Here is a 72,089-nt window from a genome sequence, read left to right on the forward strand (position 1 = left end):
TCCTTCTCATGGAGAAATTCTCTATTAACAAATCAAACTCTAGGCTTGTGAAGCTAGAGGTTTAAGAAAATGGTTTTTATTCTTATATGCTTGAAAAATCTGGTAATATTATGGAATAAATCCATAAATTGGATTTAATGCTAAAAGATAGTTATACTATCATAATTATTTTACTATGTCTTATTCTTTTCATAAAATTAAAAATTGCCAGTAATAGCAGAGCGGAGCTATGGCAAAATTTTTAAGAAGTTGATATATAATTCATTCTTATGCATAACATGAAATGAGGACTTCCTATCATATTCTAGGATTGAATATCCTAGGTTAAAAGAATGGTTTTTTGTCACATTCAATGGAAAACTAATTAGACCATAATCCAAAAATTTCTAAAAATCTAGACCCTTAGGCTAAGGTCCTTTATACCTATTTTCAATTAATTCCAATTGCACATTGGAAAGTTCTTTTTAAAATTTCTGTTTTAGGTGAAACCATTTTAGACACTAGGAGGATTTTTATATCCAAAAATATCTCAATTTTGGATTACCTCCCTCTAGACATTTTCTCTCTCCAGGCCGTCTTTCTTTTATTTCAGAGAGGGGAATAATTATAAGATCAGAAGGGGAGGTTCTTACACCTTTACACCTCAAAAGCTTGAGGGAGGAATTTTACATTCTACCCCACTTAAAAAATGCGAGATGTCCTCATCTCGCAACAACTAGACGATAACTCTTTTCCTTAAGATCCAATTGATTCTGGGGTTCCTTATAGTCTGGTCAACCCAATAAAATCTTGGGATAAATATCCCTTATATAGAACTTATCATCATCAGATAACAATTCATTCAGATCATATCATTCATATCCTTAACACAATAATGGTCCATTAGATCGAAATTTCCATATGAACATTCCTCCATTGGAATTTCAATTATACAGGTTTTTAATTTGTCATCCCTTAACTTGATCCAGTGGGTCAAGTGTTAACAGTAGCAATCTGTCAGCACAATCCACTAATCTCATAGTGATTTGCTGAAATCATTATCGTCATTCCAGTTACGAACATCATCACAGGGACTCATTCCATTCATCCTCATTGTGGTTTTGCTCAGCTTATCGCTTTTCAACCAAAATTTAGGAATCATCATTTTTCAATCAGAATCCAAATTAACTCATGAGTTCTCAAGCAGAATTTTAAAATCATATCACACCACATTCGAATTCATCATCTAGATAGCATTTTTGCTTATAATTTCAAGGTCTTAGATTTACTCGTATATACTGCCAGTAAAGAGTTATAGTTATACCCTCGGTATAACTCTTTACTCGTATATACTGCCAGTAAAGAGTTATAGTTATACCCTCGGTATATACGGGTAGTCACGGTCCTTGGAATTATAAGGTAAATACCATCATGTCTAGGCGTCAAGCAAGTCCGGGATTCCATACAATTGTGGTACTTCCATTTGAAGACCCAATTACCTATTTATAAATCTTTATTTTGGATATCAATTTGTATGAATTTTATCACACAATTACAACCTTTTACTGCTTCTTCATAAATTTTTAACATTTCTGGCTTGTCGGTTGATCCACTTTAGCCAATTCACTGTGATACCAGGCTGAAAGATCCGTGCCCCCTCCACGCAACGAATTCGAGGGTGCTAGCAGCGGGAGTAGCACTTCTTGCGCGGGGCAGAGTCCCTCACTCAGGGCCTCGTCCACGGATATCCAGACAGGAGCCTAGTCCCTCGGTTCTTCCAAAACCTGGAAAAACTTCCCTCGCCCGGGGAGATCGGGCGATTCCTCCATGATATTTTTACTCTAACATAGTCAAGAGCCTTAACTAGCTGAGCTGATCCGAATGAACCCCTAAGTCCCATGGTCAGATCAAGGAAAAGACTTGCACTTGGATCATAGAGACCAACGCTTTTTTCCTCATTGAGAGGCACAGCCATTGATTCTTTTCCATAGAACAATTTCTCTCCGAGATTTACTTCATCTATCGTACCATAACAGAATTAAGTTTTATTTTAGGCATCCATCAGTCCAGCCACCCCATGGGTTAGCCAACCACCCAACCACTATAATGATGGAATCTAATTAGGAATTTGGTTAGGTTTTGTCCCGGGTACCAGGGGAAAAGAGTTCCCAGGTCCCCTAGCCAGATATTCATGCAAACTTAAAGCTAGTCACACCACTTACACACCCAATATGAAATTGCCTTTAAAACTATCTTTTAATGAAACCATAGTATCACTGATCATAATCCTCCAAAATATCTGGTTGAATCCTAATTTTCAATCATTCCTTTATCGGTGTACCTATGGCATCATTGGCAACCACAACCCTCACCACCTGTCTACTCAGGGGCCTTTTCGATAGTTCCTAGCTCATAGTACCCAGCAATATATTCACTTATAAAAATCAAAATGGAATCTTCGTTGAAGATCAGCAAGATCAACCAACAGACCCATATAAAAGATCAGCAAGATCAACCAACAGACCCATATAAAAGATCAGCAAGATCTTGCTGAAGATCAACAAGATCAACCAACAGACCTATATAAAAGAGCCATGGATGCATCCGTTAAGGAGACCAGCAAGGCCAATCAACCAGATCCATGCCCGGTTTCAGAAAACAACTCTTACTCCTTGTTCCAATATCTTCCTTGACACACACGTGGGTATCTTCGGCGACCCAGAGCCCGAGCACCGTATGATCAGCACCCTCTAGGATGCTTCGCAGGTCACCTAGCGCTTCACTCATAGGCCGCTTCCTTGGTCAAGACCTCGGCCGACCTTGCTATGCAAGACGTCCTCCCCACTAACTTTTCGTTAGCTGTTGCAACTTTATCATTTAGGTCTCCACGACCTGTATTTCGAAAGTGTTAGTCTCCTTAAAATGAAATTTATGCATAAATAAATGTGTAAAGAAATCTTATATAAAAAATAAGAAATCTCTTGTATTCTATAAATAGATATGAGGATGTGAAACGAATCAACTTGACCCACTGGATCAAGTTAAGGGATGACAATTAAAAACATGTATAATTGAAATTCCCATGTGTATGTGATGAAAATGGATATGAATGTAATATGATGTGGATAGATGTGATGTGATGTAATGTGGATAGAATTTATGTGATGGGATGGTGATGGATATGAATGAATGTGATGTGATGGATGTGAATGGATGGAGGTGATGTGATGTATAGATGTGTGAATGAATAAGATGTGATGTGAATCAGGATGTGAATGAATGAGATGTGATGTCATGTGAAATGTGAAGAAGAAGAAGAATTTTCAGCTTCTCACCTTGTGTGTTCTCTTCTCTAGGGTTTGTGTGAGTGTGTGTGTGCTTGCAAGAGCTCAAGCTCTCTTCTCCCTTGTATCTTTTCAAAAGCGCCTTAAGGTAGGTCGGGTGGATGGAACTATGTTAACCTACGAATTGGTTTAAGCAAGTATATACATGAAGTCCTTAGCCTTTCACTATTTGACATTAAGCTCAAGGTAGGCCACTTTATATGTTCTAATGCCGTCTTACAAAAGACAAGTACCTTTTCGAGTAGGGAAGATGGCAGAGTGCCTTAAGGTAGGTTAGGTGGATGGAACCATGTTAACCTACGGATTGGTTAACCCTCCTTCTTAATGGTGACCGTGTCCTCGCATCACCTAGGTGGTGAAAGGCCTGTGGTATATGCCTCTTTCATGACCATGTATATAATAAGTTTCTTGCTTAATTAGTGCTCATGTAAGTAAAGTAAACTCTTTTCTATTACCATTATGGTATCACCTTTTTTAAGAGTAATAAAAAAATTATGAGTACTTGTAGATTTGAAAATGCCAAGCACTTACACATTTTCAATACCCTTGCAAAGTTATGTTGTTGTACACATGCATGCCCCCCCCCCCAAAAAAAACCCAGCATGCACATGCTTGCACACGAGAGAGAGAGAGAGAGAGAGAGAGAGAGAGAGAGAGAGAGAGAGAGAGAGAGAGAGAGAGAGAGAGAGAGAGCTTTTCATTATCATAATGATAGTCTATTATGAAAGTTGATTAATACAAAGTAAACTAGCCAAAGGGATGGTGCATAATTCAAAAGGAGAACAAGTCTAATAAGTGGGAATTTGTATCCAAGGTTGTGAAGCCTTGGTAGTCCACACTAACAAGGAGTCATTTATGATAGTGCTTTTTCCATCTTGGTTTGCTTTATTATGTGAGTGTTGATCAACCTAGAAGCTTTACTTTTGAGAGGAAAAGAACCCATGATCATGTGAAACTATTTAATTTAGACTTGTCTTTTCAATCTTTAGCATAAGAACCCATGATCATGTGAAACTATTTAATTTAGACTTGTCTTTTCAATCTTTAGCATATCTAGGTGCTTAGCATATTCTTTAAGCATAGTTGAAGTTTCAAGTCCCACAAATAATAAAGAAGGTAGAATATACTCCGAAAGGAGTTTCTTTGGCTAGTTTTAAGTGTAGCCTTTATGACAATCTACAAAGGGATTAAAAAATAACAAACTCTAACCTTGTCAACCTAAAATAGCAACTATTTAGTAGCATTCCTTTAATGTATCATTTAACTCAATAGGTTATATGTCTTTAACAAGTATAGATTTGGAAGATTCATACTGCATGTTTATTGATTAAGAGACTCGTAGAAGTCAAAATCCACTAACTTTTATGATTTGTAAATTTGATAAATTATTCTTAGCCTATGATTATGCTTTTAAATTGACAAAATTGTACCTTGGATTATCCTTAGCCTATGATCATGCTTTTAAATTGACAAAATTGTACCTTGGATTATCCTTAGCGTATGATCATGCTTTTAAATTAACAAAATTGTACCTTGGATTTGAACACCATGAGAACATGAAAGCTCACTTGTGAAGAAAACAAACAAACGAATGCCAAAACTTAGGCTAGGTTAATTGAACACCCTATCTTCAAAGCACATGAACATAAGCTATATTAACTTGTATCATTATTCTACATTTCACTAACCATCTAATTAATCGAGTTAATTTACTAGTTTGATTTAGTAATAAATTTAAAATTGCTTTTATGCATGATAATGAAACTATTCACCAACTTTTATGTAGAATTATAATAATACACAAATGTTTTAAACATTAATTCGATTAAAATACTAGCTAAATGTAAAAAAACTAAAATTTAGTGCTATGCATATTTAACAATAAAATAGCCGCTTTACATGCCAATAGAAAGGTCATCATTTCATTGCCTTAGGATATGGAGGGTCATCATTCCATTGACTTTTGAAAGTATTAATTAGAATGAAACCTTAAAAAGTACTCTTATTCTTGAAAATGTCAAGAGAATATATTTAATGCAAATGCAAAAAAACATTTTGATGCCATATATATATTTGAGTAGAAAGAGAAAATCAAGTAAATTAGGGATTAGGAATCAATTAACAAAAAGGAGAGAGGTCACAGAGCTTGTGTATACGCTACAGTACTCCTACGAGCATCTACATACGCTCTCTTGTTTTGAGTGCAACAGTAGGGAAAGAGACATCAATAATCAAGCGCAAGGGAGAGAGACTGGGTACTTGTGATTTGAGAGAGAGACAGAGAGGCGATTAACATTGCGATTAAATCAGGGATTTGTTTGTAAATCTCATTTGCAGAGCGAAGGGCTGTGTGAACAAACAAAATGTCAGAAGAAGAGTCGGTGTCGAGCTCAAGTGCTTCCGAGGGAATCAACTTACGGCGCAGGAAAGGCTCAAATGTAAATGTTGCCAACTCCCCTTCAACAAGTTCCAGCTCTGACGCAAAGGCGCCTCAAGTTGCAAAGTCGAAATACATGTCTCGGTCTTCTGCACCAGCTCACAAAAGGTTGAAAGAAAGCCCATTGAGTTCTGATGCAATTTTTCATCAGGTGGGGTTTCATGATTTTCTATTTTTGTCTCAATTTTCCTTGCATGATGCAAATTTGGCTTGAATTTATTGCACCTCATAATCTCATAATCGATGCTTGGCATGGTGTCAAAGGAAGAGCCAGTTACATATTTATCTAGCCCGGATGAAAGTCAAATCGATTCTTCTTTGGTTGATGGCATCAAAATTAAATATAAAAAACCCCAAATAAAACCCTCGGAGTGTGTGCAAGTAAGTTTCATGAGTGCATGGTGTGTGCCCATGTTCTCCCCCTTCCAACCTGAAAAACTCATCACATGCGTGCGCGAGCATGCACGCATACACACCCACACATGTGCATGCGTTGTCATGAATGCTTGCATGCACACATACAAGAATGCACACACATGCACCTACATGTACGCAAGCATGGGCATGCCATTTGCACCCACGCACACACATATATACATACACACATGCATGCACGTGCACACACATGCACCTACATGTACGCAAGCATGGGCATGCCATTCGCGCGCACACACACATATATACATACATACATGCATGAACATGGGTGTGCGTATTTTGGGGGAAAGTTGTCACACAAGATGTGTAAGAAGAGGTTACATTCTAGGTAGGGAGATTCAACCATAGAGAGGTGGTATATAGTGCTAGCATAAAAGGTAGTGCCTCTAGAAATAATTAACTCAATAATGCAGATACGTTCTGTGAGGCAGGGATGCCCCTTAGCTCCACTACTTTACCTTATAGTAGCGGAGGCTATGAACAGGTTTCTTAGGGTTACCCCAAGGGTTTCGTGCATCAGGCTGCCTCTTTGCACAAAGAAAGAGCTACTGGACTGAGAGCTAACAGATGATACTGCTATGTTTTGGAGGCCTCATAGGCACGTCTCTGTGCTTTCCGCTCTGTCCTTGATAAGGGATGCATTGGTCAGCTTCGTCGGCTTATTCGGAACTTCCTTTGGTCAGATTTGATGGTACTATACACACCTAGGTGAGAGCAGCTTGGGACACCATTATTATGCCTAAGCAAGAGGGAGGATCAAACATTATTGACCCTAAGGTGCAGCGTAAGGCCATACTTTGTAAGTTGGTTGTGAGAGGATTTCTTCCTGGCATTGAGCCTTGGACTTCTTCTGCAGCAATCACGAGGTGCTTTCTGATTAGGGGAGGCGTTTGGATTTACATCCCATGTTATATCTTTTCGGATGCAGAACACTGACCACCTTCTTCGCCCTTGGTGAGATTGCTTTTGTGAGCCTGGGATTGCATGAGGTCATATTCCTCCACGGTCACAGCTCAAACTTCCTCTTCTTTTCCTCTTCATCTATCTTCATAAAGGGAACCACTTCCAAAAGTACTTTAAAAAAATTTGATACATAAGAAGTGATCGATTCCCCTTCTTTTTGGCCCAACCAATCGTGCTTTTTGTGTATGTTCTTCGCGAAATTGGGAGGCAAAAACTGAGTATAAAATTTGCTTTTAAATTCAGCCCATGTAGCTATGGTGTTGCTGGAAAGCTTCTCGGCCAACCACCAATGTGTTGCAGTCCCCTTCATGTACATGCCAACATGTCTAAGCTTTGATCCCTTCGTGAACTCTTCCTCATGAATAGCAATCTCAAACTGGGAGATGAAAGATAAAGCTTTGGTAGAGTCATACTCACCGTGGTAGTTCTCAAATTTTACAGATTTGTCTCCTACCTTGAACTCTTTAACCCTCTTGCTATGATGCACATACTCCTCACCAATGTTGGCTCTTCTTTTGCCTTTGTCTCCACGAGGAATGTAACGGTCTAATTCCTTATGGGAATCGAAACATGACTTGGTTCCCTGCCATGAGTACCTAAAAATGAAGAAGCATGCTTGTGAGAAGGGATTTTATGAGTAGTAGAGGCATGGAGCATTGCATCTCCTAACCGTCTCCAAATTTGGCTGATTGCTGGCTGTATGGACAGCCATACAGCAGCCGTACAGTAGTATCCAGACAGCAACAACTCAGCAAACAAGTCGTACAGATTCAGTCACACATGTGGTTGAGCAGGGAGAGTTAACATCAGCCCGACAGCTTTGTATTTAACCCTATACTGGCTGTACGGCTGTGAGCTGTCCTCTGGGTTATTACGCACGGAACATGAGTGCTTTGGGGCTGATATATGGCAACAACTTGGCTTGTCTTTTGCTAAGAAAGTGTCAAGTGCACGCCCGTGCTATGGCTTAATCTTCATCATGAACAGCATTCCTTGACTAATCATCGGTTAAAGGCAGCATTTAGATCATCATCATCATCATCAGACTTTTGCTGGAAGTTGTGCTATTGCCTGTGAGACGTGCCTTCCTAATGCGTATTGCTCTAAGCTACACTGCTCTGGTTTCTGCGTTGATGTTACCTTCCAGAGAGCTAATACGGCCTTACAGTAGTAGATGAAGGGCGTTTCTCGTTGTTGATTTCGAGTTGCTGTGGGCAAGAGCCGCTTCAGATGTGTGCTAAGACTTGTTGTTTTGGAGATGGTCTTGCCACTTCTTGAAACTTCCCTCTCCTAATTACTTCCTATGGCTAGCCCCTAAGTGGCTCTAATAATTTCCTAAATACACAACTTCCTAATAAGAGCTAGGTTTGCTTTGATACCATGTTGAAAAATTACTCAGCTAAGGAGGTTCAAATGTAATTGAAGCCATAATGATAGAACTAATGACTTAAGTAAAACTTGATTAAGTAAACAATTCCCTGTCTAATCATCAGTTAAAGTCAGCATTTAGATCGTCATCATCATCAGCAGTAGTAGCACATTATTAGCATCATTTACAGCACTAGAGGAGGTAGGGTACCAGTCGGCAGCCATACAGGCCCTTGGACAGCAGTCGGCAGCCAGTCCTGGGACCGTAGCAGCAGGCGGCAGCATTTGGTTGAAGGCTAGCATCATTTTGGGTAGCATCAAGTTAAAGCGCAGCATTTAAGGCAGATTATCATGAATATTTGACTGGCCGACAGCAGTTCAGGTGGCCGACTGCATCCCTCAACATTGGGTAGCATCAAGTTAAAGCGCAGCATTTAAGGCAGATTATCATGAATATTTGACTGGCCGACAGCAGTTCAGGTGGCCGACTGCATCCCTCAACATATATATATGCATCAGTAATTCATAAGCTGTTCATAATTCAGTTCATTGATCTAGCATCAGGAGAAGCAGGAAGAAAAGGGGCCAGAAGATCAACCCCTTGGGGCTGACGAAGGCCCACACATGTACAAGCATTCATCAACCTTTTTGTACCATATATAAATAAAGAAAACCCGGACACCAAATCTCTCTCTTCTTCTCTCTCCTCTGTCTTAATCATGTTTATTCAGCATCAATGTTCTTAATCAGGCTTAGGGCTGTGGATGAGCACAACAAGGCTTCCGCGCATGCAACATTCCACCCCATCATCAAGTTTAGCAGAAGGGAATGTCACGTGCACGCTTGTGCCATGGGTAATCCTTTGCATGAACAGTCTTAATCCCTGAAGTAGTAAGCATCAGATCAGTATCTTTACCATCAGCAGTAGTTTCAGCATTAGCATCATCATCAGTAGTAGAAGCATCAGTATCATTAGCAACATCAACATCATCATCACCATCATTATTATCATAAGGGGGGTCTTGAAGACCTATTGGCAGCCATCATATCTCAGTCGGTTGGTAGTAGGGGCTTCAAGGCAGCAGGCGACACTAAGGCCTCAGCAGTGGCCGACAGTAGTGGGACAACAAGCGTAGCATTAAATGAAGTGAAGTCAAGCATACTTGTCTAGTCTACAAGCCGACAGCAAGATAGCAGGCCAACCAGCACTCCTGAATAATATATAAGCATCAGTCATTAATCAAGTCATTCTCATCATTCATCAAGTCTAGTAGTCAGTACAAGTCATGTAAAGGCCAAGGGTCACCCCTTTGGGGCTGACCTAGGGCTCAACCATGTACAAGCATTTAAGCCACCTTTTTGTACCATATAAAAATACAAGAAAACCCTGACATCAATCTCTCTCTTCTTTTGTCTCCTCTGTCTTAATCATGTGTTTAATTCATCATCTTGTTCTTAATCAAGATTAGGACTGTGGATGAGTACAATAAGGCTTTCACGCATGCAACATAGGTATCAGAGCATTCAAGCTCAGCCCACTAAGTAATGTCCCAAGGAAGGTGTACAGTTCTAGCACGAATGCAACAGGGTAACAGATGAAGTGGTCTGCAAACAGGCAAAGCCAGAGGAAGCATTCCCTTAGGGTATGTACGCAGGACTAGTACATCATTAAGCTCTCAGATCAATCCAAAGGCCTAGCAACATGCATGATGAGTTCCGACAGGCGACCCGTTGTTGTGTGAGGGGTAAGGGAAAGTAGGCGTGGGGACAACAATGAACAGATGCTCATGTCTTTAGCAAGACTTGGAAGTGGAGATTAAGAGGGAAGGTGTTCAGACAAAAATACCAGTCAATTAAAGTCACAAAGTCAATAGAAGTCAAAGTCAGTAGTAGTAAGTCAAATTCAGTAAAAGTCCAAGGAGGAAGGATGACAGAGTGTTCACCCCGTCATCAAGTTTAACAGAAGGGAATGTCATGTGCATGCCTGTGCCATGGCTTAATCTTCAGCATGAACAACATAATCTCTGACTAATCATCAGTTAAAGTCAGCATTTAGATCATCATCATCATCATCATCATCAATAGCACATCATTAGCATCATTTACAACACTAGAGGAGGTAGGGTACTAGTCGGCAGCCATACAGGCCCTTGGGCAGCAGTCGGCAGCCAGCCTTGGGACCCTAGCAGCAAGCGGCAGCATTTGGTTGAGGGCCAACATCGTTTTGGGCAGCATCAAGTTAAAGCGCAACATTTAAGGCAGATTATCATGAATATTTGTCCAGAGCAACTGGCTAACAGCACTTCAGCTGGCCGAATGCATCCCTCAACATATATATAAGCGTGAGTCATTCATAAGTCATTCCATCAAGTTCATAATTTAGTTCATTCATCTAGCATCAGTAGAAACATGTAGAAAGGGGGCCAGAAGGTCAACCCCTTGGGGCTGACCAAGGCCCACACTTGTACAAGCATTCATCAACCTTTTTGTACCATATATAAATAAAGAAAGCCCGGACACCAAATCTCTCTCTTCTTCTCTCTCCTCTCTTAATCATGTTTATTCAACATCGGTGTTAATTAGGCTTAGGGCTGTGGATCAATATAGCAAGGCTTCCGCGCATGCAACAGAAAGCCAGGCTTGGGACTTATTTATGCTGTGGTGGGAAGTTGTTCAGTGATTTGTGGAAAGTTTGGTGCGTGATTGCACCCTCACCTTGAGTTCTTGTAAAAACTTCTACTGAATAAAGAGGGTCAACTGTTCCGGCTCATTGCACTGTCTTAATATTGTTGTGGCTTTCTGCTGTGTTCATACTCTGTTTGGTATTTGAAGTGTTTATCTTCTGTTCCGGGTCCCCGGTCGGTTACAGTGGTATTAGAGCGCAACTTTTCCATATTTCTTGGAGAAGAGCAATTATTTTGGGAAGACACGGAAAATTTTCATACTTCTCTCCGACATCTATCCTATGGATAGAACAACCTTGTTGGGATATGATAACAAACACTCATGGCTATAGGTTCCAGAAGACCCTTGATGTTCAGAAGGAGCTTTATACCAGATAGTTGGTCAAACTCTTGGAACAGTTGGCCAGATGAGAGTCTTTGTTGAGCAACTACCGATGCTACCCATATGTGGAAAGACTACTATCTGGAAAGGTAGCTTGTGATAGGTCGGTAATGGATATCTTTGGAGATTCAGCATAGATGTACGCTGAACACGACATAGATTTGGCTTTCAGGTACCTTTGGGAGAACGGTGATATCAATGTGCAGCCCAATGGGGCGAATTTCTCGTTCCAAAACCTCATGAGCAGTACAGGAAATGTTCACCCAAGGATTTGGATGAGCACTGTCACGTGCATCCCGCACTTGGATGCCACGTAGACATTTCTGTACAGAAGGTGCAGGACCTGGGATGGTGAACTGGTCCCATGTGAGCCCAGTCCGGGACGAGTCAGCCAGGGATCCATCTCAGTCGTCCGAGGTCAGGTGTGCAATGTCCTGCACAAGAAGCAGTGCCAGTCCGCGCTGTGAGTCTCCCTCTGGAATGATGTCAGATGTGCTGTGTATCTGGTTTGCAACTGGATGCCAGACATCTGTAGGCATGTAGGTTTGCATGTAGAGATGGGGCCAGCCCATAGGGCTACCCCAGTGGAAGGATTTGCATTTTGCATTCTTAGTCTGGGCATGGGGGAGGTGTAGAACCACCCCCAAGGGGCCAGGAGGGCCCAAGATTTGCCCACCAGCCAAGGCATGGGCTGGAGGGGCTGTCGGCCAGCTGTACTACTGCTGGACAGGTAGCCGACCAGGTCTAGTACCCTACCCAGCTAGTCGGCCAGGTGTAGGGAGCAATCCCACACCCATGCGTGGACTGTCCAGCAGCCAGGGTGCTGCCCAGAAGCATGCGCAGGCTGGACAGTATAGTATAGAGTGTGAAAACACTTTATTGAATATATCTCAGTCGTGGAGCTCCCTGAAGCCAGCCGACTGGAGACAAGAGGTGGTATAAATACCCCAGCCCATAATCCATGTTTCCATCTCATAATTCACCAAGAGCTCCAAGCAACCAAGGGCCAGGACAGCCAAGAACATTGCTAAAGCAAAGGGGTGGAGGACTGAAGGTCAAGGGCAGGTTTTCCAGCCAAGAAAAGGTCAAGTACTTTGTATTTGTTTCAGATTTACATCATTCTAATAAAGCAAATACACCATCCGTGGTGGGGGCCCTACAGAGGGTAATTGGGACCCAATACTGTGTCCTTCTCCATCTCCCCCTTCTCTCTCTATTTTCTGCACATCGTCTTTCAGTTTGTGCGTTAATTCCGTCGCGAAAAGAGTGCTGATTTCTGAGTTTTGAAGTACCGATCCTTCTCCGAAGCTTCCGCATATTATAGTGGTATCAGAGCTCACTTCAAGGACAAAGATTTAGCAAAGAAAACCAGAAAATTTTTTTCGCTCGTGTGGTTGGTTTTTAGACGCCGGTGGACTACCCCTTTCGGAGTGACTCCTGTCCCTCGAAGGACGGTTGGTTTTTAGCCTCCGGAAGCCTCCGGAAGTCTCCCACACAGATAGTGGATGGTCAGATTGCGTTCCGGAAAGGAACTGCATTTTCCCGCTATGGCGAACTTCGGCGACGAGAGAGAATCAGAACCATGGGACCAGAGTGCACCAGGCAGCCCAGCTAGGGCACCCGGCTTGAGTGTACAAGACATGTTCCAACAGATGATGCGAGCAATCGCGCAGACCAGACAACCAAGTTGGATGAGCAGAAGGCACGGATTTTGGCTCTGGAGGAGCGTTCTCACTCGCCAGTGTCGCGTTTTCCATCTCCTCCTCCCTCTCCTTCCGTATCCCAGATACCAGATCCTCGTCACAGGGACCCTCTCGCAGAGTCACAGCCGCAGCCAAGCTCCTTGCTTGAGATGCAGATGCGCGCATTGGAGATTCGACAACGCGAAGACGACGCCATGCGATGAGTGGAATACGAGCGTTACCTCAGAGCTTTGGACGCCAGATTGACACCGGCGGCGCCCTCGAATCATTTTCCCGAGAAAATGAATTTCAGTAAGTATAATGGTAAACTCGATCCCACTACTCTGTATTCATGGTTACATCAATTTGAAGCTTACTTTGCCGCAGTTAGAAAATCAGATATTGACAAAGTGATCTTAGCCAGTTGGTACCTGGAAGGTGAGGCCATTCCTTGGTGGACTCAGTGGGCTCATGCCCACACCAGATCAGGTATGGCAGCTTATGGGTGGGACGAGTTCGTCCGTGACCTTAAGCAGCGGTTTTTACCGCCCCACTACCTTGAGCGACTCGAAGACGAGTTCAGGGGTGCGCGTCAGAATGCGCAACCAGTCCTTCAGTTTGCCAATAAAATTTCGACCTTGTGTCTACAATTAGGCTTAACTGATGCGGACAAGAACTTAGAAAGGGCAGTTTTTGTATGGCCTGGACACGCACATCCAATGGGAGGTGCGTATGTTTAGACCAGCCACCTTTGAGGACGCACTCTCGCTTGCGCAGAGTGCAGAAATGAAACACAATGGTGGCAGGCCCAAGACTTCCCAGCCGGCTTCTCCCAAGGCTAACGCCTCGGGGGGCAAAAGCCAGAACCAGACGGGGTCTTCCCCAGGACAGAGCCCGGGAGCCTCTGGCTCCAAGAACTCGAACAATGCGTCTAAGCTTACTCCAGACTAGAAAGCGGAGGCAGGCAAGACAGGTGGCAAGTTGAGTGCTGAGGAGCTTGCTCAGTACAGGAAGGAGGGTAGATGTTACTTTTGTCACACAAAAGGACATACTTCTCGGGATTGTCCGAAGAAGCCTCCAAAGGCCGCCGCCGCCTCCACAGCTTCCGTGGTGAGCACAGCTCCCACACAGACCCCAGCGGCTACCCCTACTTCTTCAACCCCCGGTGCTTCAGTTGGAGCAATTATTAGCCGGGAGCTCGAAGATAAGCAGAAGGGCGCCCATGACCAGGAGTATGAGCGCAACGAATTGCTCAAGTCCTTTGGCTACATAGGTGGCCAGAGAGTCGTTGTCTTGTTTGACAGCGGCAGCACGGAGGATGTGATCACGGAAGAGGCCGCTAGGCGTGCCTGTTTCGAGCTAACTCCGGTGGACAAACAAGTTGAGGGTTTTAGCACAGGTATGACAACGAGCGTCAAGTATGAAGCTCTAGGTGCTAAGTTAGTCATTCAGGGCATAGAGTTTGTGCGTGACTTTATGGTTGCCCCTCTTGTAGGAGCTGACATAATTTTGGGTATCCAGTGGTTTCACAAGTTCCTTCGTGATGTCAAGTGGGACAAGCACACGTTCCAGATTGATCGGAATGTGTCAAACACCCCGGTGACCATTAAGTGTGAGCCAGGTATTCCAAACTTTCCGCTCATAAGCCACTTGCAGGCTAAGCGAGCAGTCAGGAAAGGCGCACAGTGTGCGATGATTTACATCCAGACAGCCCAGACGGTGGCCAGTGCTTCCGAGAAGTACTCGGTTCTCCATGAAAAGTTCCAGAAGATTTTTCTTCGGGACAGTCTCCCTCCCCAGCTTCCCCCGTCCAGACCGGAGGATCACAAGATTGACCTCCTCCCAGGCTCGGAACCCCCGAGCAAGTTCCCGTATCGCCTTTCTAAGGCAATGGAATCGGAGTTGGACCGCCAACTCCAAGAATTGTTGCAAGCTGGCTTCATCCGCCCCAGCGTGTCGCCATTTGCAGCACCGATCTTATTTGTCAAGAAGAAAGATGGGTCTTCTCGGTTGTGTGTCGATTATCGTGCACTCAACAAGCTGACTATCAAGAGCAGATTCCCGATGCCTCGAATTGACTATTTTCTCGAGAGGCTGAATGGAGCTAAGGTGTTCTCTAAATTGGATTTAAAGAGTGGGTACCACCAGGTTCGGATTGTTGAGGGGGACATCCCCAAGACAGCTTTCCGTACAGAACGGGCCCACTATGAATTTGTGGTCATGCCATTTGGTTTGACGAACGCCCCAGCTACATTTAACCGCATGATGATGCGTATTTTCCGGGAGTTGATTGGAGTGTGTGTGTTCATATTTTTGGACGACATACTCATATTTTCAGCTACAGTTGAGCAGCATGACATTGATGTGGAGAAAGTCCTTAAGTTGCTGGAAAGCAACGAGCTCTATGTCAATGAAAAGAAGTCAGAATTTTATCTGTTCCAGGTACATTACTTGGGATATATAATCAGTGCCGAAGGCATTCGACTTGATCCGGCTAAAGTGGCCGAGATTGTTAACTGGGAAGTACCTCAGACTGCTTATGACATTAGATCATTTGTGGGTATATGCCAGGCATATTCCACCCACATTGACAAGTTTTCTGATCTCTCGGCAGACCTCACCGATCTGCTAAAGGGAGTGAAAACAAGAAGGCAAAAGATTCGAATGACTCCACGAGCGTTGGAGGCATTCCAGAACCTCAAGGTAGCTTTATCAGAAGCGCCTTGTTTAGCCCTTGCCTCGTGGGACGAACCATTTCAGGTGATCACCGATGCGAGTAACATCGCAATTGGAGGTGTATTGCAACAGAATGGTCATCCAGTAGCTTACATGTCTCGTAAGTTACTGCCCGCCGAAAAGAACTACTCAGTCTATGATCGTGAACTCCTAGCAGTCATATAGGCCTTGAAACATTGGAAACATTTCCTGTATGGCCGTGACTTCGAGGTCTGCACTGACCATCAGGCGTTGCGCTGGATTCAGACGATGCCAAGTGCACAGTGGAGTGATCGACAACACCGCTGGAGTCAGATATTCCAGCAGTTTGGTGGCATGATTGAGTACCTTCCAGGAAAGGCCAATCCAGTGGCCGATGCTTTGAGCAGGAAGGGACAAGTATCTGCGATTCAGACCACTAGACTTGACCTCGTTGGTACTGGACTAGAAGACATGAAGCACACGTACGCGGATTCCGAGGAATTCGGTACTCAGTGGGAACAGGCATTGGATGCCACAGGACCATGCCATTTTCTGATACGCGATGGTTGGCTTTACTACAAAGCCCGACTGTGTGTCATGAAATCATTACGGGCAGCTCTTCTCCATGATGCCCATGACGCCATTACAGGTGGTCATAGGGGCATGAATTCGACTCTGGAGAAATTAGAACGGCAATACTTTTGGCCAAAGATGAGGCGTGATGTGTTTACATATGTACAACGTTGTGACATTTGTCAAAAGGTGAAAGCTCCTCGTGGAAAGAAGATAGGGTTGTTACAGCCTTTGCCAATTCCTGAGGGTCCTTTCCAAGACATTTCGATGGACTTTGTCACAAATCTGCCTCCCAGTCCGAGTAAGCGTAATACACAGTGTTTGACTATTGTTGACAGGTTCAGCAAATTTGTGATGCTTATTCCTTGCAGGGCCAATGTGACCGCCGAGGATGTTGCCCAGCTATTCATTCGGCATTGGTACCCGATTGGTGGGATTCCTAGGACCATAGTGTCAGACCGAGATGCCAAGTTTACCAGTCATTTTTGGAGGGCATTGTTTGATAATTTTGGTACTAAGTTGAATTTTTCCAGTGCATTCCACCCACAGACAGATGGCCAGACAGAGATATACAACCAGTTGGCCTTTGATGTGCTGAAGTGTTATGTCCACGATCAGCAAGGTAAGTGGGAATCGTTTTTGCCTTTAGTTCAAGCTGTTTTGAATGACTCTTTTTCTTCAGCTCTTGGCAGGACTCCATATGAGGCAGCGTTTGGAAGGCCTTTCTAGTCGTTGTTAACCAGGACTTCGTCTTCAGTACCGGAGGCGAACAGAGTGACGGAGTCTTACCAGGAGATCCTAGAGTCCGTTAAAGACAGATTGGCTAAAGCGCAAGAGGCCTACACTCGACAGGCCAATAAAGACCGAAGGGACATGAAGTTTTCGGAAGGAGATTGGGTATATCTTCGGATTATGAAGCACAGATTAAAGCAGGTGGGCAAGCGATGCCCAAAGTTGTCTTTCAGGAGCTTCGGACCATTCCCCATCCGGAAAAAGATTAATGAGGTGTCTATGCAGTTAAAGCTACCTCCGAGTTGGACTATGCACGATGTATTTCATGTCAGTTGGTTAAAGCCATATGCAGGTCCACCCCCTTCAGAGGTCAAAGACGAAGCGGAACCAGACATCATTGATGAAGCAGAAGTAATGGTTCCAGAACAGATCCTTCTGCACCGTTTCAAGCATGGCTCAGGCCGAAGATTACGACAGTTCCTCACGAAGTTTCAGGACCGAGGAACTCATGAAGCGGTATGGCTCGACAAAGAATTTTTCGAAGACTATCCGGCTTTATTGACGGATTATTTGGAGGCTATGCAGCTTCCGTCAAGTTAAGCAGAAGGGGATGTCACGTGCATCCCGCACTTGGATGCCACGTAGACATTTCTGTACAGAAGGTGCAGGACCTGGGATGGTGAACTGGTCCCATGTGAGCCCAGTCCGGGACGAGTCAGCCAGGGATCCATCTCAGTCGTCCGAGGTCAGGTGTGCAATGTCCTGCACAAGAAGCAGTGCCAGTCCGCGCTGTGAGTCTCCCTCTGGAATGATGTCAGATGTGCTGTGTATCTGGTTTGCAACTGGATGCCAGACATCTGTAGGCATGTAGGTTTGCATGTAGAGGTGGGGCCAGCCCATAGGGCTACCCCAGTGCAAGGATTTGCATTTTGCATTCTTAGTCTGGGCATGGGGGAGGTGTAGAACCACCCCCAAGGGGCCAGGAGGGCCCAAGATTTGCCCACCAGCCAAGGCATGGGCTGGAGGGGCTGTCGGCCAGCTGTACTACTGCTGGACAGGTAGCCGACCAGGTCTAGTACCCTACCCAGCTAGTCGGCCAGGTGTAGGGAGCAATCCCACACCCATGCGTGGACTGTCCAGCAGCCAGGGTGCTGCCCAGAAGCATGCGCAGGCTGGACAGTATAGTATAGAGTGTGAAAACACTTTATTGAATATATCTCAGTCGTGGAGCTCCCTGAAGCCAGCCGACTGGAGACAAGAGGTGGTATAAATACCCCAGCCCATAATCCATGTTTCCATCTCATAATTCACCAAGAGCTCCAAGCAACCAAGGGCCAGGACAGCCAAGAACATTGCTAAAGCAAAGGGGTGGAGGACTGAAGGTCAAGGGCAGGTTTTCCAGCCAAGAAAAGGTCAAGTACTTTGTATTTGTTTCAGATTTACATCATTCTAATAAAGCAAATACACCATCCGTGGTGGGGGCCCTACAGAGGGTAATTGGGACCCAATACTGTGTCCTTCTCCATCTCCCCCTTCTCTCTCTATTTTCTGCACATCGTCTTTCAGTTTGTGCGTTAATTCCGTCGCGAAAAGAGTGCTGATTTCTGAGTTTTGAAGTACCGATCCTTCTCCGAAGCTTCCGCATATTACAAGCACTCATGTTATGTGAAGAAGAGGCTCCACTTTTCCTATGTGACACCACTTGAGGAGCATCCGAAGACTGAAGATCCTCACACAGCTCCCTCTTCCTCTTGGGTTCGAGAGGAGTAGCTCTTGTTAGGAGGTCCCGTGCTAGAGTGAAACAGAATGTGTGGCAGCCAAGTGCACAGATTGTGGAACAGTAGGTCACATGACAGCCTTTTGCCCTCATCCAAAGATTACACATCATGATGTGCAGAGGCTTCACTTGAGATATAGATTATTTGACAACGGACTTCAGCCTCCCCATGAAGGCATATCTTTTTGTGTAAAGAAGATGCTATTTTGCATACACCTCGGTTGTGTAGTTTTACCAGTATCCTTTGATGAGCTAAGTATTTTGGCTTATGTATATGAAATTCTTTTGAAAGAAGTATATTTTGCTTGAATTTATGTTTTTACTCTTGCATATATATGTGCAAGGAGAATTCTCTGGTTGTTGGTGTTTGTTGCAGGAGAGATACTTTAAGCAATTCAGATATCTTTTCTTGGCCGCAAAGCCATTAAACTAACTCATGATTTTGGTATTCCGTGTGATACAGAGTCATTAAAGTTCGGATTTTATCTATCTGCAGTGAGGATTTATAGAGATATGATGGTTTCGCGCATCTATATGGTTATCATGGGCTAAGTGATTCTTACAGCTCTATGGCTCCTTGTATTGGGATGGAGTATGTTTTTGGCATCCCTTTATTTGGGATGCAGTGGACTTATGAAGCTCATGGATATCTTGTGGATCGAGGAATTTTCTATGGATTTCTATTGGCAGTTGAAATGCCTGTAAAATTATTGGCAGCCGAAATGCCTATAAAACTATTTGACGCGCAAACATACTTACGGAGAACCAAGATCTCTATACCTGTGATTCATTTTTATCCTATGTTATACCTCACTCATGGAAGAGTTGGTGACTCTAGTGACTGAGTATCTACACTCATGCAAGGGTTGGTGACCCTAGTGAGTCAGTATCTGAACTCATGGAAGAGTTGGTCACTCTGGTGAGTGAGTATGAGAACTCATGAAAGGGTTGGTGACTCTAGTGAGTTATCTGAACTCATACAAGACTTGGTGACTCTGGTGAGTGAGTACATGAACTCATGGAAGGGTCGGTAACCCCCTAGTGAGTATGTCAACTCATGGAAGAGTTGGTGACTCTGTTCCGTGAGTATGTAAACTCAGTCTCATGGAAGGGTTGGTGACCCTGGTGAGTATCTCAACTCATGGAAGGGTTGGTGACCCTAGTGAGTGAAGTCTCGTGCAAGGGGGAAACTTTGTTATGGCTTTAATGCGTGGATTATAAAATACTACAGATTGGCAGTAAATCTGCTACACTTGAAGGATACTCGAGTGGGATCAAGCTTGTACAGTTGTGGACAACTATTTTATAAGGAGGGGGGGATGTTTTTTTTTCCATGATACAGTTACTTCATTAATCATTGTAATACTTTTGGTCCTGCGTAGAAAAAAATGGTTGAGCTTGGATCTGAGAGCGCTCCCCCCTGCGAGGTACGTTGCGTGCGCCTCCTTCCCCTTTCCCACATTGTCCTCGCCAGCCCCCCTCCCCCCCCCTCATTGCCAAACCCCGTCTGTACTCTTTCGTTCCAGTTGCTCCCTTGTCCCGCTCGTGCCCTCCCTCCTCCAGAGCCCCCCCCCCCCCCCCCTCTTTGTGTTTTATGCTTCACTTGCGCCCCCCTCCCACCCATTCTTTTGCTGCCCTCCTTGCGTGTGCTCGGCTCCTCGCCCCCCTCTCCTCCATCCTTCCGCTCTGCCTTCTTGCTCTCTCTGTAGCCCCTCCCCCCCTGTAAGGGTCCCAACCTGAAAAGGGGAATCCTTAAGATAGTCTACTAAGCCTTTAAAAGAATTTCCTAGTCATCGACACCTCGACTGTGTAGAGATACGAGGATACAACTACCAGGTAAGACCTAGCTCTATCTCGCAAGGGAGCGTGGTCTCCTAAGTAGTTCTAAAAATTGAATCACCCATAGAATGATCGACCTATCTTGGGCAACCTCTATCCTTGATTCCTAGAAGCAACGCCTTTTTCCCTATCTATGCGAGGCACGGCCGTTGACCTAGTCCTCTAGAATAGAATTGCCCAGGGAATTATTTACCTAGCGTAGTGCGATTGATTAGATTTATTGGAAAGCTACTCGACTAATCGGGTCCACCCGTCCATAGGATGGTGCCTCAGGGTAATCCACCCTTCCATTTTACACTCAACTCACCTGTCATTTTTGTTTTCTAATTAATCCTACCACACACTGTGACATAATACATATATAGACAAGTTCATTAATTAGGGATCTTACACGATTTTCATTAAAACCACCACTTAACTTGAAACAATGATACAACAATACTAAAAAACAAAGGACTTAATAAAAAATAATAATTACAAAGGTTCAAATCTAACTATAGCTAGATCCAAGCTCTCTTATTCCATGTTTCATTCTGCCGATAATCTAGAATTCGGCCTTCCAGTCTCCATAGACTAGGCAATCCCTCTAAGGGACTATACACCTCGTCGTTGGTAGCCGGCGAGAACTCAAGCCGGCTTGTCGCCCTCTCGGGCTCTGTCCTTTGATCCTCCCGCTCCTTAGAGGGATGTCTACGCGCTAGGGTGTGCTTATTTACCGCACTAGCCTGGGCTCGCGGAACTAGGCAGCATCGTGTGAAAAGAACGTTTTGTCTAGTCCTAAAAAGGGAATTTATTGGGCTTTTATTGGTTTGAGCCTGCACCCTTCAGGTCTTGTAGGACCCTTGTCACTAGAGCTTGCACCACTCAACCACTTGGGATGGCAGCCCTCTCTGCTTTTCATCTACCACCTTAGGTACGCACCCTTGTCACCAGAGCCTACATCACCTCATCTTCCGTTGCCACTATCACCTCGGAGTGCCTCTGCATCCACTGACGCGAGCCTTCGACACCGACCACCTCTTGGAGTGCCTTGCCTCACATTGACGCGAGCCTTCGTCATCGACCGAGCTTCAGCTTCGACATCATCTCTGCTTCTGCACTGGTCTTTCTACTCAGAGTCACCTCACATCAGAGAGCTCTTGTACATATGTTCATTCACCATTATGTAGACTCACTCACCTATTTCATACTTTGTTGTTTTACTCTGATCTCTCGTACATTTGGTCCTTTCGTCCTTTTGCCCTCACAACATCCATAACTATCGCCAAACCGGCGAGTTCTAACTTCCCAATGGTAGGAGGGATACCTTGGGCCGACTCCAGGACTCGCTAACATCGCCGCCCGGCCACACAAGCACAAGAACGTCTAGGCGGGGAGAAGTTGTACTTGGACTTTAATTTAAGCAAGGTAGCAATACAATAGCTTAATCTAATATCATAAGATACGAGAAACCACATTTTCTTTTTGAGAAAGTAACAATTCCACAAAAAATTTGATATTTTCAAAACAAGGGAAAATATAGTGTCCTTTATCTTCCTTAATAAGTGCTAACATCAAGGATTAATCCAAAAATCTCTTTTAAATGATTTTTAAGCTAACCTGGCCATTTTCTCCATGAGAGACTCCCAAGGGAAGAGTTGGGGCTATGTTCGGAGCATTCCCTCGTGTTGTTGTCGTGCACGCTTCTCGAGGAAGCATTTTGGCGTCATTGAGGAGACGCCATACTGTCCACTCTCTCGTAGCTCGCGCAATCACGAACTCAATGCTCTGGACGGATTGCAATTGGAGTCCGTTTGCTCACTTTATGAGCAAAAGACTCACTCGTGGAAACCACCTCTTAGAGTAAAAGTGTGCTTGCTTAAGTCCCTGTATATATGGGGGGGGGAGGGGGGGAGTAGAGTGTCCTTAAGTTGAGAGCAAGGGATGGCTAGAAATTGAAGGTATATATATAGAAATTGAACTAGAGGGTTGGGGGAGGAGAAGGGTTCTCCCCTTAAGTCTATTCACAAGACAAGAGGGCTGGCTATGAGAGCTTGGTTGGAGAGGGCTGCTAGAGAGAGCTTGGTTGGAGAGGGCTGTTGGACAGAGCTTGGCTGTAGAGAGTTGTCAGGGAGAGCCTCCACGCACAGAGGCGGCTGCTGGGCATAGAGGGGGGTGCTGGGGCTGGGCGATTTATATAGGGTCCAGTACGGGTATGGGTAAGAAGAGAGCAAAGAGGGATGGAAAGGACGGTGCACGGTGAAAGTACGCCAGTTTGTGGTTGCATGGGCTTGTAGAAAGAGTGGTGCTTATAAGCGGGTCAAAGGTGGGGTACGCATGTACCTTCCAGGGCAGTGGTTGCATGGGTGTCCATGTGGCGGCTAGTGGAGACCATACGCTAGGGCGACCGGTTTTTGGTTCGTGTGTGGATGTCGTGGTATGTGTACGGTCTAGGGTAAGGTCCTTTGATGCATGTTTTCCAAGGAGGCATCTTTTTGGGTTGGGGATCCCCTTTTTTGGGGCGTCGGCCTCAATGTGCATGCCTTTGCATTCAACGGTGTCAAAATTTTTTCGATGAAATTGTCCGGGGTGTTTTCTTGGTCGCAGGAGTGCAATCTGTTCGTCAATCGAACACCTGGACAAGCATTTATTAAGGTTGGAAGTTTACGTAATTTAACTAAAAATTTACGTAGAGGCTTATTCCGATGTCCGTTTTGAGTGCTCTAAAATCTTATATGAAAGAATGGGTACTATGCTGTGATACCCACAAAGAAATGCTGCAAGAACTGTCCAACACTGTATATGGACAACAAGCATAAAGGAGAAAAGAAGATCACTTGTGAATATCACTAGAAAAGGTACTACATCACGTGGAGCAGCATGAGAGAGGTCCTGTAGATGCTGCCTATCACTGCAGAAGCTAATATGAGGGAAAAGGGAGCGAGCCCTTATATACTACCTTAGGATGCTAGTCGGCTAACTGTAGTAGGCCAACAGCATGGTTGTAGCAAAAAATTGCTATAAAATGCCTAAAAAATACCAAAAAATGGTAGAAAAAATGCTGAATAATCTCTGCTAAGATATGCCAATGCAGGGCTTCATATGGAGCCAGATACAAGTATGAATATGCATGGGAAAGTCCATTTGGGGATGAAGTAATTTCCAACACCTCCTCTTCAGCGCCAGATGGGTGGACCAACTTCGGCACGCTGCAAAAAATCCTCCAAAGAGTCTGAAGGAACAACCTCCTCGTGAAGATATGGTACATCTGAATACCGAGGTCGTCTCCGGAAGAAGCCACGAGAAGATCGAGAAGATATGGAAGACGAAACAACAGGATCAATCTGGAGAGAGAAGCCCTCAGGAGATGGAACCATAGATGGCTCCGAAAAATGTGGTACCTCCTCTGCATTTGCAACAAGGATTGGGACTAAAGTAGAATCCTCCTCTGAAGAAGAAGGAAATGAAACAACCACTGGAACAAACTGATCATCAGTGATAGCTGAATTTGCCAGGCTCAAAGTAGGAACAGGCTCCAAGATAGTGGAAGATGCCTCCTCTTAAACATAAGAAAGAGAAGCAATTGCCAAGAGAGAAGACGCCAAAGTAGGAAGCTCCATAATATGTGAGGATATCTCAACAAAATCATCGACCTGCTCTGTAGAAGAACCACTATCCTCCTCTGAAAGAGAGGAGAGAAAATCTGCAATAATAGCATTAGCATGAAACAGCACAAGGGAAGGAAGATACTCATCCAAAGGGATTAGAGGAACTGATAAGGTCTCTGTCAGAAACCCCTGTAAATAATCCTCTAGGGCTCTGACTTCTGAATCAGAAGTCTCCTGTGTGACCACCAAGATGGACTCATCTTGCTCCTATGAAGATGAAAGAACATGGGGATCATAGACAGCAAGAAAAGCCATCTTAGCATGAGACTTCGTACTTTCCTCTGTCGTTGGTGAAGTATCTGAGCCATTTGTCGTGGGTGAAGTGTCTGAGCCATCATCGGAGGACTCTTGCTTTGCTTTAACTTTGGCTTTAGCTTTAGCTTTGTGGGAAGCAGCCTGTCGGGCAAAACATTTGGCCTCTGAACGACCAAGTTGGCCACAAAACTCACAAGATTCCTTCATCCTGGAACCCTTGATGCTGTTAGAATTGTCAGGATCGTCGTCGTCAGAATATGACTTTGCCTTTCTCACCACAATTGTTACAGGTCCGCTCGGCCTTCAAATTATCACGCTATGAATCAGGCTTCTTCTCAGAAGACTTCCCTTTGCCCTTATTGTTGTTGTTGTTGCGGCCTTTCGACCGTTGGCCAGTCAAGGCCTCAGAACCTCCACCTTGTGGAGGGTTCTCTTCTTGGTCCAAGACCATAGGCACAAGCTTCTCTCATGTGATGGTGCTGAGCTTGCCACTGGTGATCAAAGAGGAGTAGAAAGATGAGTACTGATAGGTCAGAAGAGACAACAAAGTGATGGCCATGTCCTCTGAAGATATCTCCTTCCCAGCCTGAGAACTTCTTGCTGAAGAGCCTGCAAACCTCATGCACTGACAATAGATGAAAACCAAGTGCTCGGATGTAAAGAACACAAGAGGAATGCTTCCCCCCTTTGCCATCGAGAATAATCTCCATCCTGCCTCACTATGAATCGGTATAGTGGAGTTGTCGCCAATGAAAATGCAACCTGACTGTCGTTTAAGATCCTGTAATAACTCTCGGGAAGGAGTCATGTGCCTGGAAGCACCACTATCGAGAATTACTCCCAAGTATCCCTGGCAGTGAAACCAACTGCCTACCTGCTCGAAGAAGATGAAGCATCTGTGTCCAAAATCTCCAAGTGCACAAAAGCTGAAGTCTTGGTAGCTGAAGCTGAAGAATCAAGAGTCTTCTCGGTACTCCGCTTAGGACATTTCCTCCAATAGTGGTCTTTTTCACCACAATTGTTACAAGTCCGCTCGGCCTTCAAATTACCACGCTCTCAATTAGGCTTCTTCTCAGAAGACTTATCTGATGAGGACTTTCCTTTGCTCTTATTGTTGTTGTTGTTACAGCCTTTCGACCGTTGGCCAGTCAAGGCCTCAGAACCTCCGCCCTGTGGAGGGTTCGTAAAACGCTCTTCCTGGTCCAAGACCATAGGCACAAGCTCCTCCCATGTGATGGTGTTGAGCCTGCCACCCACTGGTGATCAAAGAGGAGTAGAAAGATGAGTACTGAGAGGTCAGATGAGGCAACAAAGTGATGGCCATGTCCTTTGAAGATATCTCCTTCCCAGCCTGAAGAACTTCCTGCTGAAGAGCCTGCAACTTGTTGATGTGCTCTTGCATCGTCGAAGACTTTGCAGTTTTCATCACCCGCATCTGCACTTCCAAGGAGATCCGCTTCATGGGTGATACTCTGTTATATAGAGAAGCCAAATGTTGCCAAATCCCTCTGGCCAGCGTCGTATGTTTGATATGATTAATCACCTGTGGTGTGCAATTAAGGAAGATGAAAGAACGCACACGGGCATTGACACGATCCCACAATTGTGCCTGAGCCTCCCGTTCTTTCCGAGTAGAGGGTAAAAGCTCCCCGTCCTCCAACTCCAGCTGTGGAACACCACCCACAATGAAATTAGTCAAGTCATAAGACTCCAAGACAGACTCCATCATTACCTTCCATATGACGTAGTTGGTCCCGTCCAATTGTCGATCCACCAAGAATGTGGGGAGAGTAGGGATCTTCACGTGCTTCTCAGCCATCTCAAGCAAGTCTGCCATCTCAAGGGTTCACAAGGTCTTTGAACTAAGCACCCAATCATCCAATTTACACCTTTTTGCAAAGCATGAATCAAATGATCAACTTTAAGTGTAAAGCAACTCATATCTGAGGATAAATCTTGTGCAACACGAAGTGTTTAACTGGCTTTGATACCATCTGAAACAGCCCCTTATCTCTAAAGCCGCTTCTACAAGACAAATTACATATACAAACGACCATAGATAGGCTCACCATCCAACCATAGTTCACACCGAAGAAGCACCCCTGAGCTAGGAGGCTAAACCTACACAACCATGCTCCCTGCCCAAGCCCTGCCCAAGCCTGTGGATCACAAGTGCACATCCCTGATAGGAAGGATTCCCTAGGGCTTAGGACCCATGCAAAGCATTGGCCATGGCTCTAACCACACACCCAAACGGGTGGACTTTGGTGGTAGGTTTGGGCATGGAGCATGTGGTGTAGGTCTAGCCTCTAGCTTGGTTTGGGCTAATAATAAAGCAAGAAAGCACTTATTGATAATTATAACTAATTATAGCTTTTCACATCAACCCTTGCCAATAAACGTCCAATTCCCTATGCATCCCATCCTAGGCCGCCCTAAGTATAAGCCTAGCCTCAAAATACACACCAGCCACATTATGACCTTTGGGGCCATAACACATGCCCTCCATCTTAGTTGTTCAGACATGCTGTTTGAAGCAGAGCACTTGGGCTGGTGGCATAAATTCAGTAGTTTTTTCCATCTCTGTTGTTATGCAATTTGTGCTTTAAGTAATTTATGGTGCAAGGTCCTGCTTTTGCGGGTGTTGTTGTGCACACCCTGAGGCAAATAGTACCACCCTGAGGCGGGTGTTGTTGTTGTGTACATAGCAAGTTGTATGTGCTTATAGTACCACACTGAGGCAAATTAGAGTATCAGGCTTTAAACAAACAGAGCAAGGCAAGCAAAAAAGATGACCAAAATCAAATGGATAAAGACCAGCAGAGGATGCATCCAGACTGTTTTCAGTATTTCATGGGTGTCAAAATGCAGGACTAGGACTATCCATGGGCAGGCAAGGGGCCCAAGCTGGGCTGTTCACATTCTGGAATATTCTATCCTTACTATGTTAAGGTTGTAATGATAATGCCATTTCTTTATGGTTTTCAAGTGAATGCTGCTCATGTTCAATCAATTTTTGTAAGTCTTCCTCCAAGAATCTCAACAATTTTGGGAACAAAAGATGCCAATACCTTTATTAGTAAAGGGATGGTATACAAAGCCTATTGTGCTAGGCTGGCTTTGAAATCTTAGCTTGATTATGCTACATTGTTTTGCTTCAACGTTAGTAAGAACTTAAAGATTGCTCTGAAATGTTTGAGAGGGTCATGTGTGATTGTCTTGCCCCTTCTTTTAGAATCATTCAGAGGCCTCTCAGGCCATGCTTTGGCAAAGTATGTGCATGGCTTAAATGGAATTTCCTTTGATGTCATTGTGTTTGCAAGCTAGGCTGTTTGCAAGCTAGGCTTCAGTTGAGGTAGGTGCTCTTATATTGCACAAGAGATGCACCCGTTGATACACTTTTAGAGCTGAAGGCTGTACAAGGCAAATGCACAAGATTGTAATGTGACATATCAAGTATGATTAAAGCCTTGAGTCAAATTGTATTTGTTTGTGAACGGGATTGCATGCATTTTGAGCTACTAGGTATCTGGAAATTTACCTGATGCGTTCTTTGATTGTTGATTGCAGAGTCATGCAGGGCTTTTCAACTTGTGCATCGTGATACTTGTCGCTGTAAATAGTAGGCTGATAATAGAGAACTTGATGAAGGTACAAATTATTTTTCAGTGGTCCTTAAATTGTCCATCACCCAAGGTGAAGCCTATATTGTATTTGTTAATTTGGGGGAGACTCCCCTCCCCGTCCATGAGAATGGGCAGGGAAGATCTCCCCCCTTTTGACAGCTTTTTCCCGAGTGTGTAAAGCACCTGACTCTTGTTTTTGGTCTTTTGGACAGTACGGACTGCTTATACAAGGAGGGTTTTGGTTCAGTTCCAAATCTCTTAGAGAATGGCCACTTCTCATGTGTGGGTGAGCACCTTGATTTATTCTCCCCTCTTCTCCTTTATGACATGTATTAATGTATTTTTGTTGAATGGTGCAGACTCTCTCTTCCAATGTTGGCACTTTGTTCTTACTTGGTGGAGAAGTTAAAAGTCCATGCTTGCATTCCAGAATGGGTAAACCTCTCTCTCTCTCTCTCTCTCTCTCTCCGTGTGTGTGTCTCTGTGCCCCGCCATTATTTCTCTCGCGTGTGCTTCTGCCCAGCACCTGCTGCCCACCTCGCGTACCCCTGCCATGCCTGTGCCCGCCCCGCCCCGCCCCGCCATTCCTCTCTCTTTCTTGCGCCCCCACCCAGCACCTACTGCCTGCCTCGCGCACCCCTGCCCCGCCATTATTCTCTCTTCTCGCGCCTCCGCCCAGCACCTGCGCCCGTCATTCTTCGTATTCCGGCTTCCCTGTACCTGCCCACCCTTCAATCAGGCCTCCAAGGAAGCAAGGCAGCCCATTTGGGCCCCGTCTCTCTCTTTCATGTCTCTCTCTTACCAATGTAAGTATTTTTCTCTTACCTGCACTCCAACATGGAGTGCTCTCTGGGTACATGAACCAGGGGTGAGAAGGAGAGGAAATACAGCACTGTATGGGTGAATACACAGAAAATCAGCGACCCCCATGCTAAAACATGCATGACAGCCAGGAAAGAGATATGAAAACTGCAAGATACAGATATAGAAAGCCTGCAAAAGAAGCTTGGAGAAGGTCAGGACAAACTCTTACAGGGGCTGCACACCTCTAGGCAAGAGAAGATGGACAGGTGGAAGGAAGAGATGCAGGCCCACATGGTGAGCCAACTCAACAAGATGCGAGAGGAAATGGTTCAGATGCTGGAAGATAAAACCAGCCATCAAGCCTCCCTAATCTCGGATTTAGAGGCTCAAGTAGCCATACTTAAAGAAGAAAACAATCACTTGAGGGCACGCACCCAATATGAGGAAGGCGAAATTCAGCCATCCCTCAATGAGGAGCTGAATACACTTACGGAGGAAGTGCAGACCCTCCAAGCCCAAGAGGAGAAGAAGGCCAATGAAACAGATACATGGGCTGAAATGATCAAGAAGACGTAGCAACAAGTCAAAGAAGCGGGCAATTGGATTGAGGTTGCCAAGAGGCAATGAAACCCACCATCAATCCCGAATATCATCAATGACATGCTTGAAGAAGAGAAGAGAAGGAAGATCCAAGCACTCAATGTGAGAGTGGTGGGATGGAAGGAAGGGGTCTTGCCGAAGGAAGACGCCAAAGCTCTATGCAGGAAGATGGAGATTCCCCACCCTCCATGCCTCAACAAAGGGAGTGTTGGGAAAGACACCGCAAAGGAGCGCACACTCATCCTCTAGTTTGAGGGGGTAGAGGCGAGGCAGGCATTCCTTGCCAAAAGACGGATATTAAAAGGGGAAAAGACTTACCTTGAGGATGACCTTACACCAGCCCAAGTGGCACACAAGAGGGAGTGCATGCCTCGCATACTGGAAGCGTGTAGGGCAAGAAAGTGGGCACTGTACAGAGAAGGGATGGTGATTATCACCGAGGGCGCTCTCCATGACGGTGCGCGACCTATGGGACCACACTGGAGATTGCGGTCTGTAACTGCAATGACGCTCTATGAATAGATGCAGGTCTGTTCGAAGCAACATTTAGAGGGTGTGACATGGTCCTTTATACAGAGACACACCAGTGCCAAGGGAGCCGTTTACTTGAGGTGCGGGGATATAGATGGGAGTTCGTCCACCGCCCACAGCTATGCATAGTAGGCGGCACTAGAGGTTCAAGAGGAGTGGCCATATTATACAGAGAGGGACTGCAGCATGTGGTCAGACAGGATGAAGATGCACAGTTCATGTGGGTGAGGATCAGGACGGAGAGGGCCAGAGACATCTGCCTTGCAGTGTGCTACTTTGCACCATCCACATCCAAATATGGTACCCGTGGGGAGTCTCCATACCTGCCACTCTATGAGGACATTTTGAAGTTCTCCAATCTAGGGGATATTCTCCTTGCTGGAGACTTCAATGCCCACACCTCTCTCAAGTATGTCGAGCATGGGAGTATGCCCGAGAGGTCTCCTTCTATCATAGTACATGGGAAGGTGGTGATGGCAGTGGAGCATGTCCTGGATCTGGAGTTGATGAGAGGATCATGGTTGGTGTCCCATGGGCTGGGGATGCCAGGTACGTCCAAGCGTGCAAGCCCATCATCCTTTTACAACTACCTTCCTAGGTCCCGACACCCAGCTCTCCTAAATCCGTAGCCTTGAATCCATGTCACCTCTCACGTTGGTAGCTCAAAAACCATGTTACTGAGCTCAAAAACGCCAGCCCCTTCTGAAAATAATAAAATAAGTAAAAGCACATGATAAGTTGATAACATAATTTTGAGTATACAAAATGAAAATCCTTTTGTAACTTGTTTTTTAAATCCTTTGCATGCAGGTTATGTTCATAATACATTTGGCTATCAGCACAATGTCGATTCTTTATCCAGTCTATGTCATACTGAGGTAGCAAATTTTAAAAACAATATTAACAACAATTTCTCCTTCAGCTGTGGGAGTTTTAAATCCCAACCTTGCTTATGGGCGATGACATTCATGTAGATGTTCCTTGAAAAGTTAACTCTACTGCATCATAACACAATTGTTTATTTAGAAAGAATAACAAATTACAGTGATTAGTATCATTGATCTTTTGAGTGTAACCATGATAGTATCATATGATTGACCTTAGTTGACAAATAGAGTCGCTTTAAATTGAGCTGGGCAACCCTTTGGAGCTTTCCTTTGCAGATGTTCCACATTGTTTATTACTCTATAGTCTTCAACTTTTACCTTAACAGTGCCCCGTTTGTTACATATGTATGCTCCAACATGCAGATACTTGTATCATACAAGCTAAAGTCAGCATTCAGCAGAGGAATCAGTGCATGTTATGAGCCTAGTGTATAAAGGAAACAATTGTGGCAGGGCACCTAGAATGGGTAGCAGTAAGCGTGAACACAAGAAACGCAAATGACACAAATGAATGCAAGGAGACCTGCCACTCTGATGTTATAAGTAGAACCCCCTTTTTCCCATTGTACAGTCTTTTCTAGAATTTTTAGGATAGGAAAAAAGACCAGTTCTGAAGAGTAGCTGAACCAGCCTTAAGGAACATGAGATCCATCCCTGAATAAGCAATCGATGTAGATCTGTTCAAGATTTTCTACTGCAGTATGTTCTGGCGGTTGGCTGAGGACTACAATAGTTTTTCTCGCTCAAGATCTCTGCAAGCAATGACGTTGTGGCGACACTGACAGGAGATTTAGCAGACCTTAGTCTCCAAGTTCACCACATTGGTGGATAAGTTGGCTATCAAACAGTCTGAAGGACAGCCTTAAAATACATTCAACCATGTCTACAAGAAGGGCTCACATAAGCTACTATGATAAGAAAAAAATATGGAGGTAAAGGGAGGTGGTTGTTGGCCTATTATTAAGAGACTAAGGTTATGTAAAAGGGGAGGAGAAGGGTGTGTGTGTGAATGGACTTATGGTCATAACCTTAGTCTCTTAATACCTATTGCCTCTAGCCTAACAGACTGTATTTTAGGTCCACGTGCTGACAACCTCGCTGCTTCTTGTGATGTGCAAGAGGAAAATAGAATCCATCTCAATTATCATATAACCAAACCCTTTATCCCATTGAAGAAATTATGCTAATTAATCGTTCTATCAATCCCATTCAAGAAATTATGCTAATTAATCGTTCTAACCGCCAGAACCCTTAAATATTCGCCCTGTTAACCTAACCCTGTTTTCATGCTTCGTAATCTAGGCATTACTTTACCTATCTCCCATTAGCCCCTCTACCAGTTCCCACTCTCTCCCCAATCCGGTCTTTTTCTTTACTTTAACACCCTATTTGAATCCCTTCTAAACCTTTTCAACGAGGGTTTGTTAGTGGGGATTAGAATGTTTCTGGTGTAAAAGTTGTGTGATGGGTTTTAGCAGTTTTGGGAGCATTTGTCCCTTCCATGTTTCAGGGAAACAATCAAGATAATAGTGTCTTAGATACTGTGCTTTGCCTCACCATCAAAGCATTTCCCTTTTCGTCCAAAAACAAAGCTACTGAGTTCACTGGTTGTCTGCTATGGTTCCAGGGTACGACCAGCATTGTTATCTGGCCTCATTCTCATGCTGTTTTCAATCACTTGTTGGATGAAGCTAGTGTCGTATGCACACACCAACTATGATCTCAGGGCTTTGGGATCAGCAGGTGAGAAGGTAAGCGTTGAAAGGCTACAGATTTTAAACTTGTGTGTTTGGGTCAGTGAAGGGCTTTTTAAGGAAGATAAAGAAAAAGGGCAAAAAAGCCCCTAATCAGCAAGCATGTACCTTATGATTTCATGGAGAAGACATGGAGTGCATCGTAACAAGAAACGTTTCGAGGTTTTTGAGGTTTTGTTTCGAAACGTTTTGTCCCTCGGCTTCGAGGTTTTGAGGTTTCAAAAAATAAATGTTTTTTTATTATAAATATTAAAAAACCATCGAAACGCCACTTAAAAACATGGTATAAAGATGAAGAAAACATGGTATAAACATGATGTACATTAGTCATTGAAGGCTCAATTTGACCTAAATGAAGGGGAATTTGAGAAATTGACCTTATTGAAGAAGGGAGGGGGGGGGGGGGGGGGGGGGGGGGGGCTGGGATGACCTAATGGAACAAGGGAAAAGAGGGGGATAAAGAAGAAAAAATAGAAAGTCTGTAATTGAAGCTAACTGAAGGGGGGGAAAGAAAAAATTGATGAGAGGGAATTTCAAGGAAAGAAGTGAAAGAGAGAAGGGAGAACAAGAGAGAGAGGAGAAGGAGAAGAAGGAAGGGAAAGGGAGAAGAAGAAGAAGACGAGGGAGAAGGAGAAGGGAGAAGAAGTGAGAGAAGAAGGAGAAGGAGAAAGGAGAAAAAGAGAGAGAGAAAGAAAGAAAGAAAGAAAGATTTTATTAACGTCTTCCAAAAGACCGAACTCGGCATATGAGACAAATCGGAGTACCTGTATGGGGTATCCTCTGTCATCCCAACAAAATGAAAAAGAGAGAGAGAGGAAGGAGGAGGAGGAGGAGGAGTAGGAGACATGGGTGATGAGCAGATGTAGAGGGGTAGGCTGTCCATGGACAAGTGAAAGTGGAGTAAAGTGCTGTGAGTTATCCCACATGCAGAGGGATTGTAACAAGGGCCTTGGAGCCATGAAAATCTATAAAAGGGGGCTTTCCCATTGATCGAGCAATGAATTCAATTTCTCTCTTCTTTATGTTCTGCATTGGCATTCAGTTTAGCTCAGTTAGGCTAAATTTTGGCGACCCTGCTGGGGAGGGGTTGAGCTTCCATTGCTCCCCCTCCCCAGATTCCAAGCTTGCTTTTGACTTGTTCTAGTTCTGTTGCTGCTCTTCCTCGTTCTGTTTATGCTGCCATTCAGGGCGAAGCTGGAGCTTCTTCACGTCAACTCCTCTTGTTTATGCTGCCATTTAGGGTTGAGCCAGAGCCTTCTTCACCTCGCCTCCTCTTTGGCCAAGCCATTGCTTTTTTTCCCCACTCGTTCCCTTTCAAACCAACCAGCATTCTCACTCGTTTCCTCTGCATCACCTATTCTCATTTGCTTCCCTGCATCACCCTCCAACCTGCTCGCCTTCCGTGCAAGAAATTGTAGTCTTCATCTGCTTGTCCTCCTGCAGCCTGGATCCTTCCACTCTACTGTGTGGCTTCCTTCCCCTTCCTCCTAGCTTTCGTTTCTACTGCCGCCTACACCCTGGCACATTCCTGCTCTGGTCGCCGCTGCCAGTCTGCTTGCCATCACGTCCTTGTCATCCACACCAAACATGATGTAGCAAAGGCCACCATTCACGTGTCTGGCCACCCAATCCCTCTTGCTTCCTTTTCACATCGATTGCCCGGCAGCTTGGCGCGGCTTCGTGACGTGGCAAATGGGAGCGCGGTACCGCTGCACCTTCACACCAGCGCCCAAATTTCGGGCCACCGTCTTGCTTATCGCCGTAGAGATCGCCACCCGTCTCAGCTGTCACGTTCATTTATCCACCACCCGCAGTGCTTATCAGATGCTCTACTAATGTATCGCCACCCCTACCAATCACACCTCACCAACCTTCACATCTCCTCACACTCACCTGCTCCTTCTCCCGTCATCCAACGCCTCACGTCAGCATGTTCGCCCACTCGCCCCTGCACTACTTTGCTCACCTTCTGCCCATGTCTTGCTCACCCCCATCCAGCTGTTCTACGCTCAACCTGGGCTCACCTACCTCCAGAGATGTGTGCGGCAAGAAAAAGAAAGCCGGCAACCACCAGAGTAAGGGTGGTCTCCTCGCAGTGCATGCTCTGGCAGCTCAATGTAACTGTGCAAAGCAGTGGTGGCCCCTGGACAATGCGGTGTGAATACCTCTTGTCATCTCAAGTGCTAGCTGATGGACTGATGGTGGGCTTTCCAACTTACTCATCAACGGCCTCTCACTGGATTATCTAAAAGGATTACAGCCCCCGTCTAGCCGATGGGCTGATGGTGGGCTCTCCAATTACTCATCAATGGCCTCTCACTGGATTATCTAAAAGGATGACAGCCCCCGTATGTGGCTATTCACATGTTCACTTGGCACGAAGATTGTGTCATCAGCACTCATGTTGTGGACATCATCGGCACGCCCTTCTGGGCATAAACATGGTGCTTTAAGTCACATCTTGGGTGCATTTTCATGCAGACATGGAGCTTCTCAATGATGTGTATATGGTTTTGTGGATTGTATGGCTGGGCATAATGCTGGAGCCAAGGGGTGGAGGGTCAGACCTGCCCTTGGTGCAGTAGGGAGAAGATGGCTTGGTAACACGGTTACTCAAGCCTGACTCCACCTTCTCATGCTCATGTAATTGATGATGGCCATCTTTTGTACTTGGCTATGTGGTATTTTGATGGGTATACACATGAATGTAAGCTATGTACTTGTTTTTTATGCTTGTTCACCGGGATGGTGAACTCTTAACACCCGGGGCACCTGCAGAGGGGTAGGCTATCCATGGACAAGGTCAAGTGTTGTGAGTTATCCCAGATGCAAAGGGATTGTAACAAGGGCCTTGGAGCCATGGAAATGTATAAAAGGGGGCTTCCCCATTGATCAAGCAATGAATTCAATCTCTCTTCTTTATGTTCTTCATTGGCATTCAGTTTAGCTACAGCAGACACAGATCTACGCAAAGTAAGGCAGCAGCAGCAACCTGACCAGCACATAGGCAAAAAGCAGGAAGTTTGGAAAAAGAAAAACGTAAAAAAAAATCCTCAACATTTGGGCGAAACACCATTTTTTCAGAGTTTTTTTTGCATGTTTCGGCCCAAAAACGTTTCAAGGGTTTCAAAAGTTAGAAACGCATTTTTTTGTTACTATGGTGGAGTGTGCATTGGATAATGGCCAGCATGTATCATATGTGTGTGTGTTTGTGTCTACATATGTATATGTGCATCTCTTAAGCCACTTTTTCTTAGATTTGACACATGATGGGAATGTGTAATTTTGTGCATCCACTTAGTTTAATTTGTCGATTTTATTGTCATGGATAGGATGACATGCCATCAGACCTACCACAAATTGAATATCCCAAAAACATTACACCAAAGAATCTCGCGTATTTCATGGTGGCTCCAACCTTATGCTACCAGGTAAGTACAAGGCATCCAATTTCATCATTTATCTCCCTTGTTTCATTCCCCTGAAGTGCTAACAGACTAGTGTAATCAAGTCGCAGGAATAAAACCTCGTTGACAAAGGCAAAATCCCGTGTAGGGACGGAGTTCCTTAATAGAGACCTATATGTGCAAAATTTGAATTGCAATTATACAGAGTTTCCTTCCCCTGAAGTTCTGGCAAACTAGTGTAATTAAGTGGCAAGAATAAAGCCTTGTTGACAAAGGAAAAATCCTGTGTCAGGACAGAGTTCGCAAATAGGCCTATATGTGCAAAATTTGAATGCAATTATACATTTGAAATATAAGTTAATATTTTACACTATTAGCACATTTTGGTTTTAAATCAACAGGTTTCCGCGAACAGACAAAATCCGGAAGGGCTGGGTTTTCCGTCAAGTGGTGAAACTACTCATTTTTACTGGATTGATGGGATTCATAGCAGAACAAGTGTGTTTTTCTGGAATACACTATGGTTTTTGTGTATGGACTGTTGCTCTGCGAAGGTTTGACCAAATGTTTTTTTTTTGGCAGTACATCAATCCTACAGTAAAAAATTCTCAGCATTTGTTGAAAGGAAACTATCTCTATGCAGTAGAGAGGGTGTTGAAGCTCTCAATTCCAACTCTCTATGTTTGGCTGTGCATCTTTTACTGCCTGTTTCATCTCTGGTGTGTGCAGTTGTTACAATGTTTCTTAACAGTTAGATGTAGCTTACACTATCCATGCAAACTCTTACCAGAAGACTCTACTTTATGTTAAACCCTAATTATCAACTTGTAACCAAAAAATAAATCAAATGTTAAACCTAAACTATTATGCGATAACCAAAAATTGACATTTTTAGCTGAAATTTCTTAATTTCATTCTAAAATCAACTTTTATTACCAATTAATAAAATTTTAACCTTTATTTTGTTTCCTTATACCATGGTTTGCATTTTCTTCATAAGCTAAACATTTTCCTCATAGGCTAAACATCATTGCCGAATTGACTTACTTTGGAGATCGTGAGTTCTACAAAGATTGGTGGAATGCCAAGACAGTGGAGGAGGTAGGGGTGTGGTTAAGAAATCTTAATCCTGCACATGGAATAGCTTTATTGCTTTTTTTAAAAAAGTTTCACAAGGTTTGAAGGATTTACTTTTCTGATTTAAGACTCTTTTTTTGGTTGGCATACGATCTTGGATGGTGTTTTGATGGAATGATAGTATTGGAAATCATGGAATATGGTATACTTAGCCTTTCAGCATGTTCAGTATAAGGGTTCTCTAGAGATACTTGTTTTGGTACTTTGGTTTTGGTTTCTTGTCAAATGCTTGTATTAACACTACATAATAGGCTTTTCCTTTTGCAGCCTGTGCATAATTGGATGGTCAGGCACGTATATTTTCCGTGCTTACATAAAGGCATCTCAAAGGTAAATCCTTCAAACCTATGCATAAATGGATGCGGCTGAGCGAGCGGGGGTTATTGGCATATATGATATGAGTAGTGCCACATGTGAACAGGGGCTAACCAAGGCACTTTTTCCCTTCGGGTTTTTCCCCTTGGAGATCTGGTGTGAAAGGACACCATCTACTTTAGTTGTATTATGATATTATGGAGTTGACCTACAAGCTCTACACATTGCAATGCAATCCTATTCTTTGCATCATAATCTTGAGTGTACTGTGTACTTGCTTCACTGTGTGTGTGAGTGTGCTGTTGTGCCAACCCTAACTGTGTGCTGCAGCTCTCCTCCTGGGCAAATAGTGGTATCAGAGCTTTGCTGCCAGCTTCCACTCACGCAGGTGACACCTCTGTCCATTTGCGCATGACTAGGCGGCGGCCTGACTCGACCTTCCGTCCGGCGCCAACTCCATCTGTTCTTCCAGCCATTCTGTCCGCTGCCCTTCTTGCCACCTTCTGCGCGCAGCTTGCCACCCGCTTCCCTGGCGGCACTAGTGTGGGGGGTCGGCGTTCGCCTCCGCCCATGGGCGGAGCTTCGCCCACTCTGTTGGGCCTTTCCGTTCTGTAGTTTCGCCATCCGTCACGTCGCCGCCGCCTACCTGCTTGCCGTTCCGGTTGCCTACCTGCTCGCTGTCGCCGTCCGCTGCCGTTGTCTGTTCGTGTGCGCGCCGCCATCACTGTAGTGTGCTCCATCAGCTGGACTAACCTGTTAGGTGGCTAGCTTCTCAGCAGTGCTCAGCTTTGACGTAGATCTGGTGCAAGTGGAGGACATAACTTAGAGGTATTTGCTTTTGGCTTCTATTCTTGAGGCTTTTGTGAATTACATGCTTCATTTCAGAATTCGAGGTGCAGGCAATAGTGCAGTGCAAAATTCCAAGTGTAGGGCTCAGTGAAAATTGGGGATTTTTTGAAATTCATGCCTAATTGCATAATTCAAGGCAAACATTCATGCACACAACTGCAAAAATTTGGGGGTTTTCTGAAGTTAGTGCTCAATTGCACTATTGAATTTGCGGGGAACACACATATTCGGAGCTTTTCGCATTTGTGTGCGATTGGCACATCATACAGTTCACTGGTTCACAAAAATTTGGGGCTTTCCACTCACGTTGTGCGCACACTCTGTGCTCTCTCTCTCTCTCTCTCTCTCTCTCCCCCCCCCCCCCCCCCCCCCCCGTTTGTGGCGTCGCCTGTGCCTTCCCCCCCTGCCTGCTGTGTGCCCCTGCTCTCTCCTCCCCCCCTGTCATAGCTCTTCCGCCCCCCCCCTCCCCCCTTGTTGCTTCCCCCCCCCCCCCTCCCGTTCACTTCTCTACCCGCCCCGTCTCAGCTCAATCCCCCCCATTTTTTCCACCTTTTCGTCTTCCGTTTTTTGGCGCCTCCCCCTCTTCGCCGCCAAACACGCCCCCCCTCCCCTCCCGTTCACTTCTCTACCCGCCCCGTCTCAGCCCAATCCCCCCCTTTTTTCCACCTTTTCGTCTTCCGTTTTTTGGCGCCTCCCCCTCTTCGCCGCCAAACACGCCCCCCCCCCCTCCCCCCCTTTTTTTAATTTGAGCCGCCCCGCCCACTTCGATTTCCTTTCTCTTTTTGTTTCCTCGCCCATCTCCTTCCTCCCCTCCCGTGCAGGTTAATGTTTCCAGGCTTCTGGGGTTTTTAGTTTTTTCGGCAAGCTTCGGTTCATTCTGGTCTTCACTCTCAGGAGGACTCCATGGCAGCCGCTCCGTCATCCCTGATCAAAGCCGCCATTGCTTGCATTTTCTTCTCCTAAGCGGATCTACAGGTTCTTGCCACGACTTTTGCCTCACTTGAGCCCTCCACCCTGGTGTGCAAAATTGTTGGTAGCCACCCCGCACGTAGACAGCTCAGGGAACTTTTTCAGGCCAACCTCATTTGTGAACCTGCAAAGATCACCGATATTCACCCTTTGGGGCGCGGATACTACCAGGTGGAGTTCGACTTGCCATCGGCGTTAGACCGAGTCCTGTAGCCGAGTCCCCTTGCACTGCGTACGGCGTAGGTCTTCTTTGCTTGGTGGCAGCACACCCATTGGCTGGCGTTTCGGGCTTTCCAGTGACAGTTGCTTCCCAAGCCTTAGGAAGGAGTACCTTCCTCCTCTCCTGGTGATTGGTGGTGCTGTCGGAAGAGTGATGGAGTCCCCCCCCACCATTGCCTCAGCCCTTGCGAGGGCAGTTGGGATTCCATCCCTCCGCATCTGTGGGGCCTCGTTGGAGTCAGTACCGCATTGTATTTCTATTCCTAGCCTCCGAGGGGACCCCATACAGCAGCGCGTGGACTGGCCTCCCAGGCCAATGCTTCATTTGTAGACAGATGGGTCAGTTAGCTAGAACTTGCCCTCGGCGACTGGCCGGCCTCTCTTAGCCCCCGGCAGGCCCCTCCCCCCAGCTTTCCTCTCCGATGGATCCCCCTCAGCAGCACCCGTCCCCCCTCTCTCCCCGCTGCTTCCCCCCCTCCCCCAGTCTCGACACTGACTTTACTTGCCACAGCGCCCTCCGCCCCTCCTTTATCATTTGAGCCCTCCCTCTCCCTCCCCATTTGCCTCTTCAGAGCACTCTCGTCGCCCCCCCCCCCCCCCCCCCCCCCAGTAGCCTCTGACCCGGTGCGGAGGGAGTTGGCGGGATCCGTCCGTCGGTTGATTCACCGGTTCTCTGATCCGGTAGAGATGACCATTGCTGCCTCCCCGGTGAAGGCTCTCCCGCTAGAGTCCTCAGGATCCTGGGACAGTCTATGGACTATAGTTTCTTTTGGTGTCTGCAGGGACTCACATGTTTGAGGAGATAGTAGCCCCTGCTCGGGTGTGTGTGGTTTTTCACCACTCAGGCCCTCTACGCCAGATAATGGCGCGATGATCTTCTCTTTCCCCTTTAGTGCAGCCTCGAGGATAGAGTGGGATCTTGAGTTAGTGGTAGTTGCCATTCAGGGTTAGGCAGTTGAGCTCTCCCACCATCTCCACGATCTCCGCATCACCGACATTCTCACCCATTTTTGGCCTTTGGCTAGGATGGAGCTTGGAGGTTCAGCCCATTGAGGCCAGGACAGAGAGATGGTAGTCTCCAGTCTGGAGGTGCTGCTCTTTGTGTTCATGCATACCTCTGTTGTGCGGTACCTCTTCCCCCCTCTTATAGATACCTTCACTGTGATCGATGGAGTCTGGAGCATGCATATGCGTGTGCTCGTACATGGAGGACAGAGTGGCGTCACATGGAGGACAGGATTAGTGCCCACATGGAAGATAGGATTAGTGCCCACCTCGCGCCTTCGCTCCCGCACGGATTGTGATTATTCCCCGTCTAAACCCTCGCCCAAGACTCTTCGAGTGGAGGGCAATTCCGCTAGTGCCGCATCACACCGAGATTGATGTGCGGATTGTTTCATGGAACATTCAGGGTTTAGGGGGGCCTCATTGCTTTTAGAGACGAGGCGTCTTATGAGGTGAGCTTCAGAGGGCCATAGTGGGGGGACCCATATGCATTCTTTTCCTCCAGGAACATCATCTCTTAGAGGGGCGCACCTGCAAATGCAAGAAGATTCTTCCAGGCAAGAGTCATACTTTCTGGACCCCATCCTTCGGCCCCTTAGGGACGGAGGGAGGGGTGTGTATTTCTGTTAGTGATGAGCACCTGTTGCTGGCAATGACTGGCTTTGGAGTCATTGTCCCGGGGCGGGCACAGTGGATTACCATTACTATTGGAGAGGATAGCGTTGGCTTCCTCAACATATATGCTCCAAACGTTGTTGCAGGTAGAGCCCTCTTCTGGAGCTCAGTATAGAAGGCCCTCCCTTAGGCTGACTTTTGGTGCTTAGGCGATGACTAACATGATTGAGGTAGCAGAGGACATGCTTGGAGGTGGCACGGCCAGAGTTTCAAGAGCAGAGTAGTCAGCCTAGGAGGAGATGATTCTTGCAGTCAGGGGACAGGACCCTTGGCATCTTCCAGAGTTTGGGCGTAGCCCTGGGAGCCTTTGCTTCTTGAGATTGGATAGGAGGAGCACTAGCCCCAACCTCTATAGACTGGATAGGTTTTATGTTGATGAGTGGACTTGCAGCTGAGGGGTTATGATTGGTATTTTGGCAGGTACTTCCTTTTCTGATCACGGCCTTGTTATTTTGTCCTTAGAGGACCCCTGAAGGCATGACAGGCATGTGAGCTGGAGGATTCCAGACAGCCTCATATGCAGCAGGATAGAGTAGATATGGGTGAGATTGGATTTTCTTTCAGGCTCTGCTGTGTGCACATTGGATGAGGGCTTAGGGGAGATCAACAGTTTCTTACAGGAGGCAGCCCAGAGCAGATTAGAGGGCTTCCAGGAGCAGGAGAGGAGTTTAAGGAGGAGTCTTGTCTCTTTATAGCGGCTTCAGGAGAGGTCCCCAGATAGCCAGTGGATCGAGAGTCAGCTCGCCACCGCTCGCACCGAGATTAGATCTATATAGGAGAGGAGGGTGGAGTACAGGTATCATGCTAGGGCCTCTTTCTGGACACAGGTAGGCGATAGAGTCACATGGGATTTCTTTGAGATAGTTGGACCCCACAGGAGGAGAGATGGTATTCGCAGGTTGGGTGGCCAGGATGGAGCTATTGTTTCAGATCACCCCCCCCCCCCCCCCCCCCCCCCCCCCCCCCAAGTGAGAGCCATCGCCACGGACTTTTTTCGATCCCTCCTCATTGGTGCCCCAACATCTTCATAGGTTGTGGATGCACGTGAGAGGGTTTGGCGGCATACGAGGGAGGTGGTTCCCCCTTCTCTTCAGTCATTTTATTGACACCATTTACTGCTGAGGAGTTGGAACTTGGCGGAGGCATTGATGGCACTTCCTAGGGGCGTATGCCCAGGGGCGGACGGGTTTCCAGTCTACTTCTTTCTTTGCCATTGGGACCTCATGGAAGGTGGCCTTCGAGCTGCCTTCAATGAGATTATGATTACAGGTGCCATGCCAGAGAGGCTCTCAAAGGGCTTGATTCACTTGATTCCCAAGGAGAGGTGATAGATTGGAGATCTGACAGTAGAGACCCATCACTCTCCTTGTGACAGCCTATAAGATATTGGCCAAGGCCATTAGCAGGAGACTTTAGTGTTTTCTCCCAGACTTGATCCATGACACTCAGACTGGCTTTGTTCAGGATAGGAGCATCCTAGACATTATATTTACCTTTTGGGAGGCGACAACTTCGGCCAGGACGATGAGCCGGATGGGATTCCCTGTGGAGTGGATTCATGGGGTTTCAGGACTCTACTCGGCCTCGCATAGCCAGGTCCTCATTTAGGGAGCCCGAGGTGACAGATTTCCCCTTTCCCGCTCGGTTCGGCAAGGTTGTCCATTGGCACCTTACCTCTTCCTTTTCGCCACTGAGGCCATGAGCAGTTTTCTCTCTGCCCAGGAGACCGGGCTCGAGGGATTGCGTCTTCCACTCCGTACGTAGGAGGAGTTGCTTGATTTAGAGTTTGCAGATGACACAACAACCTTCCTTTCAAGAGATGGTGGGAATCTCTAGAGATTCGTGGAGGCGATTGAGATTTTTTGCCGCGCATCAGGAGCGCAGATCAACTGGCACAAGTCGTGTGGTTTTGGGTAGGTTCAGCACTTGCCTCAACTTGGCGACCAGTTGAGGCTTTCCAGTGGATCCTGAGGTGCACTCCAATTTGCTATCTCGGTGGCCAGGTTGGCATTGAGCTCTCTCCCGAGCAGTAGCTCGGTGCGCTTCTTCTGAGTATTCCGAATAAGCTTTTATATTGGAGCTTGGCGAGGCTCTCCCTAGCTGGTAGAGTTGTGGTGGCGAACGTACTTCTAGCCACCACATGGTACATCACGTTGTGCTGGGCCTTTTTTGGGCATGCATTGGCCAGGTACAATGATTGATCTGGAAATTTTCATGGGCCGGAAGTGGTGGGAGGCCAGTCAGGGCCAAGGTGCATGGCGAGTGATCATTCAGCCACGTAGCAGGGGGGGCTTGGCCTCATCGATCCTGCTATTCAGAGCCATGCCCTATTGGGCAAGTTGATTGTCAGAGGACTCCTTCCTGGTGGTGAGCCCTGGAAGGATTTCTTATTGGCCCGGATTTCAGCTTGCACTCCAAGCCTTGGGGGCCCATGGCCTCAGAGTACCCGATGGATCTTCACAGAGATGCGAGCCCGTGGTTTTAGCCTAGTTTTTGAGGACAGATTTGCAGCTAGTTTACTTAAGGCGTGGGCGTGGGATTATCTCAGGCCAGCCCTTAGACAGATAGTGCTAGTTGCCTTAGAGGAGCGGCTTCGGTAGCTTTTGGTCTGGAACCCCCTGATCCGTTTACCCAGTGGCCACATGTTAGGGGCCTGACCGCATGTATCTTGGGGAGCCTTGAGCACGGGACCAGCTAGGTCTCTTGGAGACTGGATTGCACATAGGCAGTTACACCTGGAGGAGCAGGAGCGAGGCGTGACAGGGATCCGGGGTCGAGATAGGATTAGCATTGACATTGCTATCCCTTAGGAGTGGCTGATGCCTATTCCAAATCCGACCCCCGAGTGTGGTTAGGAGTGTTTACCAGACACAATATCCTCGTGGCGGTCCACAGAGCAGACAAGGATAGTGGTTTGCTCACTTTTTCTATTAGATCCCAAGGCAGACTAGAGAGATCAGAGCTTCCCTCGGAGGATTTTAGAGGCTGCACCTTGCAGAGGGTGAGGGTGATCGGTTTTTGGGCACGGAAATGGCACATAGATCTAGCACCCGTCAAGGTGCCCAGGGAGAGACTTGTCACGACCTTGTGTTTTTCTCTTGACAGTTTGCAAGTGTGCACAGGGACACGGTGGACAGTGTGAATGGCACCAGTTTGGGGCAATAATTTCATGGACAGATTGGTTCCGCTATTGGGGTCAAAGATGACTCTAGGCATTTAATAAGGTCCTTTTGCAACCCCATGTGGGGGGGAAGGGGACAAAGGTTTAAAACCTTTAAAAATTAAAGAACTCCCTTTTTTGAAAGAAATCGTGGCCCATAAGGGTTGAACTCACGACCTCTGTGTTGGAACTTCCACCCCCTAACCAGTGACTCGCATAAATTTTAAAGTGGCTCACAATCTCAAATTTACATCCTAGATTCTCAAGTGACTCACACTCTCAAATTTACATCCTAGATTCTCAATGCTAAAGTTGCAAGTGCTTATACAACTAGAAAGAAAGAAAGGAAGATGTTATTAACGTCTATGAAAGACCAGACCAAAAAGCTGTTACATGTGATCCATGAGTAAATTGGATGTCAAGGCAACATGAAAAAGTAAAAGACTAGCTGCCGAAAGGATAGATAGGTCAATGTACTACATAGACCCGTACAATAAAGTAGGCAGCAGAAGAACCTCATATGTTTGGGCTTATAATGTGTTGCCCTCCTCATGGACAGTGTAACCGGCTTCAATATTCACCACCCGTGGGGCTTCCTCTCCATACTGCTGAAGAAAGTCCTGGATTTGGAGCTGGCGAGGGTCTGTTTCGCTGGGAGTGGGGGCATCTAGGTCTCCCGGGGGGTTGTGCTCTCTCTCTCTCTCTCTCGTCACACCGGTTGCGGATTGAGACAGGGCGATATGTGCATCAGATCGTGGATGACCGCATTTGTTAGCTATGCTACCAGGAGGTAGAGACAGAGGAATACTACATTTGCTGATGTACAGTCTATTATGAGATCCGAGGGAGATATCACTGCCTCTTCCGAGAGGGTTTTGGGCCGTTACGCAGGGTCATGGAGTTTGAGGATCAGAGATGCCTGGGATTGTTTCTACTTGAGCTCAGGAGACACAGAGAGACCCTCTTGGTAGACAGGAGGCCGAGCCATGATGTACCTAGACAGAGGACCCTGACAGATTTCTTCGGCACCAGCACCAGCAACCCAGCCCACACACCTCCTGATACCTCCTCCATTGGGCCATCAGGGCACCGACCACGCTCCCAGGGAGTCACCACTGATAGAGCAGTTATCTTATGTCGTGCTCGTCGGCCACGTCCACGAGGATCCCGACCACGGCATCCTCACCATCGCCAGATCAGAGCCATTATTGCTCGGCATCGGAGGCGCCTACCTCGCTTCTACGACCTCTCCATTCTAGACAGCCCCATGGCGGAGATACTTGATCTAAGGAGAGGGCAACACTTCAACTGATCAGCATACATGGATCTACCTCATATACATTTTTCAGTATTTTCCAGTATTTTCTACTTAGTATCATCTCGGAGTCTTACAGTTCTGTTCTTATAACTGTAGGACAATCAGTTTATTGTACTTTCTAGTCTCATTTAGTTGTTCTCTTTGATGAGACACCAACTTCAGATGTACTCTCAGTTTTGGTCTCATAGGCCACTATGGCCTCTTAGAGACGTTAATATATCATTTCATTTCATTTCATTTCATTTCTAGGTGCGTGATGCCAGCCTGCTGCGGGTCTAGAGGGTGCTCACTTCACGGGGATGTCTAGCTCTGTCTTGGCCCATGTGTCCCGGCAAATCTCATGCGTGTTGAGTGTTAGGGGGGGCTCTCTGCTGAGTCAGTGAGAGATGTATTTGGTATCCTGCATCTCAGGCTGCTGCTTCAGTAGTTTGTCTTATTGGTGCCTCAATAGTTTGTCCTGCCTCAACTCAAATAGGTCCAGTCCCAAGCATCTCTGATCTCTGTAATGCATCACTTGTGACAAGGGCCCGAGCCCCTCCCTAAAGAGAGTCGTAGTGTCCATGTATTTTATAGTAAACTGGGTGACTTACACACCACACCCCTTGCCAATGCCACCACCCAGCTCTTAGCTATCCTACATGAGTCAGCTCAAGCCACCTACCTGGGTACCACCCATCAGCAAAACCGAGCCTCTATTGGATCCATACCCCAAAATAGCTGGTATGATCAACAGTGCAAAGCCTACCGTGTGCAGCTTCGCCAAGACCAAGCAAGGGGCATCATCACGGCATGACAAGCACAATGGAGATCTAGGCGATTTACCAAGTGCAAGAAGCGGGAATTCTTGGCCAAGAGGGAGGAGTTCTATAGGTGTTTCTTGAGTGCAGACAGCTCTAAGGCATGGCGGATGCTAGAGGAGAGTAGGCCCCCTAACCCCCATCACTGACCCAGTCACATGGCACGAGTTATGCCCAAGGGCTCTATGATGCCCCAGATCAGCCCACCTTTGATACGTCACACTGGCCAGCCAGATCGCTCTTCATGGTGGCCAATGTCACAAGAGCCATACATAAACTTAAGAGTGGGAAGGCCAGGGACCATGAGGATCTCCAAGTTGAACACGTCATACACACCCTTCCTTGCTGAGCTTTTCAACGCTGCTATATGTGAAGGCCTACCCCCCTCTTGGGCTACCAACACAATCTTTCCCATCCACAAAGCTGGGGATACCCTCTACACAAACACTTACTGAGGAGATCAGGAGTACTATTGGGGTGAAACAAGGATGCCCACTCTCTTTGGACTCTATGTTAATTAGATTGAGAACTCTGAACTTCATTAACAGATTAGAAGGGGCTGGATCTGCACTGGCTGATACACTAGTACCCATCCTCCTTTGAGGACATACTTGAGCGGTATCGGAACCGGCCCTCCCTAGCAATGGATGTGTCTCACCTTGTAGATGTAGATAATCTTTGTAATCCCTTATGTCTCATAGACCTTATGGTCTTTTGAAGACGTTTAATATAACTTTCTTTCTCCCCACATACCTGTCTGTCTTGTAGGATGCCCCTTGTCTCAATCCAAAGGAGGTGTGACGACACCCTTAGTTGACCAATGGCAATCCTCATGGCATGGAGATAACTGGGCCTCGCAATAAAACCATCCCCAGTGACCCTCAAAAATGTTCTTTGTAGGGCTGAAGCTTTGGGGAAAGCTCAGCCAGCGATATCCACGTCTGTCTGTATGAAGTCTAGTCAAATCTAGATGGATGATGCGGTTGATCTTCTACCTTGAGACATCAAGGAAGGGGGAGTCCAAGCTGTTCTCAAAGGGTGAGAGGCAGTCTATCCAAAGCCATGTGACTCAAACCAATTGGTGATGCATGGGTACCAACAACCGATATGACCCTCCTATGCCAGTTGTCTAGAGGACTCCAAGGCCAATCCTGGGAGGCGATGTAGTGTATAGATGTGTTGTATGTATGTGATGGCTTGGAACATGGTATCTATGACGAGATGGGATTCGAACTCAGCCGATACTATGGCATGTGGCAGGCCGATACTATGGCATGTGGCATGATGGCTTACTTCTGATCATGCACCAGAGCATCATAACCTACACTCTCTGCCAATCCTTTTCTCCCAGATGTGGCCCCAGAAAGGCGCCCCATAAATCATTGCCGGGTGGGCCAAAGTATCAACCTTTGGTACTAGGTTCGTGGAAGTGGGCGTAAAAACATTGTCTCTCCCCTCTGAGCTGAGGGTGCATTGAGCAGATCTCACTCTGCCCAGCCCTAGCCATGCAGATCATCTCTTGGAACATTCACAGATTGGGTGGCCCTCGCTTTCATATCCGAAGAGGGGCCCTTCGTTAGGAGCTGCAAAGAGCCAGGGTTGGAGGCTCAATGGATATTCTTTTCCTTCACGAACATCATCTCTCAGCAGGACGTTCCTGTAGATGCAGGAAAGTCTTGCCCAGAGAGTCACACCTTCTGGCAGCAAGCTTTTGGCCCTGAGGGGACCGGGGGTGCGCCCTAGGGGGGGGCGGCGTGGGTGGGGGGGTTTGTTGCATCTTAGTCAGCAAGCAGCTGCTCCCATCAGTATTGGATTCAGGCACCATTGTGCGGGGTAGAGCCCAGTGGGCTATCATACATCTTATACATAGTGATGTATGTGGTCCTATAAGGACACCATCGATCGGAGGATATCTCTACTTTGTGAATTTTTTTGATGGCTACTCCAGGCACAGCTGGATGCATCCATTGAAGGCAAAGTCTTTACATGTTATTTCTAAGGCTGAAAAATGTGTCTACATGGCCCCTGCCCAAACCTTCTTGCTGTTGGGAAGTAATGTTAGGGCAGCAGAGGTGAATATCCAGGTTAATCACCTCTTTCTAGTTGCTTCTGCTGTAGGGATCATTTGGAATTTTCAGCTTTATGAGTGTACAAGAGAATCCGTTCTCAGTTTTAAAATGTTTCATATTTAAGCTGAAGCAATCAGTATTTTTCTGGATCAAGAAAGCAAATTCCATGTTCTTTGTTTTTCATCCATACTATATTCTGCGTCAAACATATTTTCCTTATAAACAGGAAGGTGCTGTTGTGATCTCTTTTGCAATATCTGGAATTTTCCATGAGGTATGAAATAGAATTTCAATTTTTTCCAGGTGTACCTTTAAAATTTTATATATTTTTTCATTGTTTTTGTGTTTATGCATTATGTTGGATCCTAAATTATTCATAGTTAAGGCATAGAAACAAGGATCCAAAACAGGTCCCAGTCATCCATTCCAAATCATTGAATCAGACTAAGGGGGCCAATAACACTATATGGGCCGTCAAGGGTGCTTGTCAAAGAGGGGCCTACTTCTCAAATGTGAAGGAAGGTTGCTCTATGTTCCTGTGTCACATGCCGAGAAGCTTTGAGTGTCTTCTTTCAGCCCTAACTAACTGAATAGGAACATTGATGCAAATCACTAACAAAGACAGAGAGAGAGATAGAGAGAGCTGTATTTTCAGTATATTCATATGATACACAAGATGTATGTTCTATACAATCTGTGGCCTTTGGCCTTCCCCAAAAGGAAATAAAAAAGACCCCTAACTCTAGACCCTTGACCTTCCCCAAAAGGGGGTAGATGATGAGACTAAACCTGGCCTAGCCTTTATATAGGCCTTAAACAACACCAAGAACTGGCCGACCTGCTATCAGCGTGTTCTAGGACAAATCCCAAAAATAATATGCTGGGCGACAGCCTTCAGAAGATGCTGTAAATCTGGCTGGCTGACCTGATCCTTGCCTAGATCTAGTGCCCTAATCTCCTATTTATCTGCTGCCTAATCAGGGATTAGCATTAGAAGTCAGCCATGTCCATGTCTGCACATGACATCCCTCCTGCTAAACTTGACGACGGGCTTTCTACCTTTCACCTTGGATGACTGTCATCATCCCTTCATCTCCTCGTGGACTCCCATATGTGTCATGGAAACCTTTTCACTGGAAACCTTGCCATGTCTTTGACTTCAATGTGTTGAGATCTGTGCATCTGTTCCACTTTTTCCCCTTGTCTTCATGCCCTATCCCTAAACGCTACAATCGTTTCCTTCCCGAAGATCCTGGCATCCTTGCTCCACCCCCTTGGAACCCTTTCCTTGAGAGCCTTCCTTGGTATGCCCCAAATGGCATACTAACCCTCAGGGCTGCCATGCCCTTGGGTTTTGCTAACACCGACCAGCCCCATGGGAGAGAGAGAGAGAGAGAGAGAGAGAGAGAGAGAGAGAGAAGACAAAATGCACAGCATTAGGTCCCAAATACCCTCTGATAGGCCCCCACCACGGATGGTGTATTTGCTTTATTGAATGTGTAGAAAAAGACCGACTTGGGCTGGAAATTCCTGGATTGGAGTGATCTTCTACTAAGATGATCTTGGCTGAGTGTTACCTTTGCCCTTGACCTACTTCATCCACCTTGTAGAGAGCAATCCCTTGGCTGTCTTGACCCTAGAGACTTTAATCTTGTAGAAGAATGAGATGAATAAATCCCTATGCTGCCTATTACTTATATATGACTCAAAACTGCTCGTCGGTTTGTAGTAGAGGCTGTCGGCCTGTTCTTGAAGGCCCATGACTTGAATACACACCCAAATACAAGCGCCTTTGACACGTGGTTGAAGGGGCTGGTCGATTGGTCCAGATGCTGGTCGACTGGAGTTGAATGCTCCTTAGGGCTGCTGACTTGCTGCCCAGCCTCCCTATGGGCTCGTTGCTTGGGCACATGGCCCCAAAGTTCATGCCCCTATGGCCACCAATGATGGCGTCATGGGTGTCATGGAGAATTGTTGCTCTAAACTGCTTCAAGACATAGAGTTGACTCTTGTAGAAAAGCCAACCATCCCGTATCAAGAAATGACATGGTCCTGTGGCATCCAACGCTTGTTCCCACCCATTGAGTACCGAATTCATTTGACTTAATGCATTGGCCACTGGGTTGGCCTTGCCTGGAAGATACTCAATCATGCGAACGAATTTTTGGAAAATTTGGCTCCAGCGGTGCTGCCGGTCACTCCATGGCGCACTTGGCATCATCTGAAGCCAGTGCAAGGCCTGATGATCCATGCAAACCTCAAAATCGCGCCCATAAAAAAAATGCTTCCAATGCTTTAGGGCTTGGATTACAACTAGGAGTTCTCGATCATAGACTGAGTAATTCTTCTTTGCAGGAATCAGCTTATGAGACATGTAAGCTAGTAGATGACCATTTTGCTGTAACGCAACTCCAATGGCGATGTTACTCGCATCGGTGATTACCTGGAATGGATCATCCCACGATGCAAGTGCTAAACAAGAGGCCTCAAACAAAGCTACCTTGAGGTCCTTAAAGTCTGCAGCCCGAGGCGGGGAGTCATGCCGATGTGTTGCCTATGGGTCTTGACCCCTTTGAGTAGATCTGTGAGAGCTATGGTGGAATATGCCTGGCGAATCCCCACCAATGATCGTACATCATATGTTGGTTGTGGAATCTCCCAATTTAGGACTTTTGCCACTTTGGCAGGATCCAATTGGATGCCTTAACACTAATTATGTATCCAAGGTAATGAACCTTGAACAAACATTGACATGAAGCTCATTGCTCTCCAACAACTTCATCACTTTTTTGACGTCAATGTCGCGTTACTCGACTGAAGCTGAAAGCACTAGTATGTCATCTAAGAAAACGAAGACAGAGTTTCTGATCAGGTTCTTGAACACACGAATCATCATGCGGTTAAATGTTGTCGGGGCGTTCGTCAGTCCGAAGAGCATTGGTCTGGGCAAGGGGTTTCTAGGAGTATTCCCTGTTGTGCGAGACAATAAAAGCATCGGCCCTCCTTGTATTGGTTCTGTTCATCCTGGCTGAGCCTACCATTGGTCTTGCCTGCTTACGCTTTCTGGTCTGGAGTAAGTTTCGGTGCATTAGTTGAGTTCTTGTTGCCACTCACCCAGCTCTTTCAACCTTAAATAGGGGCAACTATATGGCGACAAGAGTGTTTGTTTCCTGATTGGGAAATATTTGGAAGGGTGGTTCTTCTTGGGTGTGTGTGTGAATATCCTCAAAAAGCAAATTAGCTAGTTGTAACCATGGAGATTTGTTCTAGTAAACTGCACCAAGTCAATGGTCCTGTATGTTATGCTAGATACGTGCAATATCCCTCTCTAGTTGGGGTGAGCTCGTAGGGGTACCAGTAATCTTAGATCCATAGATCTTCATTGAGAGGTGATTCAGAAATGGTCCACTATTTGTTGGTATTTCTGATATCATCTTTTGGACAACTACCCATCCTTGCTTTTGAGCAAAGTCCAGGTAAGCCCTTTGGGACTTAACAACAATCATGCAAAGCTGAAGTTTTCCGATGCCAATCTCCACAATTTTCAACACTGTATGGGTATTGTTTTGGCCGGGTCAAAGTAGTACAACACTCTCAACCGAGCCACCTTTCATCTATACTTGGTTGTCCTTGAAGATCTTGAATCCTACTCCATATACATGATTATACGAGTAATATCTGACCAAAAAAATGATAAAGCTTTAATGTGGAAGGCCTTGATGCAGCAGGATCTTAAAAACTGAGATGTAGTCAAACTTCCAGTAATCTTTCTGTGTCTACTGTTGAATGAAGTGTCCTTAAGGGTGACTGAGGATAAGGGGGTGACCAGTACGTGTCCCCTCATAGGAAACCTGAGGTCTGCCTCCATGAGTAAAGCAACTAGGCTCCAAGTGAGATATAATGGCTTTTTCCTGATATGTGACATAAGCAATGCAATCTTCTGCCATACTGTCTAGGCCTCTATACAACCTATAATGCAATTCTGAACCACATCTTAAGCAATCTAATGGGGCGTCTGTGGCAACTATCCACCGATATAACTGGTAGTGCATTATGACCATCTTATGCCAGAACTCTGAAGTCTCCTCCAAAAGAAAACTTGTATACGTCTGAAGACGTGATATGATTCTTCCAATGAGAACTAATCTGAATGTGACATCCATTTTTGGCCAGAAAGTCAAAGAACAGAATGACCTGGAATGTCCCTCTGTCCATTACCCACTTTCATGGATCCCACTGCAGAGCTCTAAGGGGTCACCCACAATCAACCAAAGTCTTCAATGTAAACCAGTCCTGTTGGGTAACAGATCTTTTATTTCCACCACTGTGTTTGCCAATGTTTGCATCACCAACAATTCTTGCTTTGAGGTGATTGTTTATTTCCACCACTGTGTTTGCCAATGTTGCATCACCAGTGCTTCTTGCTTTGAGGTCATCGTGATGTAGCGCTCTAATTTGTGCAACAATTTAGCGAATAGGCCAAAGGGTTTATTAGTTTTATTTATCATCATGCAGTACATGACACCCTTTTTCATAGTTCAAACCTTAATCTCATGATTGTCTATGACTGCTTTGAGCCACCAATTTTTTGACTTGTTACAGGTTACGTTAGTACTGTATTATAAACAAATAATTAAAATCTCACTTGTTTCCTTTATCTGACTTGCATTTCCAGCTATGCATTGGTATCCCCTGTCACATGTTCAGATGCTGGGCTTTCTTGGGGATAATGTTTCAGGTACTGCTCCCGGTTGCAATGAGTCACATTTACATGAACACAACGTAACAGGTTTTGGCTTTTGGGTGATTACAGGTTCCTTTGATGGTTCTTACAAATTATCTGCATAAACGATTTCAAAGTACAATGGTGGGTGCCTATGTGATAGTTGTTAAACTTCTATGGTTTTGTCTATATCTTATTCAGATGTGCTCATGAAGAGAGAATACCACCTTTTCCTTCTCACTCCTTTACATCCTTTTCCACTTGCGCCCCCTCCCCCCCTCTCCTTTTCCAATCTCTCCTTTGCTGATGTTTTCGGCCTGCAACTTTGTCTTCTAAGATATGAATACAAGAGTGCTGCTCCACTCTCGTGGCAGCTTGCAAAATTGAGTCATGAAATCATTCAGTCTTCAGGGAGAAATGGCTTTCATGGAATTTCCCCATCCATGGGGTGACTAAACATGTGCTGAGAGGAAAGATGCCCTTTGAACAAACTGCCGAAGGACAAAAGTTGACAAAGGGAGGTTTCATATGAGAGGGACAGCTTTGAGGGTGAAAAGTGATGCAGAAAGCAACCATAGCAGTAAGCAGCCACAGTTGCATATTGGAAAGCTGATAAACAATGAGAGAGAGAAAAGTTGTTGTACGACCATATAAGTGAGCAAGTACCCTTATAAACCATATAAGTGAGTGAAATCGTGTAAACTCATGTCATGTCTTCCATCTTGGGACTTCCTTGCTTTTGTGGAAAATCCCTGTTCAGACCTTGACTCCAATCAATGTGTGAAACCATAGTTGCAATGAAACGCGTTTCATTTAGTTTGAATGAAACGAAACATTTCGTAAACGTTTCATACGAATGAAACACGTTTCATTTGTGTCCACCTGGGAACTGTACAATTTAAGCGATTTTTACCAAGATTCTTTAGTAACTTGAAAACATGTTTTAATGCGTAAATGATGCATGTTTAATATTGTTTTGCAGGGGAGGCAACATATTTTTTACATATTATAAACTTATATATAAATTTTGGGGCCGTAACCCCCTGTTTTCTATGGAACGTTTTTGAAACATCTGGGATTTGAAAGAAACGTTTATGAAACATCTGGGATTTGAAAGAAACGTTTATGAAACAGGTTTCATGAAATGCTTGGCAACTATGTGTGAAACACTAGTCAAGACTGGTGAAGGGACCAAATGGTGACACAGCTCACTGATCTCCTCAGCTCCGTTGCTGCCTCCTCCCCATGCACTGAGAAATCTAACGCCATGCCACCTTGTGGAACTATGCCTCAGAATCTGTGGTATGATGACAAGTGCCAAACTGCATGGGCCCACTTATGAGAGGAGGAAAAGCAAGGAAAATCTCAGTGCAGGAAGCGAAAAGGATTTTCGCTTCCTGCAAAACGGAGAAGGAAAAGCAAGAGAAAATCTCATTGCAAGAAGTGAAAAAGGATTTTCCGGTGCTTTACTCGCCAGAAGAAGCGAGCCCACTACATCTGAATCGAGCAGTCATTCTACTGCTTGTTTTTTGGCAAGGAATGCAAGGAGGCTTGGAGGAAGATACTCCCTCACCGTGACTCCACCCATTACCTCTCCCGACACTTTGTACCTTACCCACCAACTCTACTCCATCCCCAACCAGCCACCCCTACCCCACCTACATGATCCTCACCCCACCACATCCACTTTCTTCACAAAGGCGATGGTGCTCATAGCCATCAAGCAACTTGGGAATGGTTGATCCCTTGATCACAAAGGGCTTCTAGCAGAACACATCTTTCATGCCGCAAATGCATAGGCCACCCAGATTCTGACTCACATGTTCAACAGTGCTTTATGTGAGGGTTTCCCATTCACATGGACGGCCAACACCATCACCCCATCCTGAAGGCGGGAGACCATCTGGAGACGGCACTATTTTAATGTGGTGTGGAATGGAATGTCATGCCGTTGAGTCGCATCAAAAGAGGGTCCCTGCTGCCTTGGAATCTGCGGGCACGAACTACCGGAACATCATGGTTGGCCACACATTGGTTAGGTTCTATGGGTCTGTTGTGGGGATGCAACTGAGTTCCTTAGCGGAGACTCAAGGATGAAGGGCCCAGGGACAGGCAGGCTTTCGGCGGGCACATTTGACACTGGATCACATCTCCACACTCAGAGCCATCATCGAGGAAGGAAAGGTGTCCAATAAGAAGATTTACTGCTGCTTTGTGGATTTCCGCAAGGCGTTTTGACACTGTGCCCCGCACCCGCCTACTATACAGACTACAGGACATGGGTGTACCTTCCGAGATGACGTGGAGCATCGTTACCTTACGGGAGTTCACAATTGGACGAGTTAAGAGTGCTTAGTGGGAAGTCAGCTGAGATCTCTAGCACGATTGGGTTGAACAGGGCTGCCCGCTCTCTCCAACTTTGTTTGGCTTATACATTGATGAGATCTCGGACTAAATTGACAGCTTGGGTGGCATACTGATCCCTCTAGTGCTATATGCAGATGACATAGTCAGATTCGGTGGCTGGATTGCAGAGGCATCTGGATGCTCTACAGGAGTTCTGTACACAGAGGAACCTAATGGTCAACCTTGGCAAGGCCGAGGTGATGGTCCTCCACCCCTCTCTGGCACACCTCAGGGACCACCTCTTCACATACAGGGGAGATCCAGTTGAGATTGTCACGTCATAAACCTACCTTGGAGTGATATTCAGCAGGCCCAAGTATGCCATGTTACTGGCAGCAGGTGGTCGGCTATGCAGCATTGGCCTTGCTTGAGCGGCAATGCTTCCAGGCACACTTCTAAGAGCCCAGGACGAAGCTCTGGCTGTTTGACACACAAGTCACACCCACATTGATGTATGGCACCACGGCCTTTTTTGGACCTGACCTATCACCAAACAGATGGAAGAAGATTGAGAGGCCTCAGATCATGATGTTCTCACACATGATCCACAGCAAACCATCAGTGCCACATGAGATTGTGAGAGCAGAGTTCGCTGCACCACTGATGGAGGTAGATGCCCTCTTCCAGACCATCTCATACATCTGCCGAGTGCGGGAGATGGGCCCACATAGGTACCCCCATGTAGCCATGGAGTCTTCACAGCTACGAGCAGGAAAAGGGCATGACACTTGGTTTGCGAAAGTCTCCGAATGGTTCACATCACATGGTATACAGATGGACCGCCTCCCACCACTACAGTATGACCTCACCTCCCCTCTCCTACAGATCACACACAAGATCAAGCGGCTCACCCAGTTGGATCTCTTCAGACAGCATATTCGGGACCTCGGGTGACACCTGCGGCTGAGCTTGACTCCAAGATGGCCATCTACCGAGACCATCTCCTCCGACTCACCGAAGATGGCTTCATTAGGCAAACCACCTACATGGATGTCCACATGTCACATGCCATGAGGATTGCCATAGGCTAGATCAGAGTGTAATCTCATCGTGTACACAGAGAAACTGGGAGAGCCACAGGAGTGGAGAGTGCAGATCATGCCACACACAGGTGGAGACAGAGGAGCACTATATCTACTATGAGATTCGGGATAGATCCCACAACCTCCTCCAGATGGCTTTGGTCCACTCTCCAGGATTATGGACTTCCCAAACCAGAGATGCCTTGGTATGTTTCTACTTGAGACTAGAGGATCCTCTCCAGAGAACCTAGGCCTCAGGCGCCACCTCTTTCGAGATGATAGAAATACCACTGATGCACCCGCCAGAGTCACCCAACTGAGACGGAGAGAACACTATCACCAGCTTCTTCTGAGACGGAGAGGACAAGAGCACCACTGATGCACCCGCCAGGCCATCCCATTGAGATAGACCAAAGGAGTCACACAGTAGCGAGCAGCTGTACTACAGCGTGCTCCCTCCACCCCCAAGGCAGACATCTGGTCTACAGATCCAGATCCAGGACATCCTACAGCAGCACCAGACTACTTCCACTCAGCCATCCGCATCAGTGGACCTAGGCAGCCTCTTGGCAGCTGCCCTTGATTCCCCATGGCCAATATTCTACATGGACCACTACCAGGCAGAGGTGCACCCTAAGTAGCTCTGCACATTACCTCATCTATCACTTAGCTCTATCATGGTACCCAGCTGTTACCATTTTAAATTCAGTTCATTTCATTTTTGTACTATCTAGGATGAGATATATCATGGAAACATTGTAACACTTCAGTCTCATTTGGCCTTTTGTAGACGTTTAATTTAACTTTCTTTCTTCTTTCTTTCTCATGGATGCATTGGTCATCTGCAGACATTGGTCTGCAACTTTCTGTGGTCAGGTTTGGATTGTCACTTGACACTTGGGCCTTTTGTAGACGTTTAATTTAACTTTCTTTCTTCTTTCTTTCTCATAGATGCATTGGCCATCTGCAGACATTGGTCTGCAACTTTCTGTGGTCAGGTTTGGATTGTCACTTGACACTCGGGCCAAAGTTGCCTGGAAGCTTGCTACATGCCCTAGACAGGAAGGGGCGCTGAATATTGTAAATCCAGATATACAATGCAGTCTGCAGAGCATTGCTTTGCAAGTTAGCTGTTAAAGGCTTCCTTCCAGGCATTAAGCCTTGGAAGAATTTGTGTTTTACATCTCCAGATGTACGCCTCGTGGTGGTGGAGATTGGATGCTCAATTCATGTTTCATCTTTACTGAGGCAGCTTCCTCTCCTCTTCTAGGCTTATAGCGTCGATTATTAGAGCCTGGAGCAGCATGAGACCTTTTTTGAGACAGATGCTTAGGATGAGGCTGATAGACAGCCCATTATGTGGAATGCCCTCATAAGAGATGAGGTTGGGCAACCTTTGTGTGCATCTAGATATATACAACGGTCAGGCTGGGAGCGATGTGCATCGACAATTATTGCTTGGAAGACTTTTTAAGACTTGCATCCACTCAGCACCTCAGAGGGAGTCTTAGATGGATTGATGAGATTGATGCAGCTATATCTCATGAGTGGATTACTGGCACATTTCACGATCAGCATCACCCTAGGTGGCTAGGTGTTTTCTCTAGGACAGGAGTGCCATCATAGGTGTTAACCTTGCTTGAACAGGATAAGGAAGGAGATCGTGATTGCTACTCTATTCAGCTAGGATAGAGATTGATGAGGTGTTGACAGAGATTATTCCAGGTGTTGTCCTTTATCCAGTGAGAGTAGTTAGTCGCTCAAGGAAGCACTAGCATATTGACAGTCCTGGTGATATTTTGTGACCCATGGGTCTTGGTACTTATGGCTGTATGGTGGATGTCCTGTCAGATATCTTGGGAGTGGATTGGTGCAGCCAATTCAATGTAGCGTCAGCCTTTTTCAGCTACACTGTCCATAATGCCAGGCTTCTTTTGCTTGGACAGATTCAGAGGCCTCCTACACTCAGGCCGCACTAGAGTGTTTTGCGGTTGTTATTCCCTGATATTAAATAACCTTGGAGTGCTATTTGGCCAACCCCAGCTCTAGCATGCCTATACTTGAGTGGCATTCTGTAGGGTTGCTAAACAGTCGAAACTAACACCAAGGGATGCAGACACTCAGTCAAGGGAATGACCCCTCCCACTTAAATTCTTAGAAGGCTGTTTTGGAAAGGAAACTCCCTTAAAACAAGTGCTTTATTTTATTATGTTGTTGGAGAGCCCATCGTTCAATAGGGATGTGTTATTATCATCCTAACTTTTTAAATCATCTATTTTGCAGGTTGGCAATATTATATTCTGGTTCTTCTTTTGCATTGTGGGCCAGCCTATTAGTATTCTGCTTTACTATCATGATTACATAAATCAAGGCCTCGCATCCAGAGAATAAACATGGCATATCCAAGTGTTGCTGTAAAGGTTTTGCCATATTCATTGAAATAGCAAAGCCTCCCTTAAATCGGTGTTACATTGTGGTTAACTTCCATTTTCTGTGTGCCAGTTTTGGTAGATATGTCTTGTAGCTTTGTTTTTCTTCTCTTTTGTGACCAGCTTGGAGATTCTGCCTTTTGCCTGCTTAAGGAGGTAACATGGAACCTATCTTGGTTCTTCCATTAAGGAGGCAAGAAGGGAGCTGGGTGGTCCATTTTAGCTGCTGCATCAATATGTGTTTTATGTTGTGGCTTCATGATGTCAAACTCGCATAAGATGCTCTTTGTCCAGTGTGGAAGCCCTATTTTTGGGATGATGATGTCACACTTGGCCAAGTGTTCAAAAGATTCCTAAGGTAGACTATCACACCTCTCTTGGTTGATTGACCAAACCTAGCCAGTGTGCCGGCGGGGGTGGTGATAGTGGTCTATTGAGATGCACACCTTGGCATTAGCATCTCAGCCCTGTACAGACAGTAATTTTTGTCAAGTGAGGTCAAATTCTCACGTTATGTCTATAAATAATTTGACTCCTTTTCGAATGTAGAAATTCTCGGCCTCTTTTTAATACCATCTTTTTTCACATGCGTATGAAGTGTCATCTCTTTTCTTTTTTCTTCCTATGGCACGAGGTATCTATGTGCACATCTGCATAATTTTTTATTGAAATGTTTGTGTTTGTGTATAGCATGTAGACACATAACGTTCCTTTTTGTTGTGATGCTGTTTCTATGGATACTTTAAACATCGAAGGTTACAACTTTCTCTTTGCTTGTTATCTATACAATCATCTTCTTCATGGATATTGGAATCAGCCATCTTTCTTATCAGATGTCACTGGCATTCATACTTTTGTTTGAGAGAGAGATATATGTATGTATTAAGCGTCTAGAAAAGACTCAATGGGCCTATGAGACCAGAGTGACACAATATTGTCCATGGCATACCTCATCATGGAATAGAAAATTAAATAGAACAAATAACAACTATCCTACTGGAGTGATACAAAAATGTCCATGGAAACCTCATTATGGAATACAAGGAACATGAAACATGAAACATGAGAGGAGCACAAGCCTAGCACTCTCCGATATATCAAGCATGGGGCTAATGAGTATGGCCGAGAGGTCTCGTCACGTCACATAGAAAGGCAGATTGATGGCGGTAGAGCATGTCTTGGATCTTCTCAAGTGGATCATTGTTGGTGTCTAGGGGGATGTGGGCGTTGGGCACATTAGAGTATGCATGCTTCGTCCGAGGTAACTCCTCTCAAGTCTGCAACATCTCGAGGTGGGTCCAGCATCCACTGTGTGGGTGTCCTCTTGGGTCCGAAAGAAGCTGGTGACGATTGGTTGGTGAGGGAGGGGACGGGGTGGTTGGGACCTAAGCTCTCTCAAGAATGTGTCCATGTGTTTGTAGATCTTGAGCAAGAAGATCCCTAGGCAACACTGGTCCGGGAAGTCAATGCTCTGTTGTTGTACTCTACCCTCCTCAATGATGGCACGGAGGGTGAAAATGTAGTCAAGGGTAGAGTAGCTCCTCTGAAAGCTTGCGTATCTTGAGCCTCTGCATCCTTGTCTCTACAAATGCATCCTTGTCTCTACATATGATTTGAGCTCCACCTCGAGTATCGATCCATAGAGTTTGGCCAATGCGTGGCCAATCATGATCATTCTGTAGTCATTTAGGATCAAGTGGATCTCTAGCTTTGAGAATGATGGTGATGTTGTTAGTTGACCAAGAGGCTGGAAATCCTTTACAAAGGGATGTATTGAGCATGTAGGGTAGTAGGGGGTGCTAGGGTATCATGGGCATGTGAGATGTAGCTAGTAGTGAGTCCCTTGTGACCTTGGGCCTACATAATCTACGGGTGGCCTCGAGAATTGTACCCTTTGTGAAGAAGGTGGAGGTGGTGGGTCGAGGATCTGGACATGGGGATAGAGGTGGTTGATGGGGGATATGATGAGAGCGAGTGTGTATAAGAGTGTCATGTGTCCAAGCAAGTGATAGGTGTGTGTGTGTGGGGGGGGAAGATGAAGGGAATAAGGGGGTGAAGTTCTCAGAGTTTCCTTGAAGCCTCTTTGTAGTTAGGCCCTATGAAGAGTTGGTATAATTCCTCAACTTTTTGAACTTAGAACTCCCATTTCTTGTGTTAGATGAGGCGTTGAGAAATCCATTGTGCTTGGTGCTTCGTGATTTTCCCAATGCGTACCGCAGGCTTTAAGATGGGGGCGTGGCTTGGCATTTGTCATCATACCAACATGTTTGGTGCATAGAACCATAGGGCGACTTGGTAGTAGACCGCCTCGTGCGAATGAAAGAAGTGATGGTAGATGAAAGACGTGATTTGCTCGATGCTAGTGAGTTGTGATGTGAGTGCAGGTAGGGGGGTAGAAGGATCCACATCTTGGATGTCAAGACACGGGTAGGACTAGGCGGGAGTCGGGCGGTGTAGGGGAGTCTGGACATATGTGGACCTCCAGGGCTGCTAGGGTTCCTATATCTCGGCGGTTGGGTGGAGAGTTGACATCTTCTCTTCTAGCAGGTTCATGGAGATCTCACATTGGTATTAGAGCTATGCGATCTACGCGCTAGCCAATTGCGCCATCATCGTCTTGTTCGCTTCAGCACAGTCCTTGCCATAATCTGCATTAAGGAGGAGGTGCATAACAGTCGCTGCAAGGCTGGCACGAACAGCCGGCCACAAGACGCACAAGAGTCGTCAAAAAGCAGTTGTTCTCAGTCGTTGCGAGCCGGCCAAGACTTAGTGACAAAAGTAGGCACACAAGAGTCGCCCACAAAACAGCCCTAGTGCAACATCTCCATTGGCACAGCAGTTGGCCATCACAACCGGTTGCAAGGGCAACCACAACACGAGGAGAGAAGCCAACTCGCTACAACAGGTGGCGCCCAAGCCACAGCGTCAACTATGCCGCCAGCACATGCAACCGTGAGGAAAAGAGAAACTACAGTCTCTCTCTCTCTTCTGTTTCTAATCTGCTATAGCCCGTGGAAGAAATAGCGAAGCGATTCCCACCCCGTTGCAGTCTGCAGCCATCTTGTATAAGCCACTACACCTACAACCGGGAGGAAGTCAACACCTACACATAAAGAGCGAGCTACACAGCCGGTCCGACGCGTCTGGCTGCCCACGTGTCGCACAGTGGGGAGAGGATAGAGAGCATAGCTCACGGCTGCTCTCTAGTATCGGAGGAAGGGGAGAAGCCCACAACTCCAGCATCGAGGAGTGTGTCCACAAAGAGCGAAGACAAACCAATAGTAAAACGAGTCGGTCTTGGTCATGTATTCATCTTCAACTTGCACTTGAATTTGATTCGTTACTATGACCTTAGAAGATTTCGAGCACTGCGAGGGTTAGCAACATGGCGTTCATCCATCCAAATATGGTTGATCTGGATGCGGGCGATCGGATTTGTGGACTTACATGCACATACTTTGTTAGAATCACGTACATAGCGTATTGAACAAAATTTACTTGTTCTTTCTCAAAGTTTACAGACCATGCAAGACACCCTTAAGTAGTTGGTCTCGCTAGTTCAGGGTTTCGCAGTGTCCCGGTTGATACTCCAGGGGCATCTACTCCTAGGGAGTCAACTCAAGACTCCGAAACGCCGAGGAATCAAGAAGTGACAGCTATGCTCAAGAGTATGAAGCCTCTTGTGTTTCGCGAGGAAGAGAGGCAGCATAATAAAGATGCAGTGAACACTTTTTAACAAAAGTGGATGGACTTGCACCTTTTGAAACGTTCTTTTGATGTTGTTCGCGCACTCGAGGCAAGTCTCACGCTTGAGGGCAAGGCCTAGAAGTGGTGGATGAGCCTCGGCAAGAGCGATTGACTTACGACATGGGCTGCTTTTGAGGCACTCTTTCGAAAAGAATGCTTACTTGAGAACGAGAAGGATTGCAATTCGGATGCTTGGGATTATTGTAAGATGGAAGGTCTTATGTTGATCCAATATATTTCCAAGTATCACGAGATAATTCTCAAGCTTGAAGGTTTGGATGATTTTCAGAAAGTACAAGGTTCTCTACATGGTTTAGATAATGATTATAAAACTAAGGTTAAAACTCAACATCCTAAAACTTTGGAAGAGGCCATAAAAAGTGTGTAGATATTTGATGATAATACTGAGAAGAAACGCACGACCAAGACACCTTGGGGGCCAAACAAGGTAATGATGCGGTTAAGAAGGCCAAGGGGCGAAGGGGTCCCTTGTCTCCGCAAGATTATGAGCAAGCTAAAAAAGAAAAATTACGTTTTATTTGCATGGCTGTTGGTCATGATACACAGAATTGTCCAAAGAATCATGGCAAAGATGTTGAGGGCAGTAGTAAGGTAGTGCACACGGTGCAAGTCTTGCTACTTGCAAAAGTTTTTTGAAGTTCAAGTATGCCATACTGATGCCACACGTGAGTGTTGTGCGTGACCTCTACGATGTGGGTACTCTCTTTTGGGTCTTATGATTTGGTTCGAATGCATGGACACGTCAACGGACGAAGAGTTCGTGTCATGATTGACGATGGGGCTACACATAACTTTTTGAATTATCACTTGGTTAAAAAATTAAAATTGCCATAAAGCCCTAGTGATCATATCTCTTGCTAATGGGCATGATAAGCATGTATGGGACACGGTGGTTAAGCAAGCATCACTCAGTATTGAGGGACATGAAATGTACTTAGATTTTCAGGTTATGTATATTACGAGAGCTGATGTTATTTTGGGTCATGAATAGTTGTTTCATTTAGGACCATCTCTTTCTTGTAGTTATTTAGATAATACTTTTGATTTTGAGGTCAATGGTAAACAAGTTCGTTTGCAAGGTGAGCGTAATGTATCTCCATCTCCACTCATTTGTTCTGTTGAAGTGGATTGACTTGTACATGCTTATGAAATAGAAAATCTTTTTTTGTGTTACATGTCTCCTTTAGTTTTGTCTTATGATAATGCTAGTGGTGGTGATTTTATAACCAGTTTGAATATTGAATCTCTTAATTCTGTCATATGTGAACAACATGTTAGTTCTATGTTAGTGCTCACTCAACAAGTTTTAAATTCTTTGCAAAGTCTTTTGCATGAATTTCATGATGTGTTTTCAAGCGACTTACCGTCTAGTTTGTTCCCTTAGCTCAATGTCCAGCATGCCATTAAAGTGATCAAGGATGCAAAGCCAGTTTGCAAGCCTCTGTATAGACTTAGCGCTAGTGAAGCCAGTGAGGTAGAGGGTCAGCTTGTTGATTACCTCGCCAGGGACTTCATTAGGCTTAGCAATTCACCATGGGCATCACCAATTTTATTGGTGAAGAAAGATGGGTCTATGCGTTTATGCAGGGACTATTGTGGTTTGAATGCAATCACGATAAAGAATAAGTATCCGTTACCCCACAAGTTAATGAGCTTTTTGATTAACTGCAAGGTGTGCGATACTTTAGCAAGATTGACTTAAGGTCCGGTTGTCATCAAGTTTGCATCCGCATGGAGGATGTACCTAAGACAGCTTTTCGTACTAGATTTGGGCATTACGAGTTTCTAGTTATGCCGTTTGGTCTAACTAATGCTCCAGCTATGTTTATGACGCTTTCATTAGCCACCAGGACATTGTATCGGCCCTTGAAATACCTTAATTGAAAGTTGAATTCTTGGAGGATTTCTATCCATCGAGCTTTGCGACCTTTCAAATTAATTTGAGTTGAAAACCATTTAATACTCTCATGATCAAAGACAATCTCAAACTTAGCACCATCCACTTGCCTAGAGCATAAATGATGGCATAAAGCTCACGCTCATACGCATAATATTTTTGCTGAGCTCTATCCAACTTCTTGCTCTCAAAAGCTACCGGTCTTCCTCCTTGAAGAAGCATAGCACCAACTGCATGGTCACTAGCATCCATTTCAATCACAAACGGTTGATTAGGATCTACTATTGCCAACACAGGTTCAGTATAGCTATGGCAACCTTAAGGCGATCGAAACTTTATTGTTGGGCATCACCCTAAACAAAGTTGTGACCCTTAATTTTAATCGGTCCGTTGTAGCATAATCTCGGATGAATTTACAATAGAACCTTGTCAACCCAAGGAATATTTTTAATTCCTCCAAATTGGTTGGATGAGTCCACTTAAGGATTGCCTCTACTTGTGCAGGATCCATCTGAATTTCCTCAGCCGAAATTATATGATCCAAATAATGGATCTCTGAGGCAATGAACTCACACTTGGTTGCTCTCTTTAGCATAAAGTGCATTTTGTCTTAGCAATTCGAACACTAATCTTAAGTGTTACAAATGCTCTTTCTCGGTGTGACTAAAGATTAAGATATTATCAAGAAATACTACAACAAATCGACCAAGATATGAGCGTAAGACACTATCCACCTTAAGTCGCATGCCTCAAGTCAACTTGTTGAGTTTTAAGAAGTTGAAAAGTGAATTTTTAGATTCACTCAAAGGCAAGTGCGAACATGATCAGTCATATGCACAGGTGTGGAAAGTGGTTACAAGTAGGGATCTCTTCCACTCTGCAGTAATAAAACAAGTGCATATGATAGTTCCACACCTAGCTCTTCTCTTTTTAGGGGCGAGCTTAATCGTTGGAAGCATTTTTCCATCGATAATGGATACTTGTTACATAAAGGAAGAGTGTGTGTACCCTTGGGCTCCGACACTAGGTGCCAAATACTTTATGAGTGTCATGATAGTCCAAGTGAGAAGGCAATTCTATTGGCTTGGATTTCACATGATGTTTAAGAATATGTTTTGCATTGTCAAAATGCCAAGTTAATAAAGCTAAGTGTCTTAAGATAGGCGGGCTATTACAACCATTAGAGATCCCCAATGGTAAGTGGGAAAGCATCTCTATGGATGTTATTGTAGGTCTACCTACAACTAGCAGAGGCCATGATGCCATTTGGGTTGTAGTGGACAGGTTGACTAAGATATCTCGGTTTATTCCGACTAAAACCACAATGAAAACGCCAGAGTTCGCTAGGCTTTTCATTGAGAATATCTATCGACTCTATGGGCTGTCGGCGGTCAATATAGTCAGTGATAGAGATCAGAAGTTTAATAGTCACTTTTGGCAAGCAATGTTCAAAAGGTTGGACACAATGCCTAGTTTGAGCACGGCTGACCACCCCCAGAGTGATGGTCAGACAAAAAGGGTCAACCAAGTACTCGAGGATATGCTAAGAGCATATGTGAGTAAATGACAAACGAATTGGGGAGATTACTCACCAATTTTAGAATTTGCCTATGATAGTGCCAAGCATGTCGCTACAGGTTTTAATCCTTTCATGCTTATGTATGGGTTTTGACCCCGATCTCTAGTAGCTGTGGGGTTCGCTACTGAAAGAATTCAAAAAGTGAAAGATTTTCTGTGAGATCATCATGATATGCTGAAAAGCGCTAAGGAAAATGTTAAACGAGTCTTAAGATCATTACAAGCATTATACAGATGAAGACCGCAGAGTGGTCACATTTGAAAAAGGTGACCAAGTATTTCTCAAAGTTCCCCGGAGTTCGAAAACTTTGAAGACGGGAAAAGTGCCAAAGTTGTCACCTAGATATTGTGTACCTTCACAATACTTAAGCGTGTAGGTGAAGTTGCCTACAAGTTAGCTCTGCTAGAACATTCCAAGGTTCACCCAGATTTTCACGTTAGTCATCTGCGTAAATGACTAGGCGAAGATGCCAATGTGGTGGATACAGGTGTTCTTGTAGATTTAATTAAGCCTTTGGTGTTACCACACGAGCTAGAGCGCATCTTAGATTTTCAAGAGAAGCGAACTCGTCATAGAGTTAGACAACATTGTCTAGTTAAGTGGAAGGATAGACCGGAAGAAGGTTCAACTTGGGAGGACGTTAGTACTCTCAAGACCCGATATCCTACCTTTGTTTTCGAGGGTAGTGTCAGGACACGGGTAGGACTAGGCGGGAGTCGGGCGGTTTAGGGGAGTCCGGACATGTGTGGACGGCCATGGCTATTTTAGCTGGCTAGGTTTCCTATATGCGACGGTTGGGTGGAGAGTTTTCCTATTCTCTTCTAGCACGTTCATGAAGGTCTCATGGAGATTTCACAGTGGAGGTGGTAATAGATGTGATTGGAGTAAACAGGGTTAAGCTCGTGATCAAAATGGACCTGGGTGTAGTGTGATATGGAAGGTGATACGGGGGGTGGGTGTTGTGTAGGTAAGAGTGAGAGAGAGATAAGCAAGGTTGGCTTCAAAGGCCGGGGCGAGATGGAGAAGTCAAGAAGAAGTTGTTCCAAAGCCATAGATTCCATCAAGTAGTCCATGGCGTTAGTATCTCCTGAGTAAGGGAAGGAGATGTGGACACCGAAGGAGGGCCATCCGGACATCCCCTTATAGATAACAAGACCATGTGTGTAACCTCTATGGAGACGTCTATTATTTTATCTACCATGATTAATGTGTTTAATGAAGCTCTCTGCATTGGTATGTTGTTTACCAAGATTAATGTGTTTAATCAACTAGGTGTGTTGGTATGATATGGTTAGGTATAATGTGTTTAATCAACTATGTGCACTAACTAATATTATTTTGGATGAAAGCAATGATTGACTCGCAGATTACGTGTTAATTGTAGGTGGAATATGTGTTAGACCACTATGGGATATGTTGGAAGCAATGTGAACACCTTTTATGGCTTTATATTTAGGCATCAATATAGGTTAAGGCCTCATATCTTTGTACATACCAAATGGTATTTTATACTTTTGGTATGTTCAACACTTTATATTAATGCTTGCTATAAACCTAGAAGCACTTGTGCTTTGTTTTTGGAATTATCTTTTTTGGAAAGCAAACGCTTTTTCTAATACAGGTAATTATGGATGACTGGTAAAGGGCCGCATCCTAGGGAGATTTAAACCTACGATGATCTCTACTCTATTCTCCATCTCACTTTGTTTATTAAAGTTTATGCTTTTAATTTGTGCGAATATATATTATGCTCTAATTTTTGTGTTGAGAAATTAGAGTTTCTTTTTCCAAGTGTCTTAAAGGTTTTGGCACTGGTATCAAAGCCTTGGGGACCACTCAAGGAGAAGGATTTTTGAAGAAAAAATCAAAAATCAAGGTTTACGTAATTTATTGGGTGCAAAGAAGGCCAGAGTTTTTGATTTTTGGAAATTACTAAAGCTTTAACAAATCAAAGGAAAAACATCACGGAATAAAGAAAGGCTTGTAAAAAGCTGCAGCAAGGGCACAAGTGCTTGGACAAAGAGAAGTTCATAAAAAATCCAAAGGGTAAAGATAAAAAAGACATAGAAACCTTTGGTCAAAGGTGGGATGGTTTATGAAAATTTTCTGAGCCATTGGATGGATATATATATATATATATATATATATTAAAAATCACCTCAATTTTCCTTATCGCCACCGCCTTCTCTCCCAAGTTTTATTTAAAAGCTTTAAACCTTACCACTTTTAAAGCTTCTAAAGCTTTGATATTTAAAAACTTGCTATTAGAGCTATATGCAATAAGGCTCATAACATAATCTTACACCACACAATTTAAAGCTTATATTATAAAGCTTACAATTGTCATTTTAAAACATATATTATATATATATGTTATAAAATGAAGCCTTAAATAATTTATATTTAAAAAGCTTAAAGATCTACATCCTATGCGTGGGTTTTGCAAACTAGACCCGACACATTTGAAAACAAGAAATTTGGCTTGTTTCTGCAATGCATGTATAGCTGGTCATTGAAGATCATACTCTAACAAGTTGTATGTCCAAGAATGGTCACATATAATTGTTCTCAAGCCTATAACACAAGGGTTGGGGGACATGGAAGATATGTAAGAACCAATCAATATACTAGATAGGGTGGCTGAGTTTAAAGATGAGAGACCCATGTTTGAGGGATCACTAGATATGCTTGGCCAACTTCTTGTCAAGGGAGACAACTATGCAGTCAATGCAGAGGCTAATAACGTAGAAGGAGTAGATTTCTATGTGCTGAAATGTGTAAAAGCAAGGTGGAAGATAGAGAAGATTCTTAAGGACACTTGGAAAAACAAGTGTGATAGAGGCACATATGTTGTCAACATAGGTCTTTATTATAAGCAACAAATGGAGAATCCCAATCACTACAAACTGCTCGATGACAAGGGTGTGAGCCACACATATTCTCACCTGGTTAGGTCAATCAAGTTTGACATGCCCCTTGTGGATGCTGCCTCTAAGATGTATTATTTATCCCCTCAATTTCACGAGTCCATTTACAATGCCATGCCATATGAGGCTGCTTGAAAGCTTTTCTATGTATCCTTTTTGTATAGTTACCTTTCTTTAAAACCTTGCAAAAACATCGTTGAGAGAGTCTCATGTGCAATCAAATATGTATGTAGGTTCTCATTTCTTAAACCTGATTTGTTAAATCTGATTTCTATGTAGGTCATTTCTTAAATCTAATTATGCAGTCAACGCAGAGGCTAATAACGTAGAAGGAGTAGATTTCTATGTGCTGAAATGTGTAAAAGCAAGGTGGAAGATAGAGAAGATTCTTAAGGACACTTGGAAAAACAAGTGTGATAGAGGCACATATGTTGTCAACATAGGTCTTTATTATAAGCAACAAATGGAGAATCCCAATCACTACAAACTGCTCGATGACAAGGGTGTGAGCCACACATATTCTCACCTGGTTAGGTCAATCAAGTTTGACATGCCCCTTGTGGATGCTGCCTCTAAGATGTATTATTTATCCCCTCAATTTCACGAGTCCATTTACAATGCCATGCCGTATGAGGCTGCTTGAAAGCTTTTCTATGTATCCTTTTTGTATAGTAACCTTTCTTTAAAACCTTGCAAAAACATCGTTGAGAGAGTCTCATGTGCAATCAAATATGTATGTAGGTTCTCATTTCTTAAACCTGATTTGTTAAATCTGATTTCTATGTAGGTCATTTCTTGAATCTAATTTGTGGAGGTTGTCATTTAGCAAAACCTTTGCAAAGTCTCAGAAAAGTGAATTCTGCAATCGAATGTGTGCAAGTTGTCATTTCTTAAACATTTGCATTGTCTCAAAGCAAAGAGCTAATATAGCCTTCATGATATGTTATATTGCCTGATAGGCATGTGGTATATGCTGGCATACCTGCACACATTCAGACATTTAGTAGGTCACTATCCAAGTATTGTCCAAGCATTCTCAGCATGTATGGGATTAGTTCAGCCCCATCTTCCACACATAAGGCATTTATAACATTTAGAGCATTTATGGCATCAAGTCAGGGCTATTATGGCCAACCGCCCCACAGCATCTCCACAGCAGAGCCGACAATATTAAAGGAATATTTATGGCAGTCGTGAGCATTGGCCGACAATAGTTTATCTACCCGACCAACATCATTTATAGCATATATAAGCCATCGCATCATTTCAACATAATCATTTGAGCATACTGACCTCTCTTCAACATTTCCTATCTAGGGATAAAGGGAGAAGAAGATCAATAGTATAGGACAACATATTCAGCACATAGTTCATCTCCCTACCCTCCTACATAGAGGAAAGTCAGCATTCAAGAGGTGGACCTCAGCATTGGAGCAGGGAATAGTCCTCATCATCTCAGCATTGAGCCTATCCCTCTCATCAGGATCCTCATCTAGGACCGCATCACAAATCTATTTATAGATCTTCATTGATAACCATTCATTTGTAGCCTAAGGTTGTGATTACTACGATCGATCCCCTGCATGCCACATCTCAATAATTTCACTTGCTTATGATCCACGATCTTGATGAGATGAAAGAGCAGTATACACGGGATGAGGATTTTGGCAAGATCTATGATCATGTGTCTTGAGGGTCAGCAACACGATCATTATACTCTTAGGGATGGCTTTTTGTTGATGCATGGTAGACTGTGTGTTACCAAGCAGTTCGGCTCAAGGTTATGATTGAAAGCCTGAGTGTATCGGATGAGGTTGGTTGCAAGATCAGGGTGCCCAGTTTTGTCCACTCAGGCACCCTGTAAACAGTAAAAAAACAGGCATTTGTTTACCTTTAGTGGCTAATCTCTCCTAGTAAATGAAGGAATTTCGTTTCAAGTTCTTTTGTTGGAACATCATATTCAAAGTTGGAAATATAGTTGCATAATTTGATTAAGCATTAGATAGTCAAAAGTCCTCATTTTCTTAGGTACAAAGTCAATGTATACACCCTGTCCCAAATTTGAACTGATTCCATAAAATGCTAATATCTTTTACATATAAACTCATATGAGATTACCACTTTGTACCTTAGATCTTCACATAATATGGAGCTTAACTTGATTTTTCGAGAAAATTTTAAGATATTTGTCTATTTTCTTTAAATATTTCAAGGTCTTTAAAGTGTTATAATATACGCCACTTTTTGTACCCACAATAGCTACCACTTAAAATCCTCAATCTTGTAGATCAAAAGAGTGGGTAGATACTGAGACATTAGTAGAATGTGGTGGTTAGTAAAAATTGCAAATCCAATGGTTGGATTTTTAATGATCTCTTTTTCAAAATTCTTCCAGACTATCAGAAGGCCTGCAAATATT

General features: G+C 45.0%; 1 protein-coding gene across 5 annotated transcripts; it reads left to right on the top strand.

Annotated features, from left to right (window-relative positions):
• The first annotated feature begins 5,349 nt into the window (after positions 1 to 5,349).
• Positions 5,350 to 60,086, top strand: TAG1 (membrane bound O-acyl transferase (MBOAT) family protein). 5 transcript variants are annotated; one of them, XM_086821583.1, is made up of 16 exons: positions 5,350 to 5,911; positions 28,368 to 28,448; positions 28,636 to 28,709; positions 28,783 to 28,858; positions 31,169 to 31,236; positions 32,873 to 32,996; positions 36,332 to 36,441; positions 36,808 to 36,904; positions 36,989 to 37,125; positions 37,426 to 37,507; positions 37,665 to 37,685; positions 37,811 to 37,873; positions 49,146 to 49,193; positions 53,595 to 53,657; positions 53,733 to 53,786; positions 59,354 to 60,086. In XM_086821583.1, exons 1-16 carry the CDS (start codon positions 5,687 to 5,689, stop codon positions 59,459 to 59,461), a joined length of 1,431 nt encoding a protein of 476 aa, XP_086677709.1. In that variant the 5' UTR covers positions 5,350 to 5,686; the 3' UTR covers positions 59,462 to 60,086. The 5 variants fall into 5 exon arrangements, with proteins under 5 accessions (XP_086677709.1, XP_086677705.1, XP_086677708.1 ...); XM_086821579.1 differs by lacking the exon at positions 36,808 to 36,904 and having other exon boundaries at positions 36,332 to 36,430; XM_086821582.1 differs by lacking the exons at positions 36,808 to 36,904; positions 59,354 to 60,086 and adding an exon at positions 54,777 to 57,885 and having other exon boundaries at positions 36,332 to 36,430.
• Positions 60,087 to 72,089: the final 12,003 nt, after the last annotated feature.

This window comes from Cibotium barometz, chromosome 27 (genome assembly GCF_041138505.1).
Source record: "Cibotium barometz isolate CiBa-2024 chromosome 27, ASM4113850v1, whole genome shotgun sequence".
NCBI lineage: Eukaryota > Viridiplantae > Streptophyta > Polypodiopsida > Cyatheales > Cibotiaceae > Cibotium > Cibotium barometz.

What these genes read in the sequence shown, in the direction of transcription:
- TAG1 (XM_086821583.1), top strand. Translation starts at nt 5,687, where the DNA reads ATGTCAGAAGAAGAGTCGGTGTCGAGCTCAAGTGCTTCCGAGGGAATC. An exon ending in TGGGATCAGCAGGTGAGAAG is followed by an intron (nt 32,997 to 36,331) that starts GTAAGCGTTGAA and finishes TGTCATGGATAG; the next exon opens with GATGACATGCCATCAGACCT. An exon ending in ATTGGAAATCATGGAATATG is followed by an intron (nt 37,686 to 37,810) that starts GTATACTTAGCC and finishes TTCCTTTTGCAG; the next exon opens with CCTGTGCATAATTGGATGGT.